Below are 60,948 nucleotides of genomic sequence, written 5' to 3' on the forward strand. Positions count from 1 at the left end.
GCATTCTATTCATGCTTCTGTGCAAGCTCACCAAATTTCGCCCTATGGAAGAAATGTACCAGCTGGAATTCGGTTATCCTTTGAAAGGTACTCCAATTTTCCCTGATCAAAATGGTCCATGCGTTAAGGGAAGGTGTAGGCAAAGAGCCAAATGGCTTGGAAAATAAAATACCTGAATGTTCTACATTGGGGATGACTCCTTTCAAGAAAACGGGTCTATTTTGGCAATGTTGCGTACAAAAAGTCATACGCTCAGGCACGTGCAGCAAAATCTGCATGAATTTTATGCACACTTAAAAATAATTCTCCGTGGGGAAACAGAACATTCTGAGGAATAAAAAATAAAGAAAAGATTAAGTAGACAAATTTGTCTTTCTCTGGTTCAGCCTTTGACACACAGTATGATCATGCCTGCCTCTTGTATGCCTCTCCCAATTTCCTTTTTTTCATTGGCCAAAAATATCCTGTTTATCTTTGATGTTAGTCATCAAGTCAGCATCAGATTTCTAATAAAAGCACTAAAGGACCTTTTTGGCTGGTGACTTATGTCCTGTTGGCTTAGTGTGTGCGTGTGTGTGTTTTTCTAGGCAGGCTGAAATATACGACTTCAGAACCGTGTCACCCCATTTACGAACTTTTGATGAACCTGAACAGACTATCATCATGCATTGCAGCACGGAAACGGTTCATCCAAGATTCTTTTTCTGTCACATATATGCTGGTGCGCTTTTGATAACTGATATCTTGCATCACCCACCTGTAAATTGGGGAGGGAGGGAGGGAGGGAGGGAGGGAGGGAGGAAGGAAAGAAAGAAAGAAAGAAAGAAAGAAAGAAAGAAAGAAAGAAAGAAAGAAAGAAAGAAAGAAAGAAAGAAAAAGAAAGGCATAGAACAACTAACAGCAAAATGGATGGACTCAATTACAGCAGAGTGGGTGCATGCTTGGAGGACATGAAAGGCCAGGGTGGGGACAGAGAAGGTCTGTCTCTGTGGTCACTAAGAGTCAGCACTGACTTGATGGCACATAAGCAAGCAAACAAGCAAGCAATTCTATAAAGTTGATGTAAGCAGTTTCACTAAGCTTCTAGCTAAAGGGTACAAAAAGCATGGCCTGTAGGTGTTATGGAATGTGTCTCTGAAGCGGGGGGGGGGGGTTCTGTGGTGGATTTTAGCGGTGCCGCTGGTTCTCAGGAAGGAGGGAGCACATTCCAAGGAGGTGGAGGAGCTAAGTGGAGGCACAGTCCGGGAGGCAGTGGGGGGAAATTCAGGATAGCCCTACCCTAGAGCTCTCCCAGGTTGTTTTCTCTGAGGTTAGGTAGAGTACCTTGAGTCTGGCAAGATTCTGTCTTTACGGAGTGAGCAAATAAAGAACTGGAGTTTGAATGGACTGACTCTTCGTTGTTCTTGGGCTGGGCCTGACAGTAGGGTATGTACGGCCCACCAATAATTCTTCTGAGATCTCTTGATTCCTAGCCAGAATGAGCTTTGCCAAATATTTCAGACCCTTTTTGCATTTTGGAGACTTTGAAGGTCTTTAAGAGTCAAATAGAGACTCTTAAACCTCCAAGTTTTGTACGGTTTATTTTGACCTTTTTGAAACTCCGCCGCCAAATGGATTTTGGCCCCACCATTTTTGGAATGTAGTCTTCAAGATGCCCCACATCATTAGCTGTGGCCTCCAGGCTGACAGAATTGCTTATCCTCAATCCAGCTCCATCCAAGCTGACAGTGCCTTTTCCTCAGTGTTACGATCAAATAATTTTGTGGCTGAGTACACCAAGAATGAAGCTAAGATGCCTGCGTAACAAGCATCGTAGCCCTAACTCTGCTCTGCAATTCCACTTAACAATCCCTAACGAACCATTTTACTCCATGGCTGGTTATCTGATTTTAAACAGGAGAGGAAGCAACTTGATCAAATTACCACAGATACACACATATGATGATGGAAGATGCCAGCCCACATTCCCATCTGTCTGAAGTGATGTCATAAGTTCACACCCACACAGCCTTAGCAGCAAAACAGTATAACGGTTCCAGTCATTCGTGTTACAGATTTGTCTGTCTCATTACAGAGCTATCTTGATTTTTAGAGAAAGATTGGTTTTTGCAGAGGAAAGTGCCATTTTAAGAGTGTGAAAATCTTCATGGAAACCCTCCATTTCCTATGATACTTAAGCTTTACCAAAAATAAAAATTAAGAAAATAATCAGCAGACACATTTGGGATGTTTTCCGTTCTGTTCAGGCAGAAGCATTTGGAATGAAAAGTTTCAAGTGCTCAGGAATGTGGAGGAAGTTAGGAAACTCAGTCCAACTTGGTCACTGGAGTTGATCTTTCTGCCAAACCTATACTTCCAATAGAAGGGAATACCAGTAGCTGAGGGCTGAACTTGGTGCTCTCTGAGCTTGGTTGCTTCCTTGCAGACGTTTCATGACCCAACTAGGTAACAGCATCAGTGCACTAGTGATGATGCTTCATAGCACTGATGATGTTACCTAGTCGGGTCATGAAACGTCTTTAAGCCAACAACCAAGCTCAGAGAGCACCAAGGGCTCCACATCTGTACTTTTTTGTAAGGTCAGCATTTCTCCTAGAAGGAATTTTAAACATTTTACCAGCTCCTGTTCCTGACGTTTTCTGTGATTTGTCGAAAGTAACAGGAGTCAAATCTTTCTCTTTTGGCCATGCAAATGCCTATGAAAACCCAGCCCATGAGCCTGCAGGCAGTCATGTCATCAATATAATCTGCCAATCTCCATTTTCTGAGCTTGCTGATTAGAAATGCTTCTCTGCTATAAAACACTGTTCACACTAAGTATTTTTGGCTCAGCCTTGGTGACTCCAACTTTTCCCCATTAGACTAATAACCTATGAATTCCCAGTATCAGATCCACCTTTCCTCCCTCCCTCCCTCCTTCCTTCCTTCCTTCCTTCCTTCCTTCCTTCCTTCCTTCCTTCCTTCCTTCCTTCCTTCCTTCCTCTTATTTCCTTTTTCTATTCACCTCCTTCCCTTCCTCCCGCCCTCCCTCCCTGCCTCTCCCCTATTCCTTCCTTCCTTCCTTCCTTCCTTCCTTCCTTCCTTCCTTCCTTCCTTCCTTCCTTCCTTCCTTCCACAAGCTGAAAGGAAAGATATGACAAAGGGGAAAAACAAGCTGGTGAAGCCAGCTAAAAATAAACCATGCTTTTCCCCTGCAGCAAACAGCTGGAAATAAACAAAATCTGCTGGAATAAAGATCAGCCAAGGAAGGAGATGCAAGATACTGCATCTTGATAGGGCAAGCAATTTTCTTGCCTGGCACTGAAGGAAGTACCCCCCCAAATTTCACTGGGACTCAAGGTGGAAAGCAGGGAAGATGCTCATGAGCCTGCCCGCACTGCTAAAAGTCCGGCCCCACTGCCCTCTTGCAGTAGCAATACAATCCAAGCAGTTCTTCCTACTTCCATCAGTCAGGCTTTGCAGCTTCTTGTCTGCAAATTCCATCCAAAGAAACGTCAGGAGTCCATGTAATCCAGGGCTGATGGCCTCACCAACTAGCAGTGGCTCTTTGGAGGTTTAGGTAGAAGTTTCTCCCTGCTGTATCTGGAAATTCCAGGAAGAGAACTGGGGAAGTGGTGAAGGTGGAGAATTGGCACCAAGGAGATCCAGGTTATAGTCCCCTCTCATCCATGAAAGCCCCTTGGGGAACTTGGGGCCAATCATCCTCTGTCAACCCAAGAGTCAGTGGGTTGTAGTGGTGAAGGTGCTGGAGCAGAAGCCAGAAGGCCCAGGTTTAAACCCCACTTCAGCCATGGAGGCCCTGGGTCCCTCTCTCCCAACCCAAAAGCCAGCATTAAGGTGCTGGACCAAGAGCAGGGGAAAATATGTCTACTGTAAGCACAGGCACAGAAGCTTCCTGGATGCCTTTGGAGCGATCATTCTTACAGCCCAACCTACCTCTGTAGATTCTGTTACAGGGCAAAAGCAGATGTCTTCAGCTCCTGCGTAAAAGGAGAGAGATAAATCTAACAGATAAATACAGGAATAAATCTGAATTGTCAGTTCAGATTGTTGATTTGATGCGCTTTGAATCACCAGTTCAAGTTGGGAAATCGAGTCAATTCAAAGACTTCAAAGTGAATTGTCCAAACAGGTCACTCTGGAAAATTGAGTCAATTCAGAATAAAACCCAGGGCCTTTTCCTAATCATCATTTGGTTGTTCGATCAACCTTGTTGATCTAAATTGGAAAGTTGATTTGATCCAAAGATTTGACTGAATTGCCTGTGAATCAAAGCTCCAAATCAAAGCTCTCACATTTGCGGGAAAACAATATCTAAAATGCTATCTTTCTCTCTCTTTCCAATTAAGCGTATGCTGCCATCTGCTTTCAGTATGACAATCTGCATTTCCTGCTTAATGCATTATTTGCCAATCAAAGTTGGTGAAAAAAACACTAGAATAGTATTTGGTAGGGGTGTGAGGGAGATATCTTTTTGTTCTCAGCATTTAAAAAAAAAATGTCTTTCTGGGAAAGGTTTCGTGTATTGTAAAAGCTGCATGTTATTAAGTGTGTCAGTTTTTAAAAGGTCAGAAAATGTTTTCTGCATTTGTTTTCCATTTTTAGATTTTCCACTGCCTTCTGCCATACATGTTCTGAGAAATGAGAACAGTTGCAAATTTGATTTGATGGCAGGTATTGGGGATGCTAGTTAGAAACCATAGAGACAGCAATAATCCGGGACAGAAACAGGAGTGCAACAAACCAGAAAAAAATGGCACAGCTACTGCTGTGGTTTTAGATGGTGCCATCACTTAACATTCATGTATAGTTTTGTTTTGTTTTTGGTGGTGAGAAAGAAAATTTACTTTGGAAACGTATATATATTTTACTGAAGAATTTTTTAACAAAGTAAAAACCATAAAAGAAAATAAAGATAGTAAATAGTGAAAAAAGAAAATAGAAAAGAAAAAGAAAAAGAAAGATTATAAAGAAGCAGCTTCCAATCTTCTCAACAGCAGTATAAATGCATTTATATTTTACCCCCTCTCTCTAAAGTTACATCATAATCTCCTTCTTTCCATAAGCTACCCTTTCTAAATCCCAAATTCATTTCTCCCTTTTTTCAGCAAAAAGTCCATAAGGGGTTTCCAGTTACTGATAAATGTAGTGGTTGATCTTTCTCTAACCAAACAAGTTAATTTTGCCATCTCTGCTATTCTGTCATCTTCACCAACCATTCCTCCACTGTGGGTATTTCAGAGTCAGAAACTTACAGGTAATCCTCATTTAGTGACTGCCTCATTTAGTGACCTTTTGAAGTTACAACAAGGGTGAAAATGTAACTTTACAATCAATCCTAGCATTTACAACCTTCGCAGGTCTTTAAAGCAAAGGAAAGCTGAAGTACAATCATCAGCATAACCATGGTTTCACTTAGTGGCCACTTTGCTTAATGACTGAGCTGCTGGTCCCAATTGTGGTCACTAAACAAGGACTACCTGCATTTCAAAGGAGAAGACAATTGGGGAGAAAATTCTCATGGATGGGAGCATTATTCATGCACTTATTTGATTACCAAGAAGCCGAGTGACAGTTATGTGGGTCTTGTTTTTTTCATTGCACTATCTGCTTTCCAACCATCTGCGATCTCCATGGCTTCTCCCACTTGCATTCAATCCCAAGGGAAGCCAGGGAAGCAAAGTCTTCCTAGGAGGCTTCTCCAGATTTGGATGAGCAGGCAGCCAGGGAGACTTCAGAACAGTGAAAAGTTCTGTGACGCCCAACTGTCAAATTAGTTCAAAACTCAGCTGGAATTTAAAACAAAATTTCAGCTCCTGATATAGGAGAAATAAAAACCTCTGTTCTGCAAGAGAAGGAAGCTTCCATAGCAAGCCCACAGCTGGTAAAGAGTTGCCTGTCAAAGCAACAGTTGGAAGGACTCCGTGTGTGAAAAAAACTAAAGATGGTTTCCGGCTTCTCCCACGCAAGCACAAGCACAATTTGAGCGGTAATCTCCCACCCGCAGTTAGTTAGTCTCTTCTTTGTTCTATGCCTATCTTTTGCTTTTCTATTTTTTTTCATATTGTACGGTAGCTATATGTGTTGAAATTGAATAATGTTCTTAATAAAATAATAATAATAATAATAATAATAATAATAATAATTTAAAAAAAGAAAGGACTCTGTGTGTGAACCTACATCCTTTGAGCATTTCTCCCTGGCATTCATAAAACCTTAGGTATCCAAGCTGGGGGAATGAGGGTTTTTTTATATGGTTAATCCAAATTACATTCTGCATGAGCCAGCATGGACATGCCTTCTTTGCTGGGCTTCCTAAAATGCTGTCCCAGCCTTCCTAGCTGTAAGCAACCACATTTGGACCAGCCCTGCCGGATCCCTATAATTAAGGAAGCCCAAATTAAAAATTAATAAAGATTAAACAGTTTTGACCCTGACCCTGTAATCCATCTACATTAATGCCAACACACCCCAGCAGAATGGCTATAATCAATTCCATATTTACAACAGTTTTGTAAGCTGTGTATTTTTAGACCTCCTCATGCCCTTGAGGACCTGAAGCTCCTTCTGAGATGCCTGATCTCATGGGGCATCTTTTCCAGATGCGAATCTCAATAAACCTGACACACATTTGTTCTTGATAATTAGCCCTGCTCTGTTTATGCCAAACCTAATTTCCTCCTGGTTTGTTTCTCATCAAAGGGCATCATTCTGGGAGGCCTGTTGTTGATTTGTAATCTTGCACCGCGTGCCATATGGGAAGCAGTCTGACTTCCACGCAAATCAGAAACAAGGAGCCTAAATCAGATTTCTTTTGCAGACTTCTAGAAAGAGTTTGCAGGTGAAATTTCTCCACTGTTCTGTTTCATTTGTCCATGTCCAAGCCCATATCCATATCTTTTATTAAAACTTTTTAAAAGGAAGATAAAAACTAATGGAAACTAATATATAGTAAGGAAGAAAAAAGAAAAAGGAAGACATCAAGATGAAAGCTAAAAGTGCAAGAAAAGAAAAAGAAAAATAGAAAACAAAGAAAAAAGATACAAAACAGTGGCTTCCAGTCTTCTTCACAGCAGTTGTAAGTACAATTATATTTTAAGTTCTCTCTCTAAAGTTACATCATGATTCTCTTCTTTCTATAGCCTATCTTGTCTAATCATCAAAGCCATAAATCACAAGTTTGGTGGGTTTTTTTTCATTTTTATGCAAAAAGTCCATAAGAGGTTTCCAGTCACCAATACATGTAGGTATTGTCTTTTCTTTGATCAAAGACGTTCGTTTATCCATCTCAGCAAGAACTGTTGAGTTCACCAACCTGGGTAGTGTCGAATCTTTCCATCTTAGCTTTTTCCACTGCTGATTCTGCCAAACTTTTGCATCAATAAGACAGGCCAAGATCAGATGCTTTATTTGTTCTGGTCAGACTGACTCCTGCCCTAGGAGAACATCTCAGGTGGTTGGTTGAAGTCCAGAATCCAGAGGAATATTTATCCAGGAAATGCCATGCACAAAAGACCACTTTTCTTCTGGGATGGAGAAGAATAGAAATAGTATTTTCACTCAATGAAACTAAATGATAGGATTAGAAAAGCATGTTGGTCTAAAGCCACCTAACATGGACATAGTATATCTGAATTGCAAAAATCCAGACAAATTAGTGTTTATTTCTTTGTTGCCAGGTACAGATTTTTGCACCCCGGCTATGGCATGCCTACCTAATAAACTCACTGAAGAGCAAGACTTGAACTCAAGTGTTTAATCCCTGGGAAAGACAAACTCAGCTCCAAATTTGAAAAAAAAAAAGTATCAGACAATGCCAATAATGAAGAGCTGGAGGTGCAGAGAGATTAGAACTCTTAAATTCAGGCCACAGGGAAAAGACAGCTTGCTCCAATATATTTTGTTGGGAATCAACGCAAGCCAAGTTTTTTAATTTGTTGATAGAAGGGGCCCAAATCCAGTTTCAGCTGGACATTGGTGGAACTGGGAACCCTTATTTAAGACCAGAAAATTACAGGCTTGGTGTTTTTCTGGTTTTAAATTATGACTTCCCTTCCACCAAATCCAATCATTAAGAGGGTTAAGGGAACCAGAAGAACGCATGAGAAGATCTACTTCCTTTGTGGTTGGGCTCAGCCTTTTATCCTTAACCAAAATGAAACTTAAATACAACTTTTAGGAATTGTATCAAGCCAACCTCACAGCTCCTATTTCAAACATGTTCCTTCCCTTTTCTCTATAATTCTCCAAGTGCAGCCACAGCTACAAAGAAATAACCTGAGATTTGAGTCAAAAACAATGGCAAGGTCTTCTGCGGGGTGTGGGAGGGTGTCAAAAAAGTCAGGATGGTACCTGTGATCCTCCCTTTGCAGATGCCTCTCTACATTTGGTCTCTCTTCCTTTGCTCTGCCTGCAAATATGTCAGTAGATAACAAATGTGTCCTATTATTGATGACACAGTCAAATTAATTAATTAGCACCGTTTATCAGGTAGGCAAACCAACTTTAGCGGAGTGCAAAACCAGCATTTTACAATCCCTGGAAATTATCAATTATCTTTAAGCAGATTCACCTCTGAGAAAGAAACAGATTGGTTAACTGTGGTTTATGGAATAAGGTTTATCTGGGTTCACACAGCATGCTAAACTGTGATTTAGAAACCACAGAGAATGGGGAACAATGCTGCACTCTAAACCAAGATGTGGCTGGATTGGATGTGGTTTTGTGTTTTGCATGACTCCAGCCTAAAAGTGTAAATACAGCTTTGTGTGTGAACTATGGGTACTCTGAAGAATGTGTTTGCTGCAAGTACACAAGATCATTGGTGAATTTGATAGCATCCTTCAATTTTGCAGCCTCAGGTAGGATACATTCCTTCCAGCAGAGGGTGCCACACAATTTGTCTTTTAGGCTGTCATCAGAAAACCGGCATTGCATAAACATTTGAGAAAAGCAAAGTGTTCAATTTCCAACAGGGATTTGCAGTCCAGATGAGTTTAGAATTTTTCCTTCAGCACTGGATTAAAACTTGCCTTCAGATACTGATGCAAATACAACGTCTGCTTCAGTGGAGCTTGTGTGAACTCAGTTATTGTGGCTTGTAAAACATAGTTTATGGCAAAGCAGGTTTATTTCTAACCATTTCATCTCAATTTTCCCATGAGGACCTCAACACAGTGTCCAGGAGAGCACCCTTCATTTTATTCTCACAAGAACAAGCCAATGGCTGTCTTCAGAAGCACATTTATCCAGGTCAGATAAAGACTGCGTGAATTACAGTTCACAAAACTTAGTTTTAACTTTGGTTAGCTTTTTGCAGTTTAGCCTATTATGGGAATTCAGCCCTTTTGATTCGTGGTTTAATTTACTGTGTGAAGCCAGAACATGGGTTAAACTAATAACCAGGTAAAGTATGTTCTGTACATGGAGTCTGTAAGGCTGGTTGAGCAGAGAAAAGAGGATTCCAGAGAATCACTTTGTGATCTCTGTGATCAAGTAGGGATTTGAATCTGAGTCTCCTCAGTGTGAGTCCAACAGGTTAACTACAACACTCCTCTTGTTCATTCATCCTTGCCACGATGAGTCAAAACATGGTTTATCAATCTGTGAAACCGTTCAGGGATTGCATCCCTATCAGAATGCTTCCGAACCAGTTGGAGACTCGACCCCTGCATGATATTGAAGATATGGCCTCTATGGCTAAAGAGTTGGTGTGGGAGTGGGGACACCCCATTCTGAGTCTACCTTCAGCCATGGAGACCCAGTGTGTGACTTTGGGCCAATCATTCCCTGAGGCCAACCAACCTCAGAGGGCTGTTGTAGAAATAAAATGAAGAGAGATTCTTAAGCTAACCTTCTTGAGCGCTTGGAGAAAAAAGATGGAATGTAAGTTGAACTAGTCAATCAATCGCTCAGTCAAGGAACAATTGAGCAAGCTGGTTCTTCATCCCTCCCTGGAGGGAGGGGATGTAGCTGGAAGCCTTGATGACCATCGAAAAACAGGCAATGATGCAGTTCATTCTGCAGTGACCTCTTAGCCTGTAGCTTTTTCAAGGCAGCGCCTGAGTGGCATTGCCTGTTGATTGATGCTTCTCTACACAAAAGCTGAGGTCACAGTGAGGGCAAAACAAAGAGAGGCAACTCCAGATCAACATCTGCATCATCTCTAGTGCTGAGAACAGCTGAACTCTGTTGTGCAGGTTTCGGGCCAAGCTGTCTTCGCGGTTCATAACCTTGAATGATGAACACGTTTGCCTTGGGTTTAAGCAGACAAAGGAGCAAGAAACTGGTCCGAAGGCCTGATGCTTGGATGGATGGATGGATGGATGGATGGATGGATGGATGGATGGATGGAGGAGGAGGAGGAGGAGGAGGAGGAGGATCACCTAACATTTCTGGTGCCAATCTGAAAATTCTTTTCATAAATGAAAATTCATACACACGTGGGTTCTTTTTTTTCCCCCTGGCCTAGTGGTTCCTGTGCAAATGTTGCTCCACACATGCATTTTGCAAAAACATTTTCACAGTGTAATTTTTTTTCACTAACATATATGAAGGAGTGGAAGTACTAAATCTAGGTTAGATGTAGATACGTATCACGCACGCACACCATCGTAACAGAAAGATAGAAACACATGTGCCTTAATTAATACAACTGCCACACTGTTTTCAGATTTCTTTCTTCTTTCCTTCCATCTCCCCTAGATATCTTGTTTGTGCTTTCCAGATGCCAAATTTTAGGATGCAGCCTTCAAAAGTCCTCTTCCTGTTGGTGCAATCTGAAGACCTGGGGAGGTCTGAGAAGCCCCTCCCTCCACCCTCTTTGATTTCCTTTTCTCTTTAAGAGCTTCCTGGGGAACTCAGCATTTGCTAATACTGAAAGAATTACTGCAGCAAGCCATAGGTCGGAGCAGCTGGGGTCCGGTTCACCAGCCTCTGAAATCACCCCCTGACCATTAGCAAACCAGCTCTTGAATGGTCCCATCCCCCTACCCTGCCCAAAAAAAAAACAGTTGTAAACCATGACTTGAAAGCTGCTGCATCCACAATACAAAGGAAGAAAAGGCAAGGCTCTGGAGAAAAATGAAACATTTAGGAATGTTGATGAAGAAGTTCTCAAGTTTCCATAGAACCTTGGATTTGCCTGGATCCCAGGGAGAGCAGAGGGGGAAGATCCGTCATCTTGAATCTCCTGGACAATCAGTGCTCAAGTTTCATTCCTGGAGAGGATATAACCCTTCTCCTTATAGCAGGATTGCACAACTTTTGCGAGCTCACACATTCTGCAAAAGGGGATGGAGCCAGGATCCTAATGGACTTTTTCTTAGTTGGTTTCTAAGGGACAGAATAGTGGCCTTAATTCAGAGCAGCCCTTTTGCCCCAGGTCTCCCCAAAGGCAAAAAATGGACTATATTGTTAGCCTCTTCTGCAAAAAAATGAGGGCCACCCTTCTTATATTCTTTTAGTGCGCAGCTGTCAGTAAACCATCCCATGTGGTCCTTGGCTCAACCATAGGAAACATAACAGGGATGTGTTTTGTTCAGACTTACTGTCTCCTTAGACTACATGAAATTTGTTGCAGGACTGAATTTAAGGTCCCTGCCAAGTCTCTGTATATAACAATGCAAATAGATTGAGGGATTTACCAACAATCGCCTGAAATCTGAACTCAGCATCAAACACAAGCGTGGCAAGATTTCATTCGTGCTTCCTAGGGACTAATATTGAGATACCTACTACCCACATTGTTGGAAATAACATGAGGCAACAGCCACTGGTATGTATTTGCCTCTACTCAGGGCTTCTGTACTGTAGTACAAAAATTCAGACAATCACTAGATGGCACCGGGGTGTCCACAGCAGAGCTCACTGGCTTCCAAATGGTGGATGCAACTGGGTGATCCAAGGCTCACACCTTTTTAACACGTGTTGCATGCATTTAAAATGGGTCCAGATGTCAATCGCCCAGTTGCACCTGCCATTTTGAAACCAGTGATCGTCCCTGGGATGGGACCAAAAAATAAAGAAACTGTATCACCCCCTCCTGGCTGTCTGGATTTTTGCAGCCCAGATATAATAACCCTGTTCTATTCTTATCCGAGGCAGACTTTTCAGCTGAAGATCTGAGAAATTTCTCTCTCTAAGTTTTATGACTTTCTAAAACTGGCCTGTTACAGTAGCCTGCTTACAATTAAGGTTATAAATCTATTTAATGCACACACAGAAATCATTCTTTCAGCAAGGCAGTTATTATGACAAAAAGAGCCTTATTAATGCAGACACCAGTTGGAAAATTGCGAGGGCCCAGAACAACAATGTTTGTTTGTTTGTTTATTTATTTATTTTCTATCCTGCCTTTATTATTTTTATAAATAACTCAAGGTGGCGAAGATACTGAATACTCCTTCTTCTTCCTATTTTCCCCACAACACAACCCTGTGAGGTGAGGCTGAGAAAGAGTGACTGGCCCAAGGTCACCCAGCCGGCTTTCATGACTAAGGCGGGACTAGAGCTCACAGTCTCCTGGTTTCTAGCCTGGAGCCTTAACCACTAGACCAAACTGGCTCTCAAAGATTTTAGGAAGTGGTTTGCCACTGCTTCCTTCCTAGGGCTGAGAGGGAGAGACTGGCCCAGGGTCACCCAGTTGGCTTTGTGCCCAAGGCAGAACTAGAACTCACAGTCTCCTGGTTTCTAGCCCAGTGCCTTAACCAGTACACCAAACCGGCTCTCCTCATTGGAGATCAATGTTTCCTCATTGGTCTCAATAGTCCAAAATGTTTCTCAGCAGCCATGGCTATTGTTTTCATACGCACATATTTACATAAACGTGTGCTAAAGGGACAAGTTTCCACTTGCCTCCTCACAAAGTTACCTTCTACAAATTGGAGGAGGGTATGAACTCTGCAGAACATCCATTTGTGCAGTTTACACCAACACTCCTGCAATATGGTATCAACCCTGTGATTTGCTTGATCTGCAAATTCTCATTTTGCAAGAACTGAAAAACAATTTGGTGGATGGGAATCACATGTCCAACAGCATGCACTGTGCTTAGCATACCAAGGTTTATGGGCTAGAGTGCTGTGTAAGCCTAGCCAGTTGTGGTTATATTCAATGAACCATGATTAAGCAAGCTACAGTTTAGCTTGTGGCATGAACCCACCCATTGTCACATCTGTTTTGCACTTCTGCTCACAAAAACAATTCCCAGGCAACTTGCGGGGAAATGAGGACTCTTAACTTGCTATTCAATGTAGCAGATAATTTTGCATTTTATATAAATATTCAGTGCTTCCAAATTAAACCTCGTCTGTCTTTTTTCATCTCACAAATGTATTTGAGATGATGATATTATCCATGCATGGAATAAACAAAAAAATCCTGAATCTGTGCTAATTTTAGATAAGCTGAAATGCCTTCCTCCAAACAACTTTAAAAGGAAAGGAGTCAGGAATGTGTTGCTGACAAATGTTGTCTCAAGTTGAAATATTGATAAAAGCTGATGGTGTTGCTTGCAATAGATGGCATAGATGAGACTCAAAATTAGCAGAACAGCTCAACAGCAAGTTAGAAACTATTTTCTTGGTCTAAGTAAGGATCTCAATAAGAATAAATGTTCTGATTGATCATAAAAGCTGCTTGAATAATTCAATCAGTTTTGAACAAATAGCTGCTCTTAAATCCAAGCACAGATCCAAAGTTTATTTATTTATTTATTTATCTAATTTATCCCCGCCCAGGGTGATTGTGCCATATATTCTCAACTTACAGGATCGCTCTGCTGAAACTTGGAGGAAAAAGTGTTATGGAGTAAAGGAAGATATAAAAATAATAAATCATCAGCGCTGTCAAATGGCTACTTCTGCAAAAGATGACGTACCTCCAGAAATTAACTGAGAAGCCTGGACAATGCCATCCTTGCAATGTAGTCCTTCACTTATTTATTTCATTAAATTTGTTGTGGCCACCCACTCCAACAGACTCTGGGCAGCTTACAAAATCCAAAACACAGTTCAAAGGAGTTAAAAGCCGAAACAAAACTGAGACAGCCTGGACTCAAAACAGCCACAACAATAATAAAAAGCAGGCCAGGAGCCCCCTCCAAACACATTAAACTGAGGCCTGGGAACAGAGCCCTGTCTTAAGGACTTTCTGGAACCCAGGAAAGTGGGCAGCATCTGGGATGCTGTTCCAGAGGGTGGGAGCTGTGACAGAAAAGGCATACTTCCTCGGTCCCTCAAGATGATGGCTTTTAATGAAGGGACCTGGAGCAGCCCCACTCTTCAAAACATATCAGGCCAGCAGAAACCATGGAAGATGGGTGGTCCCTCAGATAATCAGGCTCTATGCCATGGTTTATTCTGCAACGTGATAATGTAGGAAGATGGATAAACTAATTTTGAAAGAGGCTTCTCTTCCAAAGAGCAATTTCCCCGTTTAGTCAGACCCTGGGCAGTCTTTGAACAAATCCCCGACAGGCGTCATTGACAAAAGTCCTTTGTCTCTGGTTACGGGTGACTGACTAGTGTGATGTTGCAAAGTCCCGACAGCAGTGGTCCTCCTGTGGTGCTACTGCAGCTTTCCTACAAGAGGCACCCAGAACAAGATTATGCTGCAGGATGTCTTCATGCTGTTTGGTGGGCATCCATATTTGGAGGCTGGTGGTACTCTCCACCCATCAGTAGGTCCCAAATCCAGACATCATAATAACTTGCCAAGTAGAAGTCCAGCACAACAACATACTTTCAACTGGCCATTACTAATTTATGCAAGAAGAAAGGGCCAAATGCATGTTCCCTAACGAGGTTCCATGACCAGTAAGATCCTTCCTCACCCACCCAGTGTTTCTTTGGTAGGTTTATCACCCGCCTTTCTTCTAGGAGCTTCCATGAAGATTTCTCTTTGTTTTACCCCCACAACAAAATCCATGAAGGGTGAATTGGGCTGAAACAGCATGATTGGCCCCAAATCAACCAGTGGCTTCTATAAAGGAGTCTCAGCATGCCTCTTCAAGAGGTAGCCCATTTTATTCTACTTATTTCCTCCATCCAAACTCCACACTCTTACTATTTTCCTCTTTCAGATGCAAGAACCCTTTGTACATTTCAAAGCCTCCACGCCAATTCATCCTTCCAGGAGGGTGCCTCCTTAATAAGACACACGTGGCTTACTTCATGCAGTGCACAGTTGTGCAAAGAAATACAAACAAGGCCTTCAGACTTGACAGCCCGGACTTGTCCAGAAATAACACTACCTTTTTTTCACTGAAGTTGGAGGGGAGGATTATTAATTCTTCTCTTTTACTTGTACCTCTGTATTTCTCTTCTTTCCTTCCCTGTCATCCCTCCTAATGCATTCCAGATTGCAAGCCTTTGGGGACATCCCGTGTATCACGGTTTATCCAAGAAACCATGGTTCAATAAACGATGGCTTATCAAAATATGCAAACTTCGTTGCTGTCTTTCTGCCATACTGCACAGATCTACTGTTGTAGAGATAGAGGTACAAAGTATAAATCATCATAAATATTTATTGACACTCCTCAACACATTTCAGATAACGTTAACAATAACTGGTTGATAAAGGAAGTGCTAAAATGTTATCAAGTTTCTTTATTTGTTAAACAGATTTATAAAGCAACCTGTCTCACCAGCTGTGACTTTGGGAGGCAAATATAACATTAAAAACCACCCAGAAGAAAACAACAAAAAATACAATAATAGAGTACTTGATAATACGGGTAGTCCTCATTTAGTGACCATAATTGGGGCCAGCAACTGGGTCATTAAGCAAAGCAGTCACTAAGTGAAACCACATTTGTGCTTGTGATCTTACTTCGACTTTCCTTTGCTTTACAGACCTGCCAAGGGTGTAAATGTGAGGAATGGTTACAAAGTTACTTTTTCATCATCATCATAACTGCGAACAGTTGCTGTCTGAGGCTGTCGCTAAATGAGGACTACCTGTATATGGCAACCCTGTTCCTTGTCTGTCCAAGATTAGGAGTTTCCTTGTCTCAGATGTGTTATTGAAAACACATCAGAAGTACAAATAAAAATAGCTTATATAGGAATCAACAAAGTGGCTGTTTGCTTTTTATCTAGGTTTGATTTTATCTAGGCTTGACTTTATCCAGGTTTGATTTTATCTTGGTTATTACAGCCATATCTGATTCTCTGTTGTTTGCTGGCCCAATTGGAAGATGCTGAAAAATCTGGATTCCTTGCAGGACTCTTTTAGATTCTCAAAAGCCTCTGGCTGGCCCGCCATCTGAAACAAGATGCTGGTTTTAGAAAAGGCTATTTTCTTACACCCTGGCTGGACACAAGCCCTCAAAAGAACAAACTAGGATGAAGAGAAAGCCCTCAACAGCTGTGATGGGCTTGCCTGGGAAAGCTGTGTGCTCCAACTTCCTATCCCTTGGAGAGCCTTTTACCGTTGTTATCATTATTATTTTTCAGCTTTCTCCTTTCTCCGCTTACAGCAGCTGCCATCCGATCCTTGCTTTCTCTCCTAATTTGAATGGCCCCCCCTCTCTCTTGCTCACATTCTCTCTGCGTCTCTCTGGGAGAGCCAGATGTTGAAACAAAGGTTTAAAAATAATCTTTTCATCTATCTTTCCTTAGAAAGCCAGGTGGGGTGGGGGTGGGCGACACCATTTGTGAGCAACTGCAAGATCAGAGGAATGGATCGAACTCGGAGCAAGAAACTTATTGGCAACCCAACGGCATCTTTTCTGGCCCCAGACCTGAGTCCTTGACCCCTTTTAAGGACAAATCACTGGGGAGGGAAGAGAATTTGACTTCGGGTGACTAATTAACTTCCATTTCGCTTCTCCCTTCTTCTTTTCTCCTTCAAAGAACTCAGAAGCAACTTCCATCCTCCAGAAGATTTGCAATTTTGCAAATTTGCAAGGGGCAGCAAGAGCTGGAATGGGGAACAAACTGCATTTTTGGACCACATTCTTTACGACAACTTTATGCTTCCTGTTCCTGCTCTACCCACCCTGGAACTATGCAAAGAAGCGCTGGAGAAGACAACTGAAGGCTTCACCACTGAAGCTGGTGGAGAAATACGATGTGAGTAGAACCTGCATTCCGGAGGCAGAAAGGGGGACCTGGAGGACTGTATCATGTTGCGGGGAGCCTCTGAGGCATTTACTCCAACCTTCTGCCCAGTGCATAACAACAGGGAAAATGCCTGGAATGTTGGATTGATAGTTAGCTTTCAAGGTGGCTTGTGGGTCTTCGAAGGGAAAAAACCTAGAATGAGTCTCCTTTCAGTTTTCTCTTCCAACTTGCAAAAAGAATTCAGTGATTAGGAACTTCCACACTTGGCTAAGTTCTGTCAACTTTTATATTCAGAATAAGCCTTTGTCATCAGTTGGCTTAATTGGAAGTACCATCCCCATCAGGCCTTTGTCATAATTCATTTTCTGTGCTAAATCCCAAGAACTCAGAGATTTTGACAAACCAGGTAGTGCTTCTGGCTTGTGAAGGATTTTGTTCCTCTGTACACATCTGGGGAAATATTCTCTGTCAAAGGGGATGGTGTCTAATCAAGCAAGAAACCCCCTAAAGAAGGGCAAAATATATATATTTTTCTTTTTATCTCATTTCTTCTGATTTCCACATAGAGGCAAGATGCCACTTTGGTGTGGTCTCTGTATCCAACACATACTTATCTTACTTTGAGTAAGTAAGTAACTTGCCCTGATATTTTACACTTCTCTGTTCAATTAACCATGGGATCTTTACATTGCTAATTCTCTTAGCTTGCTTAATTGGAAATATTAATATTTTTGGAATTTAGGGTGATAAATTGTGATTATGTTTTCCCTATTTGCCCAAGCTGAGCTATATTTTAATTACATACTGGGTCTTGGGGTTGTGTGTGTGTGTGTGTGTGTGGCCGTTGTGTTGTGCTTTTAATTTATAGATGGATGTTTTAATAGCTTCTTTAGCTGAAATCTGTGTTACACATCCTCTTTTGGACTGTTTTAATATTTGCAGATGTTTAAGGCATCCCAGTATGTAACCATTCAAATATCAGTCCTAAGAGAATCAGATAGAAACTTACTCTGAAGTACGTGTTTACGAAACTGCAAAAGAGAACTGAATTCTTCCTGGGAAAACAGTTTGCATAAATTTGCAGGGAGTTAGCCAATAATCAAATGATCAGTCCAGAGAGTTTTGTGGCACCTTAAATGCTAACTGATTTTGTTATTCTGCATGCTTTGTGGCTCACATCCACTTTGGAAATGCATATGTGCTCCTAAAATGGGTCAGTCTTTAAGGGACCACAATAATCCTTTGGTTAGTGAGATACAGTAAACCAACTAAAATCATGAATTAATGATGTTGTTTTCAAACATCTCTTCAAAAATAAACAAACACACAAACAAATAAATAAATAATTGGTAGGGAAAAAAGCAGAATGAAAACAGAGGCAGAATTAACTCTGGAATAAATATTAGGAAATAAGGTCTTTCAGACACAATGGGACAACGTGCCTAAGATCAGATATGTTATTAATTTCTTAGATGGCTGCCCTACAAGTCATGATTACTGATATTAAACCCTAACAATGCACTTGGTCTCTGTCCTTTCTTTAGAAGGCCAAAGATAGGACTAGGGAACTAGTTCCAGGATTAAAAAATATCATGCAGGTTCCAAACAGCCCCAGAGAAATATTCCCCCACATCTTTCAGTGGGAAATCTTGGTGTCTACCTGGCAAATACGATTGTCGAGATTCATAACCATCAAAAGAAAATCCTTCTTCGCACAATGTGAACTTAGCTCTGTTACATCCCACGCCCATGTCCACTGATGATACAAACTGTGCCAAAATTCATACGGTTTTCCAAACGCAGTTCTCAACATCCTCAGGGTTTTTGCCCTGGAATTTCCACGGCAAAGCGCACTCAACAAAATAAATCAAGTCTTAGGGCCTTCTTGGAGGGTTCCAGGGCAAGAAACTCCCATTCTGTGTTCAAATACAACTTGGCTCCTTTTTCAAACAGCCTCTATGCTGTTCCTCACACATCTCCCCAAGTCCCAAAGTGAAAGACACTCTGAGCTGACTCTGGGGAAGCATAAGGATGCGCCAACTCAACTCTGTGGTGTTGGGTGGAGCTGAATTCCCAAGGGAGGAAGTTGACTGTGGAGCAGGTGGAAATCCAAAGTGCGTGGAGGATTGTTTGAGGTTAAAATGGCAAGGTGTTTTTATCGCAGTTTCTTTGAAAGACCATTTCCTCTCTTTGTAGCAAGAAGCCCTGAGAATTACTAAGAAGGGAAACTTATTTTGTAAAAAGGGTGGTGGAAAGTGTTCTCCGCTGAACATTTGAGAGGATTTTGTTGGAGAATCTAGTTTATTTCAGACCTGTCCATCAAACAAGATGGAGGTACCCGGTGTGCGTCCCACTGCTTACAGGCAGAATCTCTTCCCAAACTGTGATTATTGGAAGTTAACAAGCCAAGAATGAGTGCGTAGATATTACTGTATTGAAAATATGTTTACTCAGAAACAGGTTCAAGCAGACATACTTCCTGTAGACGTTTGCACCAGGATACTATTATTACTTTGGCTTATATGCCACTTCTTTTCCAAAGATTTTGTTGCACGCAAAATGCAGGCTTCTTGGTTCTTCGCCCGGCGCAATTTAACAGCCAACTGATCATGCAGAGCGGGGGAATCAAGCAGCTGTTTATGCAGGACGTCTAGAAGAAATAGGGTCTCCCCATTAAGGGGGAACAACCCCAAGCACATCGCAAGTGGCAATTTTATACAGTTTGACAACAGTTATCAAAACAGATCATCAGCAGATCAAAGCTTCTTATTGGCTAACTATTTCAGCAGTTGTGTAGTTTCTTGGAGTGGAGACTTTGGAATGGCAATTAGCTTGGCGTCAGTGCCTTGTGGTTAGGGAAGCTTGGTTAGTCACATAGCCTTCCCCACCCCAGAGTCAGGCCCTGATCACAGGCACATCTGGGAACAGATGACAGAGCCCCCACCCCTCTCCAACCTCCTGGCACGTGCATAGATAAGCCAGACCCCTTGCTTCCATTAGTTCGGCTTCCAATTCCTTTCCATTATTTCTCAGTCCAATTTCACGTTCCACATTCCAAGCAGCTTACGGTTAACAACATAAAAATTAAAATATACAAAAACAACAGCATGGCCCTAACAGTAAGAAGCCCTTGCTGTATCACCATTCAGGCAGCAGAATCTTGATCCCCCACACCCCGCCTGGGGACCTCTCTGAAAAACCAAGTTTTCATGGTTATTTGGAAATATAATGGAGTGGGGCTGGTCTGGAAATCTGGGGTTCGCTATTGCAGGGATAGGAAGATCTAGACAGGGTCCCTGTAGAAGCTATCAAAATCCCTGTAAAACAGTGTTTCTCAACCTTGGCAACTTTCGGATGTGTGAACTTCAGCTCCCAGAATTCCCCAGCCAGCATATGCTGGCTGGGGAATTCTGGGAGCTGAAGTCCACACATCCAAAAGTTGCCAAGGTTGAGAAACACTGCTATAGAAGCTACAGATAGAGTCCCTGTAGGTAGCTTTCCCTTGCATTTGGGATCCTCAGTAAGCCCTCTCTAATCGATCTCATCGGATGGGAAGATTCAGCTTGGAGAAGGCGGCTTCAATCATATCTGAGCATGAGGCTGCCTATTGAAGTGAATATTTTTAGCTCAGGGTTGAACTGTGGGGTCCTTGGTGCTCTCTGAGCCTTTTTTTCTTGCAGACGTTTCATTGCCAGACTAGGCAACATCATCAGTGCGAAGAGGGAGTGGGCCTTGCTCTCCGCTTATATATCATATATCTGGCAATGAAACGTCTGCAAGAAAAAAAGGCTCAGAGAGCCCCAAGGACTCCACATAAGGCTGCCTCTTCTTAATACAGAAAGTCTATTGGGAGAGGGGGGGAAAAGTAAAACTTTTTTAAAACAGAAAATATAATTGAACGGAACTTTTTAAAAACAGAAGATAAAAACTAATGTAAAGGAAGGAAGGAATCAAGGAGAAAGCTAAAAGTGCAAGAAAAGGGGGGGGGAGTAAAACTTCTTTTCCCCTTTCTTGCACTTTTAGCTTTCTCTTTGATTCCTTTCTCTTTCTTTTTTCTTCCTTTACATTAGTTTTTGTCTTCTGTTTTAAAACTTTTAATAAAATTATATATTAAAAAAAAGAAACCCTTTTGGGATAAGTGAATACATGGATGCTTTCTGGTGGCGCATGGGTTGGGACTCAATATCGCTCACCTGCTTAGCTTCTCAAAAGTTAACAAATATGCAAAGGGAGACCCCTAGTGGCAGAATATAGGATTAACGTTCACAGATAAAACAAGTTCCAGAGAGGGAGCCAAATTACAGACCACAGCATTTTCCTTCCTGTCATAGCATTGTGATGTGAGGGGAAAAGAAGATGGCGCAGAAGCTTCTCCAGATGCTTTTCCCATATATACTGATGGAGGTTGTGGAAGACACATCTCCACTACTACAGGAATAGCACAATACCTAGATTTAAAATTGTTCTGAAACGATTCCATTCCAGAGGTCAAGGGCAGCCGGAGAGATACGAAATAAACTAGGAATGTACAAATTAGGCCTTTAGAAATGTTCTTGCCACTATATAATCTTGTCCAGTCTGTTTCACTCCAGAACAGTGGGAGTTATAGCCAATTCACCCGAAGGGAAGTTTGTTGAGCAACAGCGAGTTTGAAAACACGATGTACTTGGATGGTACTTACATGTGCTGGCTAAAAGCATCTTTCCACATAGCCTGGAGGAATGGCACTATCTAATAGGAATAATGCTCGCCTAAATTGGGTTTGTGCCCAATCCCTGCAGGATATAATCTTTCTCATCTGAAAAGATGAGTAATAATCCTTTTGAAAGGATTATTATTCCTGGCTGCATGTCATCTGTGTATCACTGAGCTAGCAAAAACACCCAGGATGCCTCTGATTAATTAGAAGAGAATGTGGGCCAAGGTAGGGAAGCTGTGAAGAAAAAATGAAGTGACATTGCCCTTGAAGATGTTGGTGCCATTGAGGTTGGCACCCAAGAGACACGTATGTCTGATTTCAAGGATTTAACCTGGCAAGAAATTCTTCCGTGGAAGAGACAGGGGAACGTGTAGGAACTGTGCACCTGGCCACTTATGTTCTTGTACAGTTTTTGCTTCCAAGGGATTTACAGAAGATAACTTCTCACCAAAAGGAAGAGGGGCCGACCAAGGGCAAGGTGGATGGATGACATTCTAGAGGTGACGGACTCGTCCCTGGGGGAGCTGTGGGTGGTGACGGCCGACAGGAAGCTCTGGCATGGGCTGGTCCATGAAGTCACGAAGAGTTGGAAACGACTGAACGAATAAACAACAACAAACTTCTCACCAGAGTATGCTGTTTTGGTAGATAATACTTTTCATTCATTGTTCCTTACTTCAAGCCCATGAGGACATTCCAAAGGGTTGTTTGTAAGCTTTCCATAGATATCTGGCTGTCGTCTCTCAGAAACATTATAAGTACAAAAAGGACCTTCCAAGGAAGTCCACAGGTAGGGTGAACAATGTTCAAATGGCAGTGGCAACCAAGTGATCAAAGCTCCACCTCTTTTTACATGCATGCAATGTGTACAATGCACATTAAGGAGAGGTGGGGTCTTGATCACCCAGTCACACCCACTATTCTGACATTGTTGCCTCCCATCTCCCTCGAAGAAGTCCTTAAGACCTTTAAACTCCTCCAAGAAAGTGTCCTTCCTACTTTCATATGTTCTAGATGAACCAACTAACCTTCAAACTCACTGTGACCTGAAGATTTGGCTGGGCTAAAATTGGCTGAAGAAACCTCAACTCATAGAAATAGAAAATGGCTTCAAAGTTTTGCCTCATGGGTACCCTGTGATTCAACAGCTGAGTCAATCAACAAATGGGAAGAAACAAATCAAGTAAACACCAAGATGGTACATGCGAGGAATCCTTATCCGTGTGTCACCTTTCCCTTCTGAAATTACAGCAGGGATCTGTTTTTTCCATCACTTGATGCATCGGCTGAAAATGGAAGAGTGTGCAAAAAATGACATAAAAACCAGGCCACCCAACTGGCATTAAGCCCTGTGCTTCGTTGTTTTAAGCCTGTAACCACACACATACTGACAACAAAGGTCCGCATACTTAAAGCAATGGTGTTCCCCGTAGTAACGTATGGCTGTGAGAGCTGGACCATAAGGAAGGCTGAGAGAAGGAAGATAGATGGTTTTGAACTGTGGTGTTGGAGGAAAATTCTGAGAGTGCCTTGGACTGCCAGAAGATCAAACCAGTCCATCCTCCAGGAAATAAAGCCAGACTGCTCACTTGAGGGAATGATATTAAAGGCAAAACTGAAATACTTTGGCCACATAATGAGAAGACAGGACACCCTGGAGAGGATGCTGATGCTAGGGAGAGTGGAAGGCAGAAGGAAGAGGGGCCGACCAAGGGCAAGGTGGACGGATGATATTCTAGAGGTGACGGACTCATCCCTGGGGGAGCTGGGGGTGTTGATGACCGACAGGCAGCTCTGGCGTGGGCTGGTCCATGAAGTCACAAAGAGTCGGAAGCAACTGAACAAATAAACAGAAAAACCACACACATAAGACTTATGTTGCAAGGAGAGAAATACATATAAAAAACAAGAATTTATGGTAGGACAACACATAGGGCAGAGTTCCTCCACCAGGGTTCCATGGCACCCTCAGGTTCTACGAGAGGTCCCTAGGGGTTCCCTGGGAGATCACAATTTATTTGAAAAATTATTTCCAATTTGGGCAACTTTACATTAAAGAGGAAAGTTTCATTCTTTATTTTTAGTTTAAGAACACTGTTCGTGCATCTCTACAGGCCTACCCATGAAACGAAGATAATGATTTTGTAACTTCTGGCCTCTATTTGAGCCTGAATGTGCAGGGGTTCCCCAAGGCCTGAAAAATATTTCAAGGGTTCCTCCAGGGTCAAAAGGTTGAGAAAGGCTGGCATAGGGAATAAATAGAGATACCTAACACAACAATTGTCTTCGTGGATCTGTTCCTCTTTAGTTCCCCCTTTTTATCCTTGGATTCAGGATAGTGTTTTGCAAACCTCCAATTTGAAGCTCTGATTCCATCCAATCATCTCTTTGCATCACTTTTGCATCAAATCCCAGACAAAGTGTGTCAGATCCAATTAGGAGTCTTGGTGTTGATCAAAGATTTGAAGAACTGTGCAGGTTTCTCTGTTCACTTTTTATAGACCTGATAGTTAAACGGAATCAACTTAGTTCGTCAATTTGAGTTGACTTTCTGAATCTAATGAATGATCTGAACTGGATCAGCTAGAGTCACTGAAATCAGGTCAACCATTTGAACTGGTTCTTGGATGATTCACACAGCCCTTTTCCATAAAAAATTTTCGGGAATGCCCCTTTTCAGAATGGATACTGTCATGGATATATTTATTATTATTATTATTATTATTATTATTATTATTATTATTATTATTACAGTTATGACTCCTAAAATCTAAATACTCCTCTGTTTCACCTTTATCTAGCTTCTCTAATCAAAAGGGCACTCAACTGTTCTCTCACAGACAGCATAAAAAGAACAACATGGTGCCTTTTTGGTTAGAGATAATGAAAAAGGCACAGAAAGATGAATTTTTAAAGTCCAGTCACAAATATCATTTTGTGATGCAGGAAATAGGGAGCTTAGGGGTCCTTTGGAAGTTTCTAGATTATGCTCAACCTGTTTATCTGTGCCCAAATGCAAATACTGCTAAAAATAAATAAACTTCAGTGATCTCCTTTGGCAGGGGAAATGAAATTTAATCAGCATTGCACTCATTGTGGCAGTTTCTGCATGGGCCCACCTTCAATCTGTTGGCTCTGCAAAACTGTCCTTGCCAGCCAGTGCCACCTAGTGGAATATCTAAGCATTATAAACAACCTTCAAAATCTTTCAGATATTGTAAAGAAAAGCATTGTCCCCTTGCAGGCTTTGCAGGTAGTCCTCGCTTAATGACCACAATTGGGACTGGAATTTCAGTTGCTAAACTAAGTGGTCATTAAGTGAATCTGACCCAATTTTACGACCTTTTTGTGGCAGTCATTAAGCAAATCACCACAGGTGTTAAGCAAATCACGCAGTTCCCCATTGATTTTGCTTGCCAGAAGCCAGCCAGGAAGGTCGAAAATGGCAATCACATGACCACAGGACACTGCGACAGTCATAAATGAGAACTGGTTGCCAAGCACCCAAATTGTGATCACATGACCATGGGGACACTGTGATGGTTGTGTGAGTACTGGTCATAAGTCGTTTTTTCCAGCACTACAGTAAGTCTTAACCATCACTAAACAAAAGGTTGTTAAGTGAGGACTACCTGTATATCCTTCTACTAATAAAAACATTGAGCAATCTGTCAAGTTACAGAGGTGGACAGATGTGTAGTAAGTTCGACAGAAAGGGATGGGAGGAATGTGTTTAAAAAAATGCTGAAGGGGGATCGAATAAAAAGGTCTGCTGTTTTTCTAGGACTATGAGGACTCTCTTCATCCCCATAGCATACATTACCAAAAGAATGACCAGTGCCCACCACCATCACAGACCTTACCAGAAAGAGCATGTGAAGCACCCAGCTGCCGATCGGATTCAGAGTGCGAGAAGCACAAACGTTGTTGCTACAATGGATGCATCTATGCCTGCCTAGAATCAGTGCCACCACCCCCAGGTAGGCCAGCCCACAATATCAGATGCTGGAGATCCTCTCAGGGTAGATCCAAGGGACACTTGGCCATTGGGAGCCTTGCAACAGTTGCATATTTTTTAAAATTGTCCTTCAAGTCTTCCACAAGGGTGGGCATAAGATAAATGGAAGCATCTCTGGAAACTGGTAGAACTCATTGTTTCCCAAGATGCTATTATGGGGTTCTACAACAAGGATGAAAGGAACGCATGGAGAAGGGCAGGAACCATTAGCATGGCATGGATCATTGGACCATTGATATGGCATGGGGCGACCCACTGGCGTGGGCTGTTCGTTTTGGTAAATGCTTGTTCTTCGTAATCAGAGATATTCTGTATCTTTCCTTTGAAAAGTTTTAGATTGGCTGATTCAGCCCAAGCCCCGCTGGTTGGGTGGAAATGGCTGGCTGCTGGATGGACCAGAAGAAGTTCTACAAGGTACAGCAGTAGTCAAGAAAATGGTACAAAGCTAGTAAAGCCATGTATGGAGTAATGTCACATGAGGTTGCTTTAGAAGAAGACTACGTGTCCACCTAGTTCAGCCTTGTCTTGTCCCTTTCAGCAGGGATTCTTAGACTGTGGATTGTGACCCCCTGAGGATCAAAACACCACCAGTTTTATTCATCAGGAAGGTCACACAAATCCATTTCTTTTTTAAGGGAGTTCAGGTATGGCAAAGTGTGGGAAACCCTGACTTTCAGCATCTCTCCCAGTTCCCAGAAGAAGATCTCCAATCATGTCATTGAACGGGTCAGAAATTCGAGACTTCCAATGTACCTGGCATATGTTTTACCACTAGCTGTGGTTGTTCTCCAGAAAAAAGAGTCAACATGAAGCAGCTAACTTTGGCTACTTTTCAAGAGCACCTCCCTTGCAGCATTGTTAACACATCAGAAAAAAATGGGCCAAGCCATCACTGAACCTTTTCTTAATAGAAGTCAGCAAAGCAAACTTTATTTCCTTTCTAATAAATGGTGCTCAAGGCAGCTCATTGGATGGCATACGCAGATATGTGATGACCTGCTAATATCCTTTGCATCAAGTTATTTTTAAATGCACATGAACCCAGGGAGTAATAACTTTGGAAAAGCTCTTGTACCAAGACGTTGGTCTTCTTGAACAACCTGTTTAATCAGCACAGCCTAAGAGAGGTGAACCACCAATGTTAGCATGAAACCATCCATCACTGCAGAATTCTGCAAACCAAACCCAACCCACAAAAAGCGGATGGGCCATTAGTGGAAGATTGGGTACCGATTATCCTCCTTGGGGCTAACCCTCAAGCCTTGAAGCAGACAAGTGGATAAGGAAGGGAAAAGAGGAAGAGGCTCAAAGGAGACACAACGGACCATCACTGATTTTGATTTGTTTGCTTTCACAGCTGAAACATGCAGCACCACGGAGGATGGGGATGACCCACTGCATTGTCCAACAGGGTTTGAATGCCACATCATTCATCCTGGCAATGCGGCCGAGGGCATCCCCAACCAGGGGCAGTGCATCAAGCTACGTGGGAACTCTGGTACGTTACTAGTGTGAATGTGAGGGGTCTGAACCCATACCTCATGGCCATGTGAGATAGTACGTTAAAGTCATATTCATAATGACGTCTTGCAGAAGGCAGACATGGGGGTGGGCGTGTTCATTAAAAGTTGCCCTAGAAGGGGTGAGGAAGAGGAAGAACTGGGCCCAAAGTGTAGAAAGAATTGAGGGAGCTCGTTTTTGCCCCATCGCCATACTCCATAATTTCCCCCAAATCTGGAATTACCTTTGAAAGCTCGTGCTGATACAAAACATGAAATAAAACAGTGCTATTTCCTGCCTTTCTGGCTTCCAGAGACCAGGTGTCTGTGCAACCTTCTTTCTTCTTTCTTCTTCTTCTTCTTTTTTTTAATATGTGCAATCATGTCCAATTCTCGGCGACTGCCTGGACAAGTCCCTGCAGTTTTCTTGGCCAGTTTTTTCAGAAGTGGTCTGCCATTGCCTCCTTCCTAGGGCTGAGAGAAAACGACTGGCCCAAGGTCACCCAGCTGGCTTTCATGCCTAAGGCAGGACTAGAACTCATGGCCTCCTGGTCTTTTAGCCTGATGCCTTAACCACGACACCAAACTGGTTCTCACTTTCAGAACCTAAGGCAAAGGTAATATCCCCTAGGTGGTCCAGAACTTAGATTTGTCATTTCCTTTTCGAAGAGATTTGCAACACCAAGAAAAGAATGTTCACAGTGCTTGCTATCTGTGCAACTGGGCCATTTTGGAAGATGTTGAAGCTTTACTAAACTGATTATTTCTTTTTCCTTCTCCAGATGGGTGGAACCTAAGACCCAAATACTACAAGGAGTATTTAGGTAAGCTTCAGCACTAAAATTGAGATCATGGCTAAATCATATTTCTGGGGGCACCAATTTGAAGAACACTGATCTACAGTAGAATGGTTGTTATATAAATCATCCTTCAGCATTCCATCCTACCAAGTAAGCAGGAAATAGACCGTTGGGTTGCAGAGGCAGAGAAACACGGGAATAGATTTGGGGGAAAGATCTGGAAACAACAGCCACTATGAGCGAAAACGGGACAGGAAGTGAAATTGGCTTAGTGGAATGGAGTTAGTTCATCTTGTCACTTCCTAAAAATCTCAAAATTAAACTATTTTTACTGCTTGGTTTTCCATCATTGTTTTGCAGGACGCAGTTCCAATAACGTGGTGGGTTACGTGAAGCAAACACAGAAACACCTTGGTTAATTCAAGCCACAACTTAAAGAGAATTCTTCTGACTGGTCACGTGTGATGCCAAAGGGACAATAATAAAGTCGGATGGGCAAAGAATAACCATTACCAAGTGATAATAAGCTAGGAGAACATAAGTTTTTAATCTGTTCATTCCAGACTATGTTGAATTTCTTTTCATTACACCTCAAATAAACCTACTGTGGGGAAGGGGGCGATCTTCCACTCTTACAGTCCTTAGTTAGAACCAGGATGGAGAAGGGTGGCCTATCCTAATATCTCTACACTTTAACAGTGTTGTCTACGTGTTCCAAGACGGAAACGTAAAATATGGGCATTTGGTCCAGACTTTGAGGAATTCTGCCCATACGAATGATCATCTCATCCAAAGCCTCTTTATGAATGACACCTCTTTGTGTGTAGCAAACACAGGATGTTGATGGAGTGAAGGCACCATGCTTGACCAGCGTGTCTTTTTTCCAACAGCAAATGTGACACTCCCTGTGAGGGAGCATAACAATGGAGTTGTTGTTTTTCCTTATTAGATACAGATTTCCTAACAGTAAGAACAGTTGGACAAAGGAACCAATGACCCAGAGAGGTGATAAGCTGCCCTTTCTCAGATGCATTCAAGCAGAAGCTAAAAAAAACATTGTCAGGAATGTTTTAACTTGACTTCCTCCACTGATCAAGGGGTGGGACTTGATGATCTAAATGTCCCCTCCCAACTGAAGGGTTCTATGATTGTATGAATAATCAAAGTGATCTGCGAATTCCCACTGACCCACTGGCAACCCAAGGTAGATTTTTCCCTAAGGTTAAAATGATACAAAATTAGATTTGGGAGTGAGCAATTCAGGTTGCTGTGGTTATACGACAGAATCAGGGAAGGAGCTTAGCTTAGGAAAGGAGAACACACTTGGCAGGTGAAAAATCTCCAGGGTCCAATTGCAGATCTCAAATTCCAGGTACTTGGGTAAAAAAAAAAAAATCCTTCCTAGAACTCTAGAGAGTGCTTGTCTGCAAGGACAGACTGCCATAAAAGCAGCTTCTTTATCCCATATCTTAGCAAGGAGAATTCACCGGCAGTGCAATTTTCACACACCGATCTGTACGCTGTGACACAAGGATGTCCTTTTCAGCTAAGAGGAAAGTGGTTTCAGAAACTTTGGGCCCCAGGTTTTAGCTGTTTGAAATGAAGAAATCAATCAATCAGCCCAAGATGGTTTGCCTTAGGGGTAGAAAAAAACACAGGTGGCTTGACGTTGGGCAAAGTTCCCAACAAAGATATGTATGACTCCTAACTGTTCCACTCAGTGTAGGCTGTACTCCCTCTGTAAATACAGATCTCTTGTGCAAACAGAGGAGATTCTCTGCAAAGACCGGGGGAAGGCAGAGCCACTGGGCTTTTCCTAAGAGTTAGGTCAGTGCAGGAAAAAAGGACTTCTTTTTTAAAGGGGTTTTTGTACAGCAGTGTCTCTCAAGCATGGCTGGCTGGGGAATTCTGGGAGTTGACGTCCACACATCTGAAAGTGGCCAAGGTTGAGAAACACTCTTGTAGAGTCTTTCTAGTGTCCTTACTAGGAATGCAGTGAGAAGAATAAAAGGAAGATGCTTTACCACAACTGCAAAGGTACCTTGTTGGGATACGAACATTAAAAAAAAGTGTGCATTTGTAAAAAATACAGTAAATGTGATTGAAATTCGAGCAGCAGGGGTTGTCAATAGCATCAGTCATTTCAGAGGGACAGGAACAAACATACAGTAGGCCCCTGTTCCAAAGTGCATGCACTTTTGCAATAGTTGGACACAGCTGTTTCTGGAGATGGGTAGTATGCACTTTTCTTCCACAAGTGACTACCATGGTTTCATCATAAATTCAGGGTCACCTTCCTTTTCAGTAAATCTGATAAAATTGAGAGCTCCTGCAAAAACCACAAAGCTCCTGCAAAAACCACAAAGCTCCTGCAAAACCCACAAAGTCCTGAGAAGCTTTGAAGGGATGCTTCACTCTGGCGAGGCTTCAGAGACGTTGGGCAAATCGACGCACCACCATCGCCACCACTAAAAAGCAATCCCTTGCTCTACGGGGCTTCCTTCAGATTGCTCGGTGCAAAAGCTTCGTCTAGACGCACTGGAGCTGATCACTGGGGAGATGCAAATAGTCTCAGGAAGATGGGTACCGTCACCTTGGTGCCCCCTTGAAGCAAACGGTGGACCCCTCAAACTGACCATGATAGGAGGCGAGCCATGTTAATCTACAGTAGCAAAAAGTCAGGAGTCTGGTAGCATCTTTCCATAAAATGTGTTAGTCGGAAAAAGTGCTACCCGACTTCTATTTTTTTTCTCACATAGAGCAGTGAATGAGGACTGTGATGATAGTGCCATAAACTCACAAAGTCTGGATCACCCACTTAACTTGGATCCTGATTTTTCTCATTTCTGCACTTATGCAGTCCCTGAGTCCTAACATAACACAATAAGTTGGACTTATTCAGCATGAGACCCACCATACAGACACACACACAAGTACAGAAACACACTCCTCATAGTTCTGTGCTTGCAACCACTACAGCTTTAGCTGACCCTGTTGCAGAAACCAGCTGAAGTTTGGGCTATGCAATAGTAGGAACTCGGTCCAAATTCTGCCCTGGGACAACGGGTGGGACTTTAGTTCTCTTGCAAACTTGCAATGTCAGGTCTCCCAGGACCTGGGGGAAGGCAGAGCCCCCACCGTCCAGCCCTGTCCAGGTAGGTTGGCTGTTCTGAAGGAGAATCTGGCCTCTCCCAGGCACTTGTTGCCAGTGGCAGGCGGGGCATCGCTGTGTGTCGGTATCAGGTAACACCCCCGGATCACCTTTCCGAGAACCTCCTGGGCTTGGGAGGCAATGCGAGCCTTTCAGCCAGGAAACAAGACAGCAATTCACAGCAGCAGCTGCAGCAGTGTCCTCTGACCTGTGCCTGCTCCCACCCTGCCCATCAAGATGGGAGCCAAGCACGGCTTTGCCAGGTTTTTCCAGGATGGGTCCTTCTTCCTCCACCTGGGTCGGAAATACCAGTCTCTGGGCAGCAAGGAGACAGGAGAGCAGGTCAGGCGTTTGCTCTGGAGGGATGTTGGGCTGGAATTGACTGTCCTGTCGCTTTCTTAATCTCCCGGGAGACGGGGAAGTGTAGATCTTGCACAGGGACTTGGGGAGAGGAGTTGGTGGTGCTCAGACTGTGTGTGAGTTTCTGACTGGCTGCAAGGTCAGATGGTGACCCAGAAGTGCTGTGTTCAGCCGATCTACCTACCTTACTTGGTTGCTTGCTTCCAAAGAGACTCTCCCTGTTTTTCCCTCATTCTAAGTCTCTTAAAAGTTATTGTCATCATTCTGTTCACATTTGCCCAGCCTTTGCTAGACCTTAGATTCGTTCTCTTGCGGCATTCTTTCAACAACATTGCAAGGAACATCCTAAGAACGTTCTTTCCCCAGTGTAGCTGGTGGGTGAATGGGAAGGGGAGAGGAATTGGGGTGGAGAGAGAATGACAGGGTGAACGTTCAAGTCTGAATCTCAACTCAAAAGTTGGTCTTCTGCTCTTCACCACTCTTATACTTCCTTGTTCCTCAGTTGCTAGGTTCACATAACTCTCCGAACTCACATTCTGGTGTAGCAAAACACGGTGGCTGGGTTCGTACAAACATTATCCCTAAACCAAATGGTGGTTTCCCATTACATGTTGAACTATCAACTATTCAGTGCCCGTTGTCCTAGTTCAATAGACTGTGTGAATGCAAGGACTGTTTCACCTGCCAAAACAAGAATTCTTGAGAACCAAAGAGCTGATTTCCCAAATGAGGAATGGCCACCTGATTATTCTATCCCCAGATTTCCCTTTGCCAGCTTGTTCTGTTCTTACAAGATTTATATGCACGGCCTCTGCAAGAAAGTATGCTAATAAAACTCAGGGAAAACATCCTGTTGTGGGAAAAAAAACTCTTAAGAACGCTCATTCTTACAGTGGACCTGATTGCTATCATGATAAAACAGCTCGAGCGCAGATACTTTTAGCATCATGTGCTATTTCAATAAGCCATTAAAGAAACAGAAAAGTTCTGGGCTGGTTATTTATTTATTTAGATATCCAATACCTAAGGAATGAAATTTGGCAGGTATTTTTAAAGTTACTGAGAAAAATGGACCCCCTTTTCCTTCCCCTTCAGGGCCTGAAATAGCAGGAAACCCACAATAAGATGCAATAAAACAAGAGGATAAAGAAAACAGTCACAGTTTAATCTTGGGCAGATATGGGTTTAATCACTTTTTAAGGAAGTGCTCTGCTCACCCATCACTGGACCAAATATCTCCTAGAAACAAAGCAATCAGGGGACGAGGTATTACTGAAAAATGGGTCCAGAAAGTAATCAGAACTGCCCCTGGAAAATTTAATACGCCTCTTTTTTTAGAGCAAGGAGGCTGAATGCATCGCTTTAGCTGGAATGCAGGTTTTCTCAGCCAAGAACGGCATCTGTTGGAAGGATGTTAATTCACGGTAACGAATCAGGAAAGGAGGGCAAGGGAGCCATTCCTTGGCCTGTGAACTCCAGCGAACAGATGAAAAGTTTGCTTTGAGACAAACTCAACTTTCAGTGCTCCCATGGCTACATCCATGTTCTAGGCCACACTATGGAAATGGTTTGCCAATGTCTTCTTCTGCAGTGATATCTGCAGGGTATGGTCCAAAAAGTCAAGATGGCAGGCAAGAAGCTCCATCTTGACTTTTTGGACCACACCCTGCAGATGCCCTTGTTCCTCTGGATAAACTGGTTGACTGACTCACTGATTGATTGATTGTAACTAACATGGCATTTTCTGGTAGACTCCCATCCAAGTAATTTGGTTCCAGGCCCAGAAGAGGTCAACCAGGGGCCTCCACCTGCTGAAACATTATCACAAAAAGAGATGAAAAGCAGGCACGGACTATTCTGTACTTTTAGCACTCAGCCAGAATTCACCCCTGTGAAACTGAGCTGGATTTTATCTTGTATCATAAAGGTTGTCCAGTTCAGGATGAATTGTCTCCAGATGAATATGTTTGACTGGCCCAAGACATCTGGTTTTGTGCTTTTAGTCCTATAAAGTTGCTAACCTTTAGTAACTTCTAAGATTCTGCATTTATAATTTATATATATTTGCAACAGCAATTACAGGTGTCTGTTGGGTGTGCCTAACTATGAAGTTTTCCACATTGTTTCATTCTATTTCCTTCTTTGGAATGTTTATACTGTTTTCCTGGAGCAGTATCTCCATTTCTTGATTTAAAAAAAACAGAACAAAAACACGTAGATACCCTGACAACAAACCTTGTAAGATTAACACTCCAGACTGAAGGGTAGAGCCTAATTTTTAAAAAAAAGTATTAGTCGTATCAAGGGCTGTGTGTGTGTGTGTGTGTGTCCCCTGGATTTCATGCCAGTTATTCCCAAAGCAGAACAAAACTAAAAATGAAGAAGGTTGCCCGTGAAAAAGAGAAGATATAAAAAGTGCCATTTCCCCAACTGGAAGGAAGTAGTATCTGGTCCCCTGCTGGCTCCTGAGATCAAATTGCTCCCACGTTTGCAAGCGTCTCATCACACCCATGAGGACTAGAAACCTGGTTTGTTTGAACCCAGAAAAGCTCTAAAATTCCCTTAGATTCTGATGTCTATACATTGTGTCTAATCTGATACTTGCAGGTCTGACTCATAGAAAAGAAAAATAAACACGCACTGGGTTTCCACATCGGTTTGAGTAAACCAATAATTCTATTTCCTCTAGAAAACCCTAGGGTGGGATGACCTGCCTTTTTTATGATATTTAGCTTGCAAAGGACAATGTCTGGCAAAGGAGAGCCTTGGCACCTAAAACCGAATGCAAACACAGAAATCTTTCCTTCAGATTTCCTGCTCTGTTGCTGCTCTGGGTCCATTCCTGGACTGCTTCTGTCAACAAGAGAGCATTTGTCTGCTTCCCAGAGATTTAAGGACAGGATTACTTAACTGCTAAACCTGAAGTCACAATGAACTTAATCAAAAGACCAGAAGAGAGAAAGGGGGGAAAAAAACCTTAGAAGCAAAATCAAACAATTGGAGCACTCAATCTCATAGCCCAGTGCTTATGAAACTCCTGGCCACAGGGTGTTAATCACCACATACAAAGAAACGTCACATATTCAGAGTCTACCTGGCCAGAGCCCACCAGCTAAGAATGGAACTGCCATGGCCAAAGGCAGTCTAGAGCAGGGTTTCTCAACCTTGGCAGCTTTAAGATGTGCAGACTTCAACTCCCAGAATTCCCGAGCCAGCATGCTGGGAGTTGGAGTCCACACATCTTAAAGCATGCTGGCTGGGGGATTCTGGGAGTTGAAGCCCGCACATCTTAGTTACCAAGGCTGAGAAACCCTGCTCTAGAGGAATGATGGAAGGAAACCTTAGTGCACCCACTAACAATCCATAGCCCCGTGAACTTACACACCACACTGTTTTTGTAGCCTCCAGAAATTCTTTCCCCAGGAAACTGGGAAACACGATTGCTAAAAACTGAAGTGTGGTTTCTTGCCATTTTAAACATCAGCTGAGTTTGCACAAGGCACTTTACGAGGGCTGTTACAAATCTTGCAGCTGCATTCCCAACGCATTTGGGCACCTCAGGGTGCTGGGTGAATGCAGGCCATTTTGTTAATGTATGATTCAGTGTACTGTACAAACTGGGCAAGCGGGCTAATACAGTAACCAGGTTAAATGTGTGGTGCTGAGCCTGTTATGGTAGCGAGCCCGGAAATAAACGTATCCCGAACAACTGCACAGACCGCGAGTTGAATTGAAAAAGGGACATCCCAAGTCTATCAGCCCCAGCCACTGCCCCACCCTTCTGAAATGCTGTGGAGACATCAGCCAGCAAACAGTAACCTATTCCTGACCACCACCAGAGACACAATGGTACAGCAGCTTGTAAAGCTGGGTGTGAATTTGTAACATGCAAATTAACCAAACGTGGCAGAAAGCTCATAATTCTGCACCAGCCGCTTCCCAAAGGGAACGAAAACCTGTGTCGTGGCAGCAAGCTCCCCCTGTTCTCTTGAAAGGTGGTGCTCCAATTAACAGATTCAAAAGGTCCACTCTAATGGCTGGGAAGCAATAGCCCCTTCATCCTTGCCAAGGTCCATTTGATGTTTGCTATCGACAAAGAATAGATGTGTGAAACCAGGCACTTGGCACTCTCTCTACCAAAAACAATGATTTATGACAAGGATGAAGGAGGATCTGGACTGTTTTCCTCTGGCTAACATTTCTCTATTTATTGTTTGCATTATGCAGTCAGAAGATGAATCTGAACTGAAGTTGGTTGAACAAGAGAAAGAAATTGAGGCAATCCCGGCCAAAACAGCTTGCGAATGTCAGGTAGAGGAGCTGGCAAAAACTTTGCAGGTAAGTGCCATAAAATCCTCAGGGAAGCACTTTAGCATTCTCCCTTTAGAAGGAAAAGATTTAACCATCTAAGGTAGTGTTTCTCAACCTTGGCAACTTTAAGATATGTGGACTTCAACTCCCAGAATTCCCCAGCCAGATAAGTCCACATATCTTAAAAGTTGCCAAGGTTGAGAAATGCCGATCCAAGGCTTGAAATCTTCTCTTCAGAATAAGGTAAATATTGTCCATGCTCTGCCATCTAAACGGCTTTTTATGAAGTGAAGGAATGTTTGCTAACCACTTAAAACAGTTCAGGTGAACAATGTCACCCAAAGAAGGCTGATAGATTTTTTTTTTTTCAGCCGCATTGTTTTCTCTGCATGGTCTTTTTGCAAGATACAGGGAAATGTAATTTCTTTTTTATATATATAATAATTTTATTAAGCACTGCAGTTAAACAGATAAAAACTAATACAAACTTAAAAGGATAAAAACTAGAAAGGGCAGAAAAGAAGAAAAAATAGAAAGAAAAATAGAAAAAAAGAAAAAAGATAAGACTATAGTAAAGTACATTTTTCAGGCAAATGTAATTTCTGTGGGAGTAAGGATTTCGGAATATGCAGTGATTATGATCTTTTTCACCTAATCAGTAGCCACAACATTTAAACTCTGACCAAGAAATGAGAAGCCAGCATTTTGACTCACCACTTCTTCCTTTTATCACAGTGGAAAACGAAAAGCAGTTTAATTAACTGCACTTCTTTCTTCTGAATTTACAATGCAAGCAGCAAAAGTGAAAAACGAAAGTTGACATTTCAAATCTCATTCTACACACACACACAGAGAGAGAGAGAGAGAGAATCAGGGAGGCTTTCAAGCTGGTCAAGTGTATTATCTATGCTAGCTCAGTTCAAGTGTTGAAATGAAGATACCCAAAATGGCCCCCACCAGAATTATGCAAGGAGAAGAACAGATCAGATCTCCACTTGCTTAACCCTGCTGCCTTCAGTGTAGTGGAAGGAGAAGGCCTCTTGAGTAGGACGCTACGTGGTTTGGAGCTCTGATCATCTGGATCCTTACTTGCTTTGAAGAAGTAACCTGCACAGCAAAGGCTCCCCATCCTGGAAGGTTCTTCCTCTACATGTCAACAATGGTGGAGCCAAGCACTAGAGAACCAAATGCCAAAAAAGGGAACTTGTCTTATCGAATTCAGTTTGCTTGCTGAAATAGACTTTTAGCCCCATCATACCAAGCCAGTTTTGCCAAAATGTCTTTACTCTACCCCTAATCTCATTGGTGTGTCCTCAGGTTGACTTACACAAAGGGCTTTCAGAATTCTCAGTGCTGCAACGCAGAATCAAGCATGGCTGGAATGAACTTGTAGCAGACAATACAGAACCAGTGTGGAGGAAATATCTTGACCAGGTACACACTTGAGCATCAGGAAAAGGTGTGATTTCCCCCCCTTTTGAGGGGAGGCTAGCCTGCCCTTCCTTAACAATTAATTAATTAAAACTAACATGCAGCTTTAGCATGACTTGGATATACAGTGGTGCTTAAAAGTTTGTGAACCCTTTTGCATTATCAACATTTCTGCATAAATATGACCTAAATGTGGTCTGTTCTCCACACAAATCTTAATACTAGGTAAAGCGAACTCAGTTAAACAAGTGAGTCAAAAACTTTAGACCTGTTCTTTGATTGAGCAAAATGATCCCAAGCTACATATCTGGGTGTGGCAAAAGTATTTATTTATACATACTTATGCAGAAACGTTGAAAATTCAACAGGGTTCACAGACGTTTAAGCACCGCTGCAAATGTCCCCCTCCCCATGAAAAATGTGAAAATAGAGGAAAGGGTAATATTTCCGTTTTGGTCGGCATGGCTTAGTGCATATTTGGAGTAGGTTGTCCAGTGCCAGGTACCATATTTGAAAAAGTCTATGAAGAATCTGTTCTTCGTGTGAGAAACAGCTGTCCTGTAACTAAGAGCGTGACCTTGGTCTGAATAATGTTCTCCTGTGCTTTGGCATTTGGTGAGGGATTCAGAAGTCATGGAGATTTCTTTTTTATGTGATGTCCGGTACGTGGATCTTCAGAGAAACCTTTTGCTTTCATCAGAAGATCAGAGAGTCCTTGCGCTCTCGCATGTGACATTGTTATGCACATGCGGAAGAGAAATGGCTTGGATCATGATGGAACAATGCTGCTTTCATCTTTCTGATCTGCTTCTGGCACTTTTCTTCTGGCTCGTAGCTCTCCTTTTGGGACTGAAAGAGAACAACGGAATAAGCATGCAATAAAGCGAACATGGGGCTTATTTTAAAAGGGATAACAGAGGGACAAGAGCAGGGATATGAAAGGCTGAGATGTGATGATAGTGATGGGTGGTAAGTTAAGAGATGGGGGAAAGTGTGCTTTCAGTGCGTCCAGGAGTTCAAGAGAAGTCTGTGTTTAACTAGGTGGAGCACTTTCTGGAGCTGGGGCAGGGATCTGGATCCAAGAGTGATGATTAATTCTGGGTGTGAAGTGTAGCAACATGTAGTTTCACTATTGATTAATTGATGATGTACCACCAAGACGTTTTTGACTCCTAGCGGCCACATAGATAGATTTTCTCCATGATGACCTGCCCCTAACCTGGTCCTCCAAGTCTTTCAATGATGCACTCATCACCACTGGAACTGAACCCACCCAATTGCTCTTGGTTTTCCTCTTCTTCTCCTTCCTTCTAGCTTTCCTAGCATTATAGACTTCTCAAGGGAGCTGGGTCTTTGCACTGATTGATTATGTGCCATGAAGTCATTGCTGATTCTTAGCAACCACATACACAGACCTTCTCCAGTCTCCAGCCTGCCACTTCAGGTCTTCCAACAGTGCACCCATCGCCACCATAACTGAGTCCATCCACCTTGCTGCTGGTCATCCTCTTCTTCTCTTCCTTTCCACCTTTCCCAGCATTGCAGACTTCTCCAGAGAGCTGGGTCTTCCCATAACATGTCCAAAGTAGGATATTTTGAGCCTCCCCATAAACTGCTAAAACAAAGAAAACGAGGATGACCTTCATCAACCTGCTCTTTCTTTCATTTTAGTTTAAGAACCCTCTGATCCTTTTGCTACTGGCTTCTGCGCTGGTTAGTGTGATTACTAAAGAGTACGAAGATGCCGTGAGTATTGCAATGGTACGTGGCTTCTCTCCAGTGCAAGCATAGTTTCTGGAATCTTTAGCCTCAGCCTGATCGGGGCATTTCCAAAGGAAGAGAAGAAAAATCTAAGGGTTTCTGGTAAAATCCCTCCATCTTTTGTTTCTATTAGATTGGGTCTGTGATTGACCTCCACACGCATTTGAGAATGTTTGCACTCTTAAAAAGCTGCAGTTAGTTGTTATATCCAGATAGTCAATGTGGGATTTGCCTGGACTATGGTTTATAGGCATTTAATGATGTGTCTGGTTTATCTACCAACTTCATCTTTTCTTCCCCATTAGGCTGTCGTTATTGTTGTCACAGTAGCTTTTGTCCAGGTACTACCATCTTCCATCTTAGATTATTGCTATTATTATTATTATTATTATTATCATCATCATCATCATCATCCATTCAGCCATCAGTGAAGTCACATCAGTTGTACTTCTTTTCTTGCAGGAGTATCGTTCTGAAAAATCGCTGGAAGAACTTAACAAGTTAGTTCCACCAGAGTGCAACTGGTAAGCAGCATCTTCAGAAGATATCTCATTCCTTGAGGTGGAAGCATGGACTACCTTCTCTTCTCTTCCTTTCTGCTTTTGAAGGCTTCTGGCCCCCACGTTTGTAGCAAAAATTCAGGCAACTTCTGAATTTGGCTCAGAGAGTATCGGAGCAGTGATTAACCAGCTGATCCAGCTTCTTTACCATGGACCATCCTCTCTGCTTGCTGAATGTAAGCAATGAAGAAAAACTCCTGTATTTCTTTATCAGCCATTGCTGATTCATTTGTCTGACCGGCATGTTGCTTACAGTCGCAATGACCAGCTCTTGGATGGGTGCCTATTTCTGTCCTGAGTACAAGGACAAATAACAACTTCCAACTTTACCAGTGCAAATACATTGTCCCTTCTGAAGCTGTAACAGCTTGGTCCAAACTGAGGTTAGCCTATTACTCTGTCAAGGTCAGTAAATGCCTTGATAGCGTTCTTTTTCTTATCCCACCCATATCCAGGCAGACCTTAGAGATAGGATAGCAATCTGTTTGGCAGAAATGTAGCCCCATGAATTTGAAGTTCAACCAATAGGTTCCCAGTGGCTCAAGTTGACCATACCTACCGAATTCCTTCCTTCTTTCCTTCCTGAGATATCTTCACCAACACCCCGTTCACCAATGTGCTTTGCCTCATGTAATGCCCAATATCTTTTTTGTCTCTCTGAAAATCCAGCCTGAGAGAAGGAAAAGTACACCACCTTCTTGCTCGGGAACTTGTGCCAGGAGATGTTGTCTGCCTTTCCATAGGAGATCGCATCCCTGCAGACATAAGACTCACAGAGGTAATTCCTGAGGGACGCGCAGAGTCCTGAACATCCCATTTTGTGATGAAATGTGTCTCTGAAGGGGGAGGTGATGTGAAGGACTTCAGTAACGCTGCCGGTTCTCAGGAAGGAGGGAGCACATTCCAAGGAGCGGAGCAAGATAAGAGAAAACACAGTCCGGAGCTGGAACGTGGGAAGACAAAGAGGTTCAGAACAGCCCCGCCTTAGAGCCTTCCCAGCTTGTTTCCCCTGGGGTTAGGTAGAGTAGCTTCAGTCTAGCAAGAGTCTGTCTATACGGTGTGAGCAAATAAAGAACTGAAGTTTGGCTGGACTTGTTCTATGTCATTCTTGGGCTGGGCCTTACATCAATCTTCAAGGAGAAGAGGCCCAGTTGTAGATTACTTTCCCCAGATGGAGTTGCCCATTGTAGCAAATATCTTATTTTCCAAGGCCTGTAAATGATGAATTTATACTCTTAGTATTCATTGTCTTTGATCTGTTGATTTTACTTTACTATTTTATTTTGGTTTTGCTTTATTATTATTTTTTTAATCCATTCAGTTGTGTCCGATTCTTGGAGACTGCCTGAACAAGTCCCTGCAGTTTTCTTGGCAAGGTTTTGCAGAAGTGGTTTGCCCTTGCCTGCTTCCTAGGGCAGAGGGAGATGGATTGGCCCAAGGTCACCCAGCTGGCTCTGTGTCTAAGGCAGGACTAGAACTCACGGTCTCCCGGTTTCTAGCCTAATGCCTTAACCACTACACCAAAACTGGCTCTCATTACTATTTGAGTTTGGCCTTATTATTTGTCGTTACTGTTATTCCCAGGATTCAAAATTTTTTAACAATAATAAGAGTGATGTACCCTAAATTAATTCACAATCAGCAAATAGAAGGGTTCATATGGATTGTGCAATAATACAAGGAGAGCTGTGTTAGTCTATCATAGCCAAAAATCTGGAGAATTCTGATACCTTTTCCGACTAGCAAACAAGTATTATTAGAAGGCATACGGCTTTCATGACCTGTAGCTCAGTGAGTAAAATTTGATAGTCTGAAAAGATGCTACCAGAATCCTTCTGATTTAGGGACTGTGCAAGTTACTCAGAAGCTTAGCAAAGTCTACAAGCTCCAAATTCTCCTGGTTTAAGTAAAATTAATGTGGAGTTGCGGTGCAGGGTGGATTCAAATGCTGAGATGATCGAGTGCGCTCGCCCTTATTTTCTTTAGGTTATAGATCTCTTGGTGGATGAGTCCAGCTTGACTGGAGAAGTGGAACCCTGTAGTAAGAACGATGGCATTTCAGCCCATCCTGGAGATGTGATGACCCCTGCCAACGTGGCTTTCATGGGAACTCTTGTGCGATATGGCAAGGCTAAAGTGAGTGGCCTTCCTACCATCAAATAACAAAAGATATGTTGGTGCGATTGTGCGTTTGTGTGTGTGTGTGTGTGTGTGTTTTAAGTTAGGCATGCACTGGTAGCTGTTTGAGATCTACACGGTGATTGTTTGCTATAAATCATAGCCTCCTCATTCCATCTCGCGTTGGGGAGATGGGAGTGATGACGCCTATTGGGAGGCTCTGCAGTCTGAATCCAGTCCTTCATATCTTGAACCAGCTTTAAAACAAGTTGAGTGTTCCTCCGTTGCGGTGACTCTTTTCTAGGATGGCTGTGTTCTCTCCTGCTTTTTTTTCCCTGAATGCTGTGGGGAATCTTGATCTTTGAGCTGTCTCTGGCTTCTCAGATCTTCGCTGCTCTGGAACATGGGAGCATGACCTCTCCTTGTTTTAAGACCATGGACCTGTTTTTGGACACTTTGGACAAAGGAGAGCTCCAGCTTTGCCAAGCCCTGGGAGAAACCTCCAAGTTAGTTGTCTGTGGAAGAGGATGCTGACTTCCCCTGCATGATTCCATACTCTGGGCTTGATATCTTCCTTTCTGATTCATCCTTCTATCAGCTGTAGGACCTATGTGTGATGAAGAGTTGGGCTTTCTGCCTTCTAGTAACGGAGCCTGACTAAATCATACAGAAGCAGAAGAGATTGAATTCACTGGAAATGGACCACTCTGTGGTCCAAACTAGACATTTGTCAGGAGGTATTGGGTTGGTGCATAGCTCTCCCAAGTGGTGAACCATGGAGTTGCAGGGTGGCGGCTTCTAAAAATACAAAAAAAAAAATTCTGTGTGTCCACTGAGGTTAGCCAATGTCTCCCTTTGAGCAGGGAGAGGTGTAAGAAGAATATCTCTCCCAGTCACATCTTTATTAAGAAAAAATGCCTTTTTGAGCAATGATATGTCTCTATATTCTTGGTTCCTCCACTTCTGAGTCAGGTTTCTTTCCTGAACCTGCATCCCAGCAGCTCCTGGATTCCTGACTGCTGGCTTAGTTCTCAAGGAAATCTCCCTTCAGACGTACAGGCTGTGTTTGCACAGCACTGAATCACAAACTGGCCAACCACATTTAAGCTAGCTTGTGGTGCCAAGCCTGCCCATGCAATAAGGTTATGGTTCAGTGTGTTGTGTGAATCCAGCACATTGGGTGAGTTGAATAAACCATATTCAGATAACCATGGATAGTCATGTCATGTAATGTCTTAAATGTTCCTACAGCCCTCAGCTGCTACATGAAAAATATGCTACAGTTAATGTGAAAGAAAAAACTATAGCTCTGAACGTGAGGACTATTTAACTTGGAAATAGCAGAAGCAAAAGTCTCTTTTCCCAGTTCACTGGTCCTGGTCCAAAGATTTTAGCAAAAATAAAAAGACCTTAAAATTGCGTTTATAGTTATTGCAGCTCTTACATAGCCACCCACAAGTATCTTAAAAGTAAACAAGGGGCTGAGGAGATCAGGGTGTAAGAAGTTCCCTACATTATTTCAGAAAAGTGTCTGCAAGTTTGGGCTGTGGATTTCAGAAAGAAAGCAAACAGTCACCTTTGGAGACATCATTGTCTAACCACCTTTTCTTCTCCAGGGGATTGTTATTGGAACTGGTGAAAACTCACAGTTTGGGGAAGTGTTCAAAATGATGCAAGAGGAAGAGGTAAGACAGCACAAGGAAAATGGACCTTGAGAGTGTTGTTCTCCACTCAGAACAAAGATGTTCCTTTGAGAACTTGGAACTGTGTGCTTTAACCGGATTTCCAGATGTATTGGACTGCAGATGCCACCTCCATTCAGGATGACCAGGTTGGGGAAAAATGGTTGACATGGTTAGCAACACCACATGACAAAATATAAAGGGAAGCTACATCAGCATGGTGCAAGTCTGCTACGGCCACATCCAAGTAGAGCTTGCAAAGATTCAGAGTAGAGTGCCCTGATAGCAGCCCTTCCTCCTGTCCTTCAAGGCCGCTCCCTAATCCCTCTACACTGAGCCAGGTAGGGCTTTACAGATGATGTAGCACTTCGAGCCACACCTGGAAGCTGACTGGTAGCCAATGCAGCTGCTGTGGTAGTGTTACTATACAAGCAATAACTTCAATAACTTTTCTTTCATGTCTCTTCCCCTCCTCCCCCCACCCTCAATGTTTTCCTCCTTCTGGCCTAATGCATCAAGACTCCGAAGACACCTTTGCAGAGAAACATGGATAAATTGGGAAAACAGCTTACTGTTGCTTCGTTTGGGATCATTGGTGAGTTTTACTTTTTTTTTTTTTTGGAAAAATCTGGGGATCAAAGACTTTGGGCTGGTCTACATGGAATGAGGGGCCTTGATTCCACTCTTCAGATATTCATATTCATGGACATGATCAGAAAAATAAGTTTAAGCTCTTTTTGAGCACGTAGAAGTCCTCAGCTGCTTTGCCAGATCTGGGATGCTGTGGAGTAAATAAGATGGTGTCTATGTTTTTCAAGGTTTACTCATGCTGATTGGCTGGCTGCAAGGGAAACACCTCCTTGACATGTTCACCATTGGGGTGAGGTAAGAATGAGAAAGGCTTCCTCCACATATAGATAGAGCATGCTGAGCTATCAAAGAACCTGAAGCTGGGTTGACATGTCATGCTGAGACATGGTTTGTTGAACTGTAATTTGTTAAACAAACCATAATGGTTTGATTCTGACACCAGGCTAACCCATACACTTCAGTGGTTGGGATCACTTACCAGGCTAAGCCAAAACTAGATATAACACATTATGGATCAGGGTGATATGCAAACCTTCTCATAGAGTCAGACAGGATCTTTGAAAATAGGGAAAATAGGAGGAGAAAGGAGTATTAGGTATGTTCGCCGCCTTGAGTTATTTATAAAAATAATAAAGGCAGGATTGTGTGTGTGTGTGTATCCAATTGACTCCCTGCTCAGTGAAGGAATTCCAATGCTATCCAGCCACTAATTTAAGACCAATGCAGAGAACAGAAGTGTTCTCATCTTCAATAAGTTACAACAGATTCCTCAAGCTGGCTTCCTCTGGATATGTTTCATTACAACTCCCAACATCCATAGAGAAGTCAGGCCTATCCAGTAGAACGAAAGGCCTTCTCGAGAAGCCAGCTTTGGCCTAACAGACCTCCCTGGGATAGACATTCCACAAGACCATGCTTTCCTTGGTCATTTACCAAAGTTCATTGGTAAAGGCACAGCACAGGATCTCAGTACAGATAGTCCTCTCTTAACGACCACAATTGGGACTGGAATTTCAGTTGCTAAGCAAAGCAGTCATGAAGCAAATCCGATCCGATGTTATGATTTTTTTGCAGCAGTCGTTAAGCAAATCATGTGGGTGTTAAGCAAACCATGTGGGTGTTAAGCAAATCACACGGTTCTCCATTGATTTTGCTTGCCAGAAGCTGGCCTGGAAGGTCGAAAATGGGGATCATGTGACCACAGGACACTGCGACAGTCATAAATGTGAACCAGTTGCCAAGCACCCAAATTGTGATCATGTGACTGCAGGGACACTGTGATGATCATAAGTGCGAGGACTGGTCGCAGGTCGGGTTTTTCAGCACCGTCGTAAGTCCAAAGCATCACTAAATGATTGGTTGTTAAGCAAGGACTACCTGTAATTGATCACTGTCCCAATCCAGCCGTTGCATGTGCATTCCTGAATGAGGGTTTTGGAGCAAGTTGATGCTTAGGTATAATTCCTTGCAGGAAGAGGGAGTGGTGTGTAACCTCAGTGGTAAATGATTGTGTGTGCGCAGCTTGGCGGTGGCTGCCATCCCGGAAGGCCTGCCCATCGTCGTCACTGTAACGCTAGTATTGGGTGTCTTGAGAATGGCCAAGGAACAAGTCATCGTGAAGAAGCTGCCTATAGTGGAAACTCTGGGTAAGTCAGGAAAATGCCACATTGGTGATGGTATGGAATATTCTACCACTGAATTTGCTAATGCCAAAGTTAATTCAGCGATGACAGCTCCCTTTCTCTCAATTAAGGCGATTCCATGAGCGCTGATGAAAGCCATATTCTATGCGTTTATGTTGAAATTTCTCATTCACCTCCCAGGTCCTCAGTACCAATCGGCTGCACGTGGCTATTTTTGAAACTTGTATCTGTTTAAAATGATTGTGTCGGCTTAAACCTCTGTTTGGGATGCATTAAAATACTGAACCTTCTTGGTAAAATGTGGAGGCCATTTTCCATTTGCAAAAATACCACAGACCCTCTAGGTGCAGCAATGCATGCCTCCAGGAGTATTGCTTTTAAAAAGGGAGGATCAAAAGGTAGACATACCAGTAAACCATCTGAAAAAGGAGAAATGTTCAGAATTAGTTTCTTCCTTCAAAATTAATTTCAGCTGCATTCATGGTATCAAAAGTTGCATGTTGCATTCACGTGATCCTTCCCTCCCTTTCTTTCTTTGCAATTTGAAAATAAAAGAGGTTGAGTGCAGCCTTTTCTGTATTCCCCAGACAGATCTGTCTGGGTAGCACAGTTTGAGGAACGATCACTGAATTTCAGGAACACTGGAGAGGATGCAGTTTAAAAAATCTCCAGGTGGATACAATCTAGTATTTAAAGCCTGGAACAGCCATCTGTTAGACATTTTCAGGGAAAACAACCACAAGATGAAGCAAATGAGAACAGACAATACAATGTCTGACCACCTGGCATGAATTCCAGGTAGAGAGAAGGATTAGTGATGCCTACTCATGATTTATTCCTGAGAGGCTATCTTCTATTAGTTCAAGTAGTCTGAAAAATGCCTGTGATATTGGTCATCCTAGAGACAATAGCACTTCAGAATCAGGCTGGAGAAGGTTGGATGAAGGAGATAGAACTAATGACATTTTCTGTCACAAGATGGAATTGATGGTTGCTAGCTCAGATGGATTTTAAAAGGTGGCAGACGTATTCATGGAAGAGGATAAATCTTACGGGTGCCCTTTGATATGAGAAGATGCTTGCTTTTATGGTCTTCTGGTGGATCTCCTGGAGTTACCTGGTGTGGAACCCCAAGGCAGAAAAGACTGGGTCAGACAAATCTCTTGTATTTTGGGGTCCATGTGGGTACTTACTAACTTGTACCCAACTGGGACAAATCCTTTCTTCCAGGCTGTTGCAATGTGATCTGCTCCGATAAAACTGGGACCCTGACCACCAACGAGATGACCGTCACTCAACTTGTGACCTCTGATGGATTTAAGGCAGAGGTACTCCGGAATTTCCCTCCCACATAATTCAGCACTCATGGGTTTGACCTCAGCCATTCTTCTCTAATATCTTAGCTTTGATTGGGTATTCTGCATACACTGTTTTTTTTTTATGCATCCATATCTCTTCTCCCACACTGACTCTAATGATTAATTTCCAGCCCAAACTTCCATGATTTATGACTGCTTGCATTGTTCCATTCTTTAGAAAGAGATAACTGTCTCCTAAACAGGACCTTGTCTTTGTAATGCAGGTATAAATTGTTGGCTGTACCCTGAGATTTTTCTTTATGGACGCTTCTTACGGATTTATATTCTTCCAGGTGACCGGAGTTGGATACAACGGAGAAGGAAATGTGTGCCTTTTACCATCTAAAGAAGTCATCAAAGGATTTTCAAATATCTCAGTGGGAAAACTTGTGGAGGTATATTATTTGATCACTGCAAGGGTTATTTCAATAACCTGTTGTTGTTGTTGTTGTTATTAACAGTGTCACAGTTGAAGGATGAAGACAAATGCAGCATTTTCAAAATACCAGAAGACTGCTTGTGAAATTTCATTGCCTGTCCTAAGACAAGCATAATTATTTTTATTTACTTAATCAAATCATTTCTGAGGCCTCTATGGCAGCTTACAAAAACCTTGAAATACCTTTTAAAATAAGAATGGGATAGGAACTCTAACAGGGAAGAAAACTCATAAACTGACCATCTCTTAAAAATCCATGCGGAACAGACAAGCTGTGCCATCTAAATCGCAATCAGGAGGAAATAAATCTGATCTCTTTAATGAGAGAGTTGTGTCCACAGAAATAGTTTGTCCCATCGGTGGCCATATATTTGCAGCGGATGACGTTCTGCTGGAGAAATCACCAGCTGTTCTTGCTCTCTTAGGAGTCCCTCTTCTGGGGGAGATGGGCAGTAACAAAATTTGAATAATAAGTAAGTACGTTCATTTGAGCGAAGCACAATTTCATGACATGCATAATATGTTTGTTTATTGGCATTCAAAGCAGTAGACCTGGCTCACGGTTTTAGACCTCATCCTTGTGTCACGTTGAACCCAGAGCCGACACAGAGAATGGGATTCATTCACCTCTTTCCACACTTCCTAAAAGTCCAAATGAAACTTTTGCAGGCTGGCTGTGTGGCCAATAACGCAATTATCAGGAAGGCAGCAGTGATGGGACAGCCAACTGAAGGAGCACTCATCGCCTTGGCTATGAAGGTAAGGTAATTCGTTGAGATTCCCAGGCTTATTAATTTTAGATTTCATTTGGTTTTGTTTAATCTGGAAAGGCAGAGAAGCTGTACCTCATTATACTATGATTACCAAGATCGGAGAGAGTTATTTAATGTTCTGCTGGTTGTATAATTCACACAAAGAGAATCAATCAGGGTTAATAGTTGTCTGCATGTTAGAGAGACATGCCATATAACCATTTCTTCTTAATCTCCCTTCAGAGGCCTGGAATTTAGCCAGCTGAAAATTCACACACACACCATATCCAATGAATAGGAACAATGATGCATAATCCTGACCCCACCTACCACTTCAATAAGATCTTTGACTGGAAAATAGGTTCCTGGGAAAGACAGTGGTCTTCGAAAAAAGTAAAACTCCTTCCAGAACAAGGGTAGATGTGTGTGAAAAATGTAATTAAGCACTGGAAAGTTGGAGAAAGACAAAAGTCTTGGATGAAGGCTAAAGGCATCTTAATGTTCACTTTCCAAGCCCCTGGTGTAGACTAGCAGATCTGCCATCTAACTGAGAACTATTTCACCTTCTTTCCGCTGCTGCTGAATTGCCCTCTTCCTGCATGCAAGAATGGATCCCTGGAAGAGGGGAGTAGCATCTCACGCAAACATTTTAACTCAGACTCACATCTAGCCCAAGTCATTTGGGGCTGAAGTAGCTCAGTTGTGTCATTTGAACAATTTACTAGGTGGATAACTGACCCCCTCTCCCTTCTGAGTAAAGTCCTAAATAGTCTTCGCTGTGAGCTCCATCTCTGTTGCCATTTTAGTGTTCGCCACATTCATCCCCTTCTCTGCCACAAGTGAAAAGGGGACAGGAATGGGAAGGGAATGGGCAAACTCTCCTGAATGTGACTATGGTGGTACTGACCCCATTTGAAGCATCATGGATGGTCATGCTCTGGTGGAGCAAGAGGGGCAGCGACAGCCTCACAACTTCCTTGATGGAAGCGGGAACGATTTAGAAAATTGCCACTCCCCAGTTCTCAGTCGGTGGAAATTGTGTGTTGCCAATTAACAGAGGTGAATCCAGGGAGGTGACCTAACTGGGAACACAGTCAACTTGTGTGTTGGTAATACAGCAAAATTGATAAAGACTCTTAGAGTTCAAAAGAAAACTCATACCAGTTTTGATAATCTTTCCCAATCCCCAACATTGCATTTCCAAAGCAACATGGAAATATGTCACTAAGATACTCAGCTTTCAATTTGAGGAGGTGTGGGTGGATGCAATTTTGTGTCACTCTACTCTAGCTCCACCAGCAACGTGTGTAAAGAATTCATTTGAACATTCTGTCCTTCTCTTATTTGTTTTAGATGGACCTGAGTGACATAAACAATACTTACGTGCGGACAAAAGAGATTCCATTTAGCTCAGAGCAAAAATGGATGGCAGTGAAATGTGCTCTGAAAAATCAGGTATAAGAATGTGGTTAGTTGTCTCCAGAGCAAGCTCAGAAACTAAAAGAAGAAACTATTTGCGTAGGCATTCATTCCAGTTAATGGCATTTTATCACATTTGTATCCCACAGTTTTTCCTCTTTTTAATCCCCACAACTACCTTAAGCTAGGAGGACTTGACCCAAGTTCACCTGATGGGCTTCATGGCTGGGTGATATGGTGAATCCAGGGGACCCTCCAAATATGGCACCCTATGTTTCTACGTCATGATGTTTCCATAGATCTTGTGCAGTTGAACCAATTAATCACTCCGTTGTGACACAGGATATCACACTTTCAGAACAGCTTTGCAGCATTGCAGTGTGATGGGTTGTCCTCCAATGGTTGGATATCTTGCTTCATCCCACTTCCTTGACTCCCTCCCGCTTCCTGGTGTCATGGCACCATGAAATCTTGCCACCATTTCACTGTGTTTCCTTTAAATTGTTGAAGTAGAGGTCAAGGAACTGTGCTGATGTGCAGCATAGAAGGTCAGTCATGATAAGGACCTTATTAGGGTGAGACAAAAATGTTTCTGAAGTTTGGGAGATGCAGTGAGCCCCACATCTGTGTAGAGGAATCCTGTGTCTTTCCACTGCGCTTCCAGATGAGAGGTATATTGTGCTAGCACCATATCACCCATGGCATTTTATGACAGAATTAGATAAGGCAATCCTGCCATGGTTTCTAATGTTCCTTTTATCTCTTTATTGGCAAGGAAAAAAGGGGAAGAAACCTCTTTAAAGGAAGAAAGAAAATATAGCTACCTAACATTTTGTTCTTTATAGCAACAAGCTTCATTCATCCAGAAGGATCCCATCTTCAGTTATTAATGCACACATTTCACCAAACATCAAGCATAAACCTTGGTTTATGAATGATGGCATAGGGACGCGGTGGCGCTGCGGGTTAAACCGCTGAGCTGTCGATCGGAAGGTCGGCGGTTCGAAACCGCGCGGTGGGGTGAGTTCCCGTTGCTAGTCCCAGCTCCTGCTCACCTAGCAGTTCGAAAACATGCAAATGTGAGTAGATCAATAGGTACCGCTTCGGCGGGAAGGTAACGGCGTTCCGAGTCGTTATGCTGGCCACATGACCCGGAAGTGTCTATGACAACGCCGGCTCCAAGGCTTAGAAACGGAGATGAGCACTGCCCCCTAGAGTCAGACTCGACTGGACTTTACGTCAAGGGAAACCTTTACCTTTACCTTTTATGAATGATGGCAGGTTCAAGCATCCTGTAGCAAACTACAACACAGCTCAGCATGAAGGTGCGCTTCACTGCTGCCTCTGATGTATGCTGTGTTGGAAAGCATTTTCTTTCTTAATATGGTACATGATGTTTTGATGATGTTGTGTATATGATAGAACCAACCCAACCAATTCATTTAGGATGTAGAAAGGGTCAGCATTTCTAAACGTTCTCCTCATCATATCTCCCATCTTCTCATTTCACAGGATCAGGAAGACCTCTACTTCATGAAAGGGGCCTTTAGAGAAGTGATGCAACACTGCACCATGTTCAACAACGGAGGGATTGCTCTACCATTGACCCCCCAACAGAAAGCTTCCTACGCTCAAGAAGAAAAGTGCATGGGTTCAATCGGCTTGCGAGGTCAGTCTGTGGCTGTGCCTTATTATACCCCGATCTTGTGTCGTCAACAAGTTAAGGTTCCTGAGCAAAACCAAAGTCTTTAGCCATCTAAATTCCCTAAGGAAAGCTTCATACTCAGGATACTTTTAGAGAAAAGACCCCTCCCATCCCCACAACAGCTCTTTCAAAGGCATTTGGTGTGAGTAGTGGAGGATATTGAGATGGATGACAATGAGATTTTGATTATGAATGGTGCTATGTGTTTGATTATGATGATAGGATTATGCATTATTATGGTTGAAGTTTTCTGTGCTGTTGTTCAATTACTACGGTAGTTTAATAGATAGTGTTGATGCTGTGTTTATATTACTGCTGTGAGCTTAGAGTCATAATGCCTGAAGCAGCATAGAAGCATTTGAACTAAATCCATAAATCAGCCCAGCTTCTTTCAGTCGTGGGATGTGAAATAGGTCCTCTGACAAACATCGTAAATTATTGGAAAATTCTCATGGAAGTAGTAATTTAAATGTCCCAGATTGTTTTATAGGCCACAGCCAAAATCTAGATTGTATTAGTTTATTTGGGTGTGTAAACAAATTGGAAGCCAACCCATCTGAATTAAGATTGGTCGAAAGTGATCTGTGAGGTGCAAGTTGGCAAAGAATCTGGTTGCAGCATTCTCTACCGACGGCATTTTTCCAATTCTTCAATGGCCACCCCATATAGAGTGCATGGCAGTCATCTAAATTGAACGTAATATGGCTGACAGTCATCCCCATTCTCCTTTTCTCATTCTAGTGCTTGCCCTGGCTTCTGGTCCAGAACTTGGCAGATTAACATTTCTGGGTCTAGTTGGAATCATTGATCCCCCACGACAAGGCATCAAAGAAGCAGTTAAAGTTCTCGTTGACTCGGGCGTAGCTGTGAAAATGATAACTGGAGATGCCTTTGAAACAGCCTTGGCCATTGGTAAGCAAGACATGAAGTGCAGCCTTCTTTTTAGAACGGCAATGACCAATTTGCTTTGATCCTCACCTTGACTCCCTTTGGGATAAAGATAAAGCTGAGCTTGCAAGGTTCAAGTTGGACATCGCAAGGCTATTTCCCTCTAATCTGGCCCAACTGTGCAAAAAAAAACCCCCACACACTACCATTCTCTTAATTAACAATATAGAAATTGCTTTGCCCTGTTCCTTTAACAACCCAGAGATCTTCAACTATTTGTCATCTGCATCATCTGATCTAATTAAGGGAAATCCTAATAATTTCAGAAAATGCAGATATCTTTCTCCTCCCTGGCCAACTCCACCAAAAGTTCTACATATTTCATGGTCCTGTAAACTTTTGAGAATCAAAGGTCAATGGCATAAGGTGATGCTTTGTGGGATCCTAGCTTTATTTTTACTACAGATGTCCTTCTAACAGCTCTGAAGAAGGCTGTATAGATACTTCTCTCTAAGAGGTCCAATGGAGTTGAATCTGGCTCCAAGCCAAGCTCATTGGCCGCTTCCTTGAATTCATTTCTTGGTCCCTTCATTCAAGAAACGCAGTCAGAGAACCATAGACCAAGAAAAAGTCTAGAGGTGTGCAAAATGCCCCATCATGAAAAGTCCCAGAAGAGGTCCAGTTTTTAAATGGAACACTAAAAAAAAAATGCCCATTTCGAATCATAATGGTCCATTTCAAGGTCTGAATCATCCACAAATGCATGGTTTGTTCACCATCTATACTATTATGTGCTTGGTTTGTTTGTTTGCAGGGCAGAATATTGGTCTTTGTAATGGGACAATGAATGCAATGTCTGGGAAAGAACTGGAAAACATCAATGAGTCAGTGCTGTCTTCAAGAGTCAAAAACGTAATGGTGTTTGAAAGAGTCGTGGGAGTGTGGGGTTGGGCAGCTCTTCTCAGAAACACCATTGTCTCACATAGATCTCTTTTCCCCCTCCTCTTCCAGGTTTCCATCTTCTTCCGAACAAGCCCCAAACACAAACTTAAAATAATAAAGGTACCCTTTAGACTGTAGACTAACAATGCCATCACTTTTCCCGTCCTTGGAATGATTCTGCTCCTCGGTGATCTCCCCTTCACACATGAGTTACCTACACCCTGCAAAATAAAATTCTACTGAGATTCCATTTTCCTTCTTCGTTTTTCTTGCAACTCACTAATAATAGTTGTCTTACTAATTCTTTGCTGACAATCAGGGGGAAGGGAATGTCTGTGCCTAGCTATTCCTCTATTGAAGAAGGGAAGTACAATAATTCCAAACTAGGCTGTATTTTTATCACTGATTCACTTACAAAACTTAAGATTGCATCTTTTAGCAATAACAAAATCAGACTGTGGATCATTAGTTGACCAACTGAAATTTCCAACTCTGTTCTGCTTTCTTAAGCAGTGAATTAACAACAAACTGCAAGCAGAAATATACTGAACTTGCTAGAAAAAATATACTGTAGCCTTGATCCAATTATTTCTTTTTTCTTTGGCCTCTGACTTGCCCAAGGGGCAAAATCATCTTTATCTGTTGTTGATTTGAGAATTTTGCCTTCTTTGGGTAAAAACAAGGTGCACAATTAACTAGCTCAGAAAGCTCCCAGCAGCTAATCCACAATCACCTTGGTCCAATTTATAACAATCATGAAAGTGACAGATAATCATTTAAATAGACCCGGATAAGCACCTATTTGGCTAATGTGGGATTAATGCATCAATCTGAAGATGGTTTGGCTTGAGTCTAGCAATTATCTTTGCATGAACATTTAACCTTGGGTTTATGAGCAAAAAAATAAGGGCCTATTTTTCAACAGATTGCAAATCTTACTTGGTTTTAATTGCAAGGATGCCAGTTTCTGAAAATCCAGACTTTACATCTGTGTACCTTTTATCACCTCTAATTTAAGATCCCTACTCTAGACATTCAGCACTTTTCTTGCTGTTAAATGTGGTTTAAATCTGTTCCACTTTCTCAAAGCAAAGCTTTGTCTAAGAAATCCAACCAGGTGGAGGCTGATGCTTCAACTCACTTGACATTTCTGTAGGCTTTGCAAAAGTCTGGTGCCATCGTGGGAATGACGGGGGATGGAGTGAATGATGCCGTGGCTCTGAAGTCTGCTGATATTGGGATTGCGATGGGACGGGCAGGCACAGATGTTAGCAAAGAGGCTGCAAATATGATTCTTGTGGATGACAATTTCCCAGCAATCATGTAAGTGACTCATCCCAGAATGGTTTCTCTGACACACACACACAACTTGCTTCAGTCCTCTGAAGTTTCCATGCATTGCAGCACAGCCAGCTGAGCCCTGGGAACCTCCTTTGTACATTACACATCCACTTCTTCCATTGGAGATGAACAGGGTAGAATTGGAAAAAAAACCAAAATGTTGGGTGCAACTGCTGGTATTAAAGTTCCCACTGGATTCTGGGTTAGGGCAATAAAACTGAGGCAGTAACTAACATCAGAACAGTGTGTGAAATGACTCTGGAGTGAAAAGAGTCTCCCTTAAATATATAAATAAAAATCTAGAACATGACTTACAAAATATGGATGATACTCCACCTAAACTTGACTATTCAGATGTGTTTATGGAAATTGTGTTTTGTTCCCAACAGGCATGCAATAGAAGAAGGAAAGGGCATATTTTACAACATTAAAAACTTTGTTCGATTTCAACTCAGCACGTAAGTCATTATTGGCTTAATCCATAGAATGGAACCGAGGCTGTTTTCAAAGAGCATTGAGAAGATATAATTCTGTCTCTTGCTTTTCCTCCTTTAGGAGCATCTCAGCTCTAAGTTTAATAGCTCTGTCCACAATATTCAATCTGCCAAATCCACTCAATGCTATGCAGATCTTATGGATCAATATTATCATGGATGGCCCTCCAGCTCAAAGGTAAGGACTTCCATATGAAAATTAGGACCTTCCCACACAAAAATCCAGATTTGATTCCTTTCCACTTCCCCCCAAAAAACTTAAATATAAAATTAAAATAGATGTTCAAAATTTGTCTAATATTTGAAATTGGATATGAAAAGTGATTTTGAGGGAAAGCTGGTTGATGCCAGTCCTTTCACCAAGCTGTAAACACACCAAAGACAAAAAGATGTCCTCAGTATTTGTATGGCCATCAGCTCTCTTGAAATGAGAGTTTATAGAACTAGTATAAAAATCTCTCACTTCATCCCTTTCTTTTCCCAAGGATTTAAGATGATACTATCACTTAACTTATTTATTCTCTTTGTAACTAGCATTTCAGTATTCCTTATTACTGCCCAAGTTGGTGTTGTCCCATCCATGCCTTAGGGAGTCATTTTCTTGTGTATCCTATCCATGGCAATGTTTATAGTAAATATAAACAACAAATTAATCTGTGTTTGTAAAATAAAGTCTTCTTTATTATTCTCCTGGGACCGGGAAACAGTTTGGGTGTTGAACCAGTAGACAAAGATGCTATCAAACAGCCTCCAAGGAACACCACAGATACAATTCTCAGCAAGTCCCTGATTCTAAAAATTATTCTTTCGGCGGCCGTTATCATCAGCGGAACAATCTATGTCTTTTGGAAAGAGGTGAGAACATGGTCAAAGCACTCGTTCCATCAGACTTTTTTGACACTGTTCCTGTATTTTTCCAAATAAGGCACATTTTGTTGCCAGCGACTTTTTCTTCCCTTAATATAACCAACTCAGAGACTGAGTCTTTGCTACTTGGTTCTGGATTTGCATTCAGGATGGAAAGGTGCAAATCGGATTACAGGTAGTCCTCGCTTAACAACCATTCATTTAGTGACAGTGCAGACTTATGATAGTGCTGAAAAAAATAACTTATGACTGGTCCTCACACTTATGACTGCAACAGCGTCCCCGCAATCACATGATTGCAATTTGGGTTCTTGGTAACTGGTTCACATTTATGACCATTGCAGTGTCATATGGTCACGTGACCACCATTTTCAACCTTCCCAGCCAGCTTCTGGCAAGCAAAATCAATGGGGAACTGTGTCATTCGCTTAATGACCACGTGGTTCGCTTAATACCCACTGTGATTCCTTTAACAACCATCACAAAAAGGTCATAAAATCGGGCCAGATTTGCTTAATGACTGTCAGGCCCAGAACAACGAAGAGTCAGTCCTTTCAAACTCCAGTTCTTTATTTGCTCATACCATAAAGACAGAATCTTGCCAGACTCAAGCTACTCTACCTAACCTCAGGGGAAATAACCTGGGAGAGCTCTAGGGTAGGGCTATCCTGAATTTCCCCCCACTGCCTCCCGGACTGTGCTTCCGCTTATCTCTTCCACCTCCTTGGAATGTGCTCCCTCCTTCCTGAGAACCAGCAGCACCGCTAAAATCCACCACAATGACCGATTCAGTTAGTAACCGAAATTCCGGTCCCAATTGTGGTCATTAAGAGAAGACTACCTGTAATATGAAGATCCAGACCAAAGTTTGTTTGAAGACATGCAATCTCTTTTTCAGTAGCATTCCCCAATAAAGCTGTAACCTTTTTACAGGTGGAAATTGGCTAGGGTGCAAAAATTGGACACATTTTCTGTGTTAGTCTTTGATAAATCTTGTTGTTGCTCATCCATCATCAGGTGCAGATTTGTGCCCATGAAATGTATATGCTTTGGCACTACCACCTTACTTCTAATCTTCCTTTTAAAAGAAGTACAACCCGTTTTCAAGGTGACTGTGACTTTATAAACAAAAGGCTCATTGTGAGATGGGAGGGCTTTCCGTCTTCAGCATCCATGCTGAACCTCGCTTTTCCTTCTCTCTTTTACAAATGCATTTTATCACGTTGCCTTTCCAGATTCCAGAAAGTGGCATAACTCCCCGGACGACAACAATGACTTTTACTTGCTTCATTTTCTTTGACCTCTTCAATGCCCTGACGTGTCGTTCTCAGGTGAGAGAGGCAGCTAATCCAGCAGAGGGTTCAGTCCACTGACAAGAGAAAGGACTTTGCAAACTAGGAACATAGACAACATTTTAGCAAAAGACAACTCAACTTCTTCTTTCTTGGGGACAGATGCTGGGCGTAACTGCACTGCACCCTTAAGCTGCTCCTCTCCTGTGCTCATGTCAGCTTGACTCTAAGCTGGCTTATGAAAATCCTGTCCAGACTGAGACATTTTGGCAACAGTTTGCAGGCAAGGTATTCAGTCCAGACAGCAGGCTACTACATACTCCCACTGGACAATTCCCCAGCTACTATGCTGTGTCATTTCTGTTCCAGGAAAACAATTGTCAATTGCTTTCTTTGCCTTCTTTCCTATGGGTAGGTCTTACTGGACATAAATACTGTGTGTGCATGTATATCCATATACATGTGTGCATGCATGTATACACTCATAATAGAAAGTTAAATTGAATGAGTATCTACAAAGTTAAAGCATCAGAATGCACGCACATGCAGGCACAACAACCAGCTTTAAAGTAAGAATTCCTTTTTTATTCCCATTGGTTTCCAATGTCTTCTAGAGCTGTTTCTGCTAGGAATGCTATTACGGCACAATGGTTATAACCCTTTTTTTGGTAAACAGAAGGTTGCTGGTTTGAAACTTAGTAAAAGTGTTTCCATTTACAGAGATAGAGGCAGAAACAGAGATATCTTTCCCTGAGCTACCTACTTTCCCCTACGCTGTTTCTTTTAATCAGTCCAGTGGTCTACTGTTTCAGAGGTTTTCCAGTCACTTGAGTTTGGGGATGAAATGAACGCTTGGGGTGAGCTTGTAGCAAAGTACCAGCCAAAGTGGACAGGAGCATGCAAGACAATGTACGGGGGAACGAATACTTTAAAACCAGAGCAAGAAAATACAGCAGGAGTACAGAGTGACCTCATGGCTTCCTACCCTTGAAAAAAGGGTCACTGGGCCATTCTGGCAATGGGGCAACCGGTCAGTGCAGATAAGCAGATGTATCTTTTGAAGAACCTGAACAGGGAAATGCGAATTTCGTCTCAGTAAAAAACTTGAAAGGCTAGTTTCACACATCACAGTAAGCCATTTGCTTAACTGTGGTTGCTAGATAAACCACAATTTGCTGCAGCCATACACTGTACTAAGCCATAAACCATGGTTTTAAAAGCATGGTTATCTTCATTGCAAAGGAAACCAAACACATTGTGGTTTGGTATGGTACGTGACCCAGGCTATGGACATTAAATATGTGGGTGCCTTTAAGATGTCTGAAGGGATCTTTATTACTTCTGAAAGAGAAAGCAGGACAGCAAATTGGCAACGCATGAGAAGCGCTATTGTTTCACTCAAAATTCTCTCCTTGAACCTGCTTATTGGTACCAATAGTTGAGGGGGTTTTTTGGGGGGGAGCTTTAATCAGGACACCTGTGGGGTGATGCTACACCCTATGAGCTGGAATTCATCTTACGACAAGCCCTTGCACTTGTTATTGAGAGAAACACCTGCTTTGAAAATATTTGATTTGCAATCAAGTACTGATTTTATTAATCATCCGATTTGTTCAAAAGCTGCTTTGGAAAAACAAGATGGGTTCACGTAAGGGGGAAAAAAAAAGACCGTAGGAATATTGAATAATCTAATCTTTCTTTTTTTTCTCCCCCAGACAAAACTGATACTAGAAATCGGTCTCTTCCGAAACCGCATGTTCTGGTATTCTGTGCTAGGATCTCTTTTGGGTCAAATGGCTGTCATTTACATTCCTCCTCTGCAGAAGATTTTCCAGACAGAGAATTTAGGAGCGCTGGGTACGTCTCAGAGCCAACCTCTTGAAGGAGGGTCTCAATGTTTCTAAATAAAAGGTTTAAGCTCCTGGCCATGAAGTGTTGTGACCCTAACAACATGGTCTGCGAAACTAGGCTGACAAATGTCAGGAATGGAAGACAGTGGCTTATATTAAAAATGGTATGCCTTTTCTTTTCAACAAGTCTAAATGGCCACCTACAAAAACATTTTAACCATGAAAAATATGAAGTTCGGGGGACACGTACCTTCCTCTGAAAGAACTTCATTGCTGACTCTTTCATTTTCATTTCAGCATCCTTTTGGCTCCTGTTTACTGTAAGAATATAGTCCCCCGAAATGCAGTTTCGCTAGACATTCAACGGGCAAACGATTCTGAGATGTCAACAGGTGCCACCTTGTTTACTTGTCCATATTAGTAACCCTTTCGTTTCCTTCCTTTGACAGACCTGCTGTTCCTCACCGCCCTCGCGTCTTCTGTATTTATCCTCTCCGAACTGGTCAAAATGTGCGAGAAATATTGTTGTGGGTCAAAGACAGATCACAAACCATTGGAAATGGTCTGATGGACAGAACATCCCTTGCCCTCCAATTGGCTTGAAGGAAACTGCCGGATTCTGGAAGTCCTCTGGCCTACTTGAGTCTCTTCTGCATCTTTGAACGTCCCCAAAGCAACTCTGTCACAGACTATCTGTTTCTTGATCGCTAGCCATCCAGTCCTGTAAAGTTGAACGGATGTGTGGATTCCATTTCCTCCTCTGACAATACAGTCTTTCAGAACAATGGTGGGATTATCCACCTTTATTTATTTAAGATCTAATAAAAACTTTTGTTAATAAAGTCTGCCTTTGTGTCTTCTAGAGGGTCAATGCGGTGTTGTGATTTAGGTGTTCAACTGGGATTGAAAAGCCAGTGGCTGGATTCACACACAGTTCTAAACCTTAGTGTGGTTCCCTTGATTTGGACAGTGATGCAGGACCCCAGCCATTATGGCTTATAAATTATGGTTTATAGCTTAATGTGCATTTGTGGTTTATTCAGGAATAAACTTGGCATGAGATGTAAATCTAGCTGTAGTTTCCAATCCTTAGGCCTCTTTAAAACTGCCTAATTTTTCTTCTAAATTCTCAATTTTTTCCCATGTGTTTTCTTATCATACTTACCCTTTCTATTCCCTCTTTGTTCTTTCTTACATCTTTGAACAGCTTCATGAATGGGTCCTTTATTCAGCAGCTCCTTAGGACTTCTTCAAATCAGCTGGTGTGTAATCCTTCTAACTGGTGATGGCCAAAATTGAACCCAGGTCTTTTGCATGCAAAAACCTGTCTCCTCCGTGGTTATACACACAAAGTCAAGAGCAAATGATTCTCTACCAGCCCTCTTCCGTTTTCCACAACAGACCCCAGGCAAGCATCCAGAGGGTCTGATGCTTTGGTCAAAACGGTGGAAGCAGTGTTGCGCCTTATATTCTACCCCTTCCAGATGTGCAAGCAACAGCACAAAACATTCAAAGGGGACAGAGGTGCATCACAAGAGCCAGGGGTTGCTTTCATCATCTGCCCTCCTTACTTCCCCCCGCATCCCACAGTCACCTCTGCCCCCAGGAATACCTGGAAGGAATTGATTCTGGTGGTGCACAACGGAGAGTAAGAAAGAGGGTTAAAAATTACAATTCGGCAAGATGTTCTAAAGGAGCTAAAAGGCTTTAGGGTGACAGGAAGGCCTGTGCCCTGTCCTAGGGGACAGATGCACCTGCTCTAGATTTTCATAGAGATTTTCCATTTCAAACTGTTATGGTCGGCATCCTCAAACACTATACCGAAGAATCGCTAAAAACAGATTCCAATGAGGGGGGGGGAAAAAATCTCAGCGCTGATCCGATTTCTGGTCCGCCCAATTCTGTTCT

General features: G+C 42.4%; 2 protein-coding genes across 4 annotated transcripts; both read left to right on the forward strand.

The window, feature by feature from the left end:
* The first annotated feature begins 16,652 nt into the window (after window positions 1-16,652).
* WFDC1 (WAP four-disulfide core domain 1) lies at window positions 16,653-28,640 on the forward strand. The gene is made up of 6 exons (XM_063312683.1): window positions 16,653-17,078; window positions 25,553-25,748; window positions 26,117-26,200; window positions 27,144-27,284; window positions 28,068-28,109; window positions 28,446-28,640. Exons 1-6 carry the CDS (start codon window positions 16,932-16,934, stop codon window positions 28,502-28,504), a joined length of 669 nt encoding a protein of 222 aa, XP_063168753.1. The 5' UTR covers window positions 16,653-16,931; the 3' UTR covers window positions 28,505-28,640.
* Window positions 28,641-31,379: 2,739 nt separating this feature from the next.
* ATP2C2 (ATPase secretory pathway Ca2+ transporting 2) lies at window positions 31,380-60,065 on the forward strand. Of its 3 annotated transcripts, XM_063313076.1 has the most exons (27): window positions 31,385-31,578; window positions 35,824-35,934; window positions 37,225-37,341; window positions 39,010-39,099; window positions 39,405-39,440; window positions 39,562-39,623; window positions 40,329-40,437; window positions 41,646-41,795; window positions 43,394-43,462; window positions 43,979-44,054; window positions 44,278-44,344; window positions 45,572-45,696; window positions 46,924-47,021; window positions 47,345-47,446; window positions 48,160-48,249; window positions 49,596-49,697; window positions 51,174-51,330; window positions 52,108-52,278; window positions 53,069-53,166; window positions 53,266-53,316; window positions 54,353-54,519; window positions 54,927-54,995; window positions 55,093-55,209; window positions 55,739-55,886; window positions 57,134-57,229; window positions 58,906-59,047; window positions 59,490-60,060. In XM_063313076.1, the coding sequence occupies exons 1-27, from the start codon at window positions 31,474-31,476 to the stop codon at window positions 59,606-59,608; spliced, it is 2,844 nt and encodes a 947-aa protein (XP_063169146.1). In that variant the 5' UTR covers window positions 31,385-31,473; the 3' UTR covers window positions 59,609-60,060. The 3 variants fall into 3 exon arrangements, 2 of the variants coding, with proteins under 2 accessions (XP_063169147.1, XP_063169146.1); XR_010068624.1 differs by lacking the exon at window positions 59,490-60,060 and having other exon boundaries at window positions 31,380-31,578; window positions 56,832-57,229; window positions 58,906-58,932; XM_063313077.1 differs by lacking the exon at window positions 53,266-53,316 and having other exon boundaries at window positions 31,384-31,578; window positions 59,490-60,065.
* The last annotated feature ends 883 nt before the right edge of the window (window positions 60,066-60,948 follow it).

This window comes from Candoia aspera, chromosome 11 (genome assembly GCF_035149785.1).
Source record: "Candoia aspera isolate rCanAsp1 chromosome 11, rCanAsp1.hap2, whole genome shotgun sequence".
Lineage (NCBI taxonomy): Eukaryota > Metazoa > Chordata > Lepidosauria > Squamata > Boidae > Candoia > Candoia aspera.

Bases quoted from the DNA above. Each gene is read 5' to 3' on its own strand.
- WFDC1 (XM_063312683.1), top strand. From the start codon at position 16,932: ATGGGGAACAAACTGCATTTTTGGACCACATTCTTTACGACAACTTTA. The intron at 27,285-28,067 runs GTACGTTACTAG...TTCCTTCTCCAG, and splicing joins CAAGCTACGTGGGAACTCTG to ATGGGTGGAACCTAAGACCC. The intron at 28,110-28,445 runs GTAAGCTTCAGC...ATTGTTTTGCAG, and splicing joins ATACTACAAGGAGTATTTAG to GACGCAGTTCCAATAACGTG.
- ATP2C2 (XM_063313076.1), top strand. From the start codon at position 31,474: ATGGGAGCCAAGCACGGCTTTGCCAGGTTTTTCCAGGATGGGTCCTTC. The intron at 39,441-39,561 runs GTACTACCATCT...CTTTTCTTGCAG, and splicing joins TCACAGTAGCTTTTGTCCAG to GAGTATCGTTCTGAAAAATC. The intron at 51,331-52,107 runs GTCAGTCTGTGG...TTCTCATTCTAG, and splicing joins GGGTTCAATCGGCTTGCGAG to TGCTTGCCCTGGCTTCTGGT.